At 42.5% G+C, this 72,089-nt stretch overlaps 1 protein-coding gene across 1 annotated transcript; it reads left to right on the plus strand.

Annotated features, from left to right (window-relative positions):
• Positions 1-697: 697 nt before the first annotated feature.
• On the plus strand, positions 698-31,078 carry LOC146608838 (protein NLRC3-like). Its single transcript, XM_085348882.1, has 11 exons — positions 698-811; positions 1,141-1,275; positions 3,079-3,210; positions 5,021-5,152; positions 6,159-6,400; positions 6,505-8,293; positions 13,150-13,323; positions 14,204-14,209; positions 19,844-20,017; positions 22,315-22,488; positions 30,883-31,078. Exons 1-11 carry the CDS (start codon positions 711-713, stop codon positions 31,076-31,078), a joined length of 3,255 nt encoding a protein of 1,084 aa, XP_085205008.1. The 5' UTR covers positions 698-710.
• Positions 31,079-72,089: the final 41,011 nt, after the last annotated feature.

The following is a 72,089-nucleotide window of genomic DNA, read 5'->3' on the forward strand; positions in this document are numbered from 1 at the left end:
AAACAGGCTGTAGGCAGAAACATCAGGTCTGATCTGAAAATCCCTTCAGAAACAAACTTTAAGAGTTTTATGTCCGTGAGACTGTAAAACTGTAACGTGTCCTGTGATCTATAAACACTCTGTGATGAATAATCTGAAGTCATTTTGAACCTGACAGTAGTTTCCTGTCACAGAGCAGAAGCTGCAGGCAGTTTTTGGCACCTTTATATTTAATTTATTCCAAAATAAATCAATAAAAGTAGAAAAGAACTCTCAGTGACATTAAAAATCTATTTTTAAAGACAGATGTGACCAAGTGCAACAAATATAAGATGAGATGTTTACAGATATTTGAAGTATTGATCATATGTAGAACACAGAGCAGGTCCAATAACAGAGTCATCCTGCTCACAAACAGCAGTTTGGTTTCATGAGCTCACTTCCTGCAGTGATCCTCAGCTTCTCTCCAAAGGAGCCGTAACATGTGGGCTCCTCACCATGATGATGATCCCAAACACACTGAGTTCCTTCATCCACCTGATCATGTACTTATTAAATAATGTGATGGTTTTGGTGTTTTTTAAAGACTTTGAGCCTCTAAAATAACTGGTTTGGACTTTAGGGCCAAAGCTCCAACATTAGAAAGCCGTCAGTGTGATGCTTCCAGTACAACAGCACCTCTGAGTGTGTGTGTTTACCTCTAAGACTAACTCCACCCTGACATCAAGAAGATGGAGGAAGAGGACGGAGCAGCATCCAGCTGTATGTCTGTGAGGAGTGACGGGGTTACACAAACACCTCCACCTTACAGTCATGGACCTGCAGCAACAATGTAAGAACACTACTAACTTTATTAGTCATTTCAACATAACCATGACAGAATCATTGATCTGTGATTGGTTCAAACTGTTTGATCTGAGTTTGATTTTTATTGACTTGTTTTCTTGCTAAGATCTGAACTCTGTAAGTTTAAGTGAAGTCAGTGCAGCAGAATCAGAGAGAAGAGCTGAGAACAAACTGAGTTCATTCAGAGACAGAAAAAACTGGCTGATGATTGGCTGACCTGTCAGCGTTATGAGGCAGACACAATATCACAGAGGGATCAGCTGATCATATGGGTGTCAGAGAGAACTGATCAGTTATTGATGTTTGTGTTTGCAGAGGTCAGAGGTCACAGTCTCCAGTATCCAGCTGTGTGTCTGTGAGGAGTGACTGGTCCAAAGGAATACTTCCTCCAGGCTTCAGTGATGAACCTGCAGCAACAATGTTCTTCAATCATGGAGCTCAGCTGACCATGTAAGAGAGCTGCTGACTCAGAGTTCAAAGGTTGTTTCTATAAATGTTCTGCCAGTGACATCATAACTTAACCTAACACTGGTCTGTGTATGAAGTATCATTTAGTGGCAGTTGTTAAAGTTGTATAATGATGATGCTAGTTTGGGGTGTATTTTCCTGCTGATGCAAATGCATCTACTTTGCCCTTTGTCTGGTGCTTTGGACAAAGACGTCCAATGAAACTCAGAACGACACAGTTTGCACCACCAGCAGGCAGAGGAAGTGGCTGACATCCAGAAATCCTACCAGTGGCTGAACAAAGCTGGACTGAAAGACAGCACAGAGGCACTAATCATGGCAGCACAGGAACAAGCTCCGAGCACAAGACCCATAGAGCCCGGGGTCTACATGGCTCTTTTTGGGGGGGTTGTGTTGTATTAATAGTGACTTTGTTTCTTTGGACCAAAATCTTTTGTTTTTCAGTTCAGTTGCAACATTGACTAACACTAATGCAGGGGTCGGCAACCTGCGGCTCTTTAGTCCTTACAGTGCGGCTCCTCGTGGTTTGGGAAAATAAATTAGAAGTATTTAGCTGAAGTGTATTTTATTTATGTTCTTTTTTTAACTTGTAGTTCTAAATTGGAAGATTATTGTGATATTGAAATATAAAAAGAAAATTATATTTTATTATTTTTTCATCGTTCAAATAAGCGTCACACTCGTGGAAGCCGGTGTACCCGCCGAAACGCCGTGCATTTATCGAGACTTTCAGCCCCAGGTAGGCCAGTTATGGATCTTCGGATCCACATTATGTCAGCAGCTGTTCTCCACCGTGAACTACGTTAAAAACAAACACCGCTCACGCCTCACAGACGACAGCTTACAGTCCTGTAAAGATGAAAGTGACTTCGTACAGCCCCGACCTGCAGACGCTGTGCGCAGAGGTTCAGGAGCAGAAGTCCCGTTGTAAACATATCACGGCAGACCCGACGATGTTTGCATGAACACGCTTTTCAGCTTCTCTTTATTGACCACTTTTCACACACGGTTGCTGTACGCACACAGCCGGCTGTAGCTTTGCAGCTCACAGCCCGACACACACCAACACAACAGCACAGACGTTAAGGCGGCGAGGCGTGATTGCCGCTCAGGTGCGTCCACCTCGCCGCTGCAGACCACGCCCCGCCACACACATTAACCAGGTAAAATACATATTTAGGCAGAATTTTGCAAATATCTATTTTTCATCTTTCAGCAGCATAGAGCTTTTTTTCCAATTATTTTTTAAAAGTCAGGTCAAGGCTCCAAAAGCACAAAGGAGATATAAGGGTGGCGGCTCACAGCAGCTTTTGTTTGCTACATCATTTTAGTTCAGCTGGGTGTCTTTCCTTTGGTTATATTTCTTTAAGAGTTCAAATGTGTTCATTACATAAATAACATGTAATTTTCTCTGTAGCACTTCATGGATTTCATAAGCAACACACCTTAGTTGTTCACACAAAGCATAAAGGTAAAAAACAGTATATACAGTGTTATCTTCATTCTAGATGTCAAAAAGTATTTGTGGCTCCCAGTGTTTTCTTTTGCGTGGAAACTGGCTCCAAATGGCTCTTTGGGTCCTGAAGGTTGCTGACCCCTGACCTAATGGTATATTTTTTTTAGCTGGATCGTTCTATAAAAACATGAATCAAATCTGAGAAAAGTTTCCACCTGACCTGTTGAATGTTATTGAAGCCAGAAGTTTGCCTTCATACTGTGTTTCTTGCATGCCTTTTGTGGTGTACTAATTGATGTGAAATGAATGCAATGTGGTTGTGTTTGCAGAGGTCAGAGGTCACAGTCTCCAGTATCCAGCTGTGTGTCTGTGAGGAGTGACTGGTCCAGAAACAGACCTCCATATTTCAGTCATGAACCTGCACCAACAGTGAACTTCAATCATGGAGCTCAGCTGATCATGTAAGAGAGCTGCTGACACAGAGTTCAAAGGTTGTTTCTATAAATGTTCTGCCAGTGACATCATAACTTAACCTAACACTGGTCTGTGTATGAAGTATCATTTAGTGGCAGTTGTTAAAGTTGTATAATGATGATGCTAGTTTGGGGTGTATTTTCCTGCTGATGCAAATGCATCTACTTTGCCCTTTGTCTGGTGCTTTGGACAAAGACGTCCAATGAAACTCAGAACAACACAGTTTGCACCACCAGCAGGCAGAGGAAGTGGCTGACATCCAGAAATCCTACCAGTGGCTGAACAAAGCTGGACTGAAAGACAGCACAGAGGCACTAATCATGGCAGCACAGGAACAAGCTCCGAGCACAAGACCCATAGAGCCCGGGGTCTACATGGCTCTTTTTGGGGGGGTTGTGTTGTATTAATAGTGACTTTGTTTCTTTGGACCAAAATCTTTTGTTTTTCAGTTCAGTTGCAACATTGACTAACACTAATGCAGGGGTCGGCAACCTGCGGCTCTTTAGTCCTTACAGTGCGGCTCCTCGTGGTTTGGGAAAATAAATTAGAAGTATTTAGCTGAAGTGTATTTTATTTATGTTCTTTTTTTAACTTGTAGTTCTAAATTGGAAGATTATTGTGATATTGAAATATAAAAAGAAAATTATATTTTATTATTTTTTCATCGTTCAAATAAGCGTCACACTCGTGGAAGCCGGTGTACCCGCCGAAACGCCGTGCATTTATCGAGACTTTCAGCCCCAGGTAGGCCAATTATGGATCTTCGGATCCACATTATGTCAGCAGCTGTTCTCCACCGTGAACTATGTTAAAAACAAACACCGCTCACGCCTCACAGACGACAGCTTACAGTCCTGTAAAGATGAAAGTGACTTCGTACAGCCCCGACCTGCAGACGCTGTGCGCAGAGGTTCAGGAGCAGAAGTCCCGTTGTAAACATATCACGGCAGACCCGACGATGTTTGCATGAACACGCTTTTCAGCTTCTCTTTATTGACCACTTTTCACACACGGTTGCTGTACGCACACAGCCGGCTGTAGCTTTGCAGCTCACAGCCCGACACACAACAGCACAGACGTTAAGGCGGCGAGGCGTGATTGCGGGTGCCGCTCAGGTGCGTCCGCCTCCCCTGCAGCGGCGCTGCAGACCACGCCCCGCCACACACATTAACCAGGTAAAATACATATTTAGGCAGAATTTTGCAAATATCTATTTTTCATCTTTCAGCAGCATAGAGCTTTTTTTCCAATTATTTTTTAAAAGTCAGGTCAAGGCTCCAAAAGCCCAAAGGAGATATAAGGGTGGCGGCTCACAGCAGTTTTTGTTTGCTACATCATTTTAGTTCAGCTGGGTGTCTTTCCTTTGGTTATATTTCTTTAAGAGTTCAAATGTGTTCATTACATAAATAACATGTAATTTTCTCTGTAGCACTTCATGGATTTCATAAGCAACACACCTTAGTTGTTCACACAAAGCATAAAGGTAAAAAACAGTATATACAGTGTTATCTTCATTCTAGATGTCAAAAAGTATTTGTGGCTCCCAGTGTTTTCTTTTGCGTGGAAACTGGCTCCAAATGGCTCTTTGGGTCCTGAAGGTTGCTGACCCCTGACCTAATGGTATATTTTTTTTAGCTGGATCGTTCTATAAAAACATGAATCAAATCTGAGAAAAGTTTCCACCTGACCTGTTGAATGTTATTGAAGCCAGAAGTTTGCCTTCATACTGTGTTTCTTGCATGCCTTTTGTGGTGTACTAATTGATGTGAAATGAATGCAATGTGGTTGTGTTTGCAGAGGTCAGAGGTCACAGTCTCCAGTATCCAGCTGTGTGTCTGTGAGGAGTGACTGGTCCAAAAACAAACCTCCAGTCTTCAGTCATGAACCTGCAGCAACAATGTTCTTCAATCATGGAGCTCAGCTGACCATGTAAGAGAGCTGCTGACTCATTTACGGGTGTTTGAAATTCTGTGACCACTTTGTAATTTTAGTTTATATTTTTAAAGTGTTTTTATTTGTAGTTGCCTGTATTTTTATTACACTGTGTGTAACGTGGTGGTTTGTGCTGTTTGGGATTGTTTTGGTGTATTTGTGTCAGAACATCAGATAAATGATTTCATCACATTTTAAAAGAAAGTATCAGGATAATAATCTGAACTGAGTCATCAGAAATAGAAAGATGGTCTCAACAGGCCACTGAGCTGATCTCCAAAGAAATGCAGAAGATTGAAGAGTCCGAGGCTGTTTATTTGTCACAGGCATCGTCATACACGTACAACACAGTGAAATGTGCTGAGCTGCTCCTGTGACTGGACAAAACATTAGAAACAATCATTAAATGAAATAATGAAACATTGTGCAGATGTAATGTTAAAGTGCTTTGTGCCACATTAGCACAGCATGTACTGACAGAGCAGTGCAAGCAGAACAAAGCAAATGAGCAAAGTGATGTAAACAGAGTAACTGAACAGAGTGAGCAGAGTAATATCAGCAGTAATGAAGCAGCAGGATCAGTGTAGCAGCGTGTGACGTCATAATGAATCAGGTATGATCTGAAATATGACAGTGAGACAAGAACATGATGTAAGGTCCTGTTTAAACCCTGATGGTGATGCTATGAGGGGAGCATGTTCTGATTTAGGACTTGGATGGTCTGAGGATAGAAACTCCTCTCTGTTTGTGTCCTGATGGTGCAGAAGCTTCTGCCTGATTGGCTCTGTGATGAAGGCTTTTACTGTGGAGTTTGTAGGCTGATCACTCTGTGTTTAATAAGACAGGCAGGAACAGCAAAGGAAACTTGGATTCTGAACTCAAACACAAGTTTCTCCACTTTGACTTTTCTCTGTGACCATCAGAGCTTCTGCACAGTGTCATCAAATCTGGATGTTTGTCACTGACAGTCAATGATTTTAGTGATAAAGAAATGTGTTCACAGAGGGAGGAAGAGGAAGAGGAGTGGTGTCTGTGAGGAGGAGCAGCTGTCCTGCTGTGCTTTGTGTCAGGACGTCCTGAAGGATCCAGTCTCTACCAGCTGTGGACACTGGTTCTGCAGACAGTGCATCTCCTCATACTGGGACCAGTCTGCTTCATCAGGAGACTGGTCCTGTCCCCAGTGTGGAGAAAGATCCAGAAGCAGAGCTGGACTGCAGACAGCCAGTCAGAGCAGCTGTGTACAAAGTAAGACTGAACATCTGTCTGCTGATGGACTCATTTCTGAAAACTGGACTTCTTGTTGTTGTTCAGACATTGAAGAGTTTTCTTTCTGTTTTTCTTTCTTTCAGCAGATGTTGGTCTGCAGGAGGTTTTAGATGAACATAAGATCAGTATGAGGAGGAGATGTGAACGTGTGACTGAAGGAAGTGATGAAACAGGAAGTAGAACCCTCCTCAACAGGATCTACACTGAGCTCTACATCACAGAGGGACAGAGTGAAGAGGTTCATAGCCAACATGAGGTGAGGCAGCTGGAGACAGCTTCCAAGATGGACGCCCTCCATGACACTCCAATCAGGTGCCAGGACATCTTTAAAGCCTTACCTGACCAACAGAGACCCATCAGAGTGGTTCTGACCAACGGCGTGGCTGGTGTTGGAAAAACCTTCTCAGTGCAGAAGTTCACTCTAGACTGGGCAGAGGGCTTGGAGAACCAACATGTCAGTGTGGTGGTTCTGCTTTCATTCAGGGAGCTGAACCTGATCAGAGAGGAGCAGTACAGTCTTCTGGAGCTGCTCCATGTTTTCCATCCAACATTACAGAAGGTCACAGCAGAGAAGCTGGCTGTCTCTCAGCTTTTGTTCATCTTTGACGGCCTGGATGAAAGCAGACTTTCATTGGATTTCACCAACAGGAAGCTGCTGTCTGATGTCACACAGAAGTCATCAGTCAGCCAGCTGCTGACAAACCTCATCCAGGGGAATCTGCTTCCCTCGGCTCTCGTCTGGATAACTTCCCGACCTGCAGCAGCCAATCAGATCCCTCCTACATGTGTTGACAGGCTAACAGAAGTACGAGGCTTCACTGACGCCCAGAAGGAGGAGTACTTCAGGAGGAGATTCAGTGATGAAGAGCTGTCCAGCAGAATCATCTCCCACATGAAGACATCCAGGAGCCTCCACATCATGTGTAGAATCCCAGTCTTCTGCTGGATCACTGCTACAGTTCTGGAGCACATGTTGACTACAGAGCAGAGAGGAGAGCTGCCCAAGACCCTGACTGACATGTACTCACACTTCCTGCTGGTTCAGACAAAGAGGAAGAAGAACAAGTACCACGAGGGACATGAGACGAGTCCACAGGAGCTGACGGAGGCTGACAGGGAAGTTCTTCTGAAGCTGGGGAGGCTGGCGTTTGAACATCTGGAGAAAGGAAACATCATGTTCTACCAAGAAGACCTGGAGCAGTGTGGTCTGGATGTGACAGAGGCCTCGGTGTACTCAGGAGTTTGTACAGAGATCTTCAAAAGAGAGTGTGTGATCTTCCAGAAACCAGTCTACTGCTTTGTTCATCTGAGCATCCAGGAGTTTCTGGCTGCAGTCTACATGTTCCACTGTTTCACCAACAGGAAGTCAGAGGTGCTGAAGAACTTCCTGGGAAAAAAATACAAAGAGTCATCTCTGGATGATTTCCTTAAACGAGCCATGGAGAAATCCCTCCAGAGTAAAAATGGCCACCTGGACCTGTTTGTCCGCTTCCTTCATGGCCTCTGTCTGGAGTCCAACCAGAGACTCTTAGGAGGTCTGCTGGGTCAGACAGAGAACAGTCCAGAAACCATCCAGAGAGTCATCAAGAACCTGAAGAATAACAAGAAGTTTAATTCCTGTCCTGACAGAAACATCAACATCTTCCACTGTCTGATGGAGATGAACGACCTCTCAGTACATCAGGAGATCCAAGAGTTCCTGAAGTCAGAGAACAAATCAAAGGAACTCTCTGAGATCCACTGCTCAGCTCTGGCCTTCATGCTGCAGATGTCAGAGGAGGTTCTGGATGAGTTTGACCTGCAGAAGTACAAAGCTTCAAAGGAGGGACGACTGAGACTGATTCCAGCTGTGAGGAACTGCAGAAAGGCTCGGTGAGTCCAGATGTGATCATTACATCATTGATCAGTGTCGGTTAATAGTTTAATGTTTAAATTAAAAACACAGTCCTTGGTTATAAAGTGCTTTACAAACACCAACATTACGGCTAACAGCTGGATTCTCCTGTTTCAGTGCAGCTAGCCAAACAACAAAGAGCCACTTGCTGCTAAAGACAGAGTGAAAGTGGACGGTATATCCTCCATTCTTCATGTAAAACACATGCAATGAATTGTAATGCACCATCTGTGTTTACCTTCATGCAGTTTTCTCTTTATGGTGGACTTGGATATTTAAATGTTTACCTCCTGGAGAGTCTTGTTCACTTGATTAGTTTTTGTGAAGGGGATTCTCCTCACCCCGTCTCCAAGGGAGACACCAGCTACCCTTCAGAGAAAATGTATTTGCCCCACTGGTAACCATGATCTGGTTCTTCCAGTCACTGCCCACAGCTCGTGACCATAGGTGAGGGCAGGGACGTAGATCGACCGGTAAATTGAGAGCTTCGCTGTCAGGCTCAGCTCTCTCTCTCTTCACCACGACAGACCGGTACAGTGTCCACCTCACTGTTACCGCAGCAACGGTCTGTCTGTTGATTCCTGCTCCCCTCCCCCTTCTTTACACGACCCTGAGATACTCAGACTCCTCCACCTGGGGCAGGAACGTCTCTGACCCAGAGTGGGCACTCCACCCTTTCCCAGCTGAGGACCATGGCCTCAGATGCTGATCCTCATTCACACGGCTTCACACTCTGCTGAGAACAGCTCCACTGTGAGCTGGAGGCCATCACCTGATGAAGCCAACAGAACCACATCCTCTGTGAAAACAGAGACCAGACTCTGGCTGTATCCCAATTCAGGGTCTGCAGCCTTAAAGGACGCATTTTAAGGCCGATTACATCACAGCGACGCGACGAAGGTCGCTGCTCGAAATGCGGCCCTCAAATGCGTCCTTAATTTCGCTGAATTTTAAGGACATGGCGGTGTAGACTTCATATAGTATACTACTATACTATACACTATTATTAGTGTAGTATACTACTATACTATACACTATTATTAGTGTAGTATACTACTATACTATACACTATTATTAGTATAGTCTACTATTATACTATACACTATTATTAGTATAGTCTACTATTATACTATACACTATTATTAGTATAGTCTACTATTATACTATACACTATTATTAGTGTAGTCTACTATTATACTGTACATATCTGTTTTTAACAGGGAATCTTGATCCTGTTACATTTGACTTCTGTTGAGCTTCTTGAATTGTCACCTTCAGTTCCTTTCATTTACTCTTCCAGTGTCTTTGGTTTAAATGTATTTACCCTGATAACTGCATATGAAACAGTTCACCTCTTGTCACTCACTATTATCTGTTTGCCATAAAAGTGTTGGTGATGTGTTGGGAGAATCATTATTTTCAGTCTCTTCTTATAAACATAGTGAGGCAAAGATGTGGGTCGTGGTCCCTGATAATCAGATGTGTCTGTGTTCTGTTACATGTGACGTTAGAGAGGTTTTAGTGGAGATAAAAACAGGACCAACATCACTCGTGACTGCTTTCCTGTCTTCACAGTGTGTTTACTGGTGGAGCTCGTCCTCCTGTTGCATCTGTCACAGCTGTTACGCTCCTCTGTGACTCCTCCTCTGTCTGCTGTGACGCTGCAGGAGTTTTTGGTCATGGCGTGTGAATAACTGCCGAGGTCGGCTAGGACGACGCCACCACTCGTTGTCAGACCCTGTCACGCTGTCTGGTGTCATCTTTAGCCGAGGTTATTAAGAACTTCAAAATGAAACCAGTCTCTGTTTTCAGTCTCCGCCCTCTTTTGCAGCTTTGAGCCAGGTTGTAACACCTGTTAAAGTCACCACCTGTTGTGACCGGGGAGTGAGATGAGTGTGAGAAAGATGAAAACAACGTCTCATTCTGACTAGTTACTGGGAACTGATGTGTGATGATGCAATAACAAAGATGACTGTTTCTATGATTTTCTGTTTTCTTAATTGTTTTTATTGATGATAAGGACAGGCAGAGGAGATTGGATGGATTTACTTTGTTTTATTATTTTGCACTGAAATGGAGTCCAGTGTACAGTCCTTGGCGTTGCACATTTTAATATGTTTTAGCTGAGACTGTAGTGGGCACTCTTTAAATGTCGGGTCAGTTTGTCACGTTAGAGCCTATTTGTGCCTGTTAGTGCTGACGATGACTTCAGACCGAGCTGACTGAGGGGTCTAAGCTCATGATGCCACCAGCAACACCCGGGTCATGCTGCAGAGTTTTCAAACCCCGCTGACACTCGACATAATTTACTCAGGTTATATCAGGTGATCTAAGAAAGGCCGCTTAGAAAGAAAAGCGAGTGCACTGCTTTAAGTTTCTTGAAGATGTTTAATCCGAACATTCAGCTTCTTCACTTCTAAAACCAAAAAGTGGAGAGTCCCAGATTTTAATCCTAGTGGGAGTGTCCCTTAAGAGGGTCGCTGACCAACTATTGATCATGTGGCTCATCACATGAGCCAAGCTGTGAAAAAGGGTGTGGGTGATTATCAGCAGAGGTTTCGAGAGATGAAACGTCTTCAAGAAACTTAAAGAAGTCACTTTTCTTTCCAGGCTCCTTAGATTACCATGACTGTATGATGAGAACCTACACAGACATATCAGGTGAAGTTTTCAGTGTTTTGGTTCAGTTTAATGTAAAAATGGAGATGAAACACATATAAAGGCTGGTTTACACCACTGAGCCCTGCTCTAAAACACTGACACAGATCTGTCTGTGAAGCTGGCTTTAACAAATAAGAGCTTAAAGTTTTAAAAACGTGTTTAGCGCCAAACTGTCCACTTTACTGTCTGTAGCAGGAAGTGGCTGTTTGGCACTGAAACGGGAGAATCCAGCTGTTAGCCGTGATGTTGTGTTTGTAAAGCTCTTCATAAACGAGGACTGTGGAGGAGGAGAGCCTGTGTGAGTCAGGTGGTTCACCGGCCGAGTGTATCAGCGGCAGAAACAGCTGATCAGCGCCGTTTTATGCAGTAAAATAATCTTTCTGTTCCCAAACACATCCACACAGTTTGCAACATAACAGCCCACTACATGCACATCTCACCGCAAACATGCATAAACCTGAACATAAAATATGTCCTGTACCTGTGTGATCTCTTTAAGTAACTCACAGAATATCAACACTAACACCACAAGTTTGTTGGTATTTTAACATTTTAACCATTGATTTTGAATTAAAACCAACAGTTAATATATTTTTACACCTGAGGAAAGAGCAGCAGAAATATTAGGACAGATAAATCGTTCTGTCTTCAGTCTCCATGAACAGCATCAACATCCTCTGGTGAAATTTCTCTTTCCTCCTTAAAATATATTAAATGTCAGTTTAATTCCAGATTAATGGTTAAAACATGTATGTCACATATGAACATGAGGAAATAAAGAAAAGTGACTGATTCAGTTCCATATATGCTCCAGGGAGGCGTTAAGGTTCATTAAAATTGTTCAGTTATTAAAGTTTAATCTGAGCCGAGCTGACTTCCTCAGGAACAAATAAACACCGAGATAAACTTCACCTTACAGATATAATCTAAATGAATCATATCCAATCTCAGAGAGTTGACAGTCAGCTGTGTGCTGGGAGACATGTTTGTCTGCAGTGTACGAGCTCTGACCGCTCCCCAAAAATGTCGGAGTGAATACATTAATATTAAAAGTGTAGCTGGTGACACAGAAACAGAGGATTTAAGAAGTTTAAGTGTAGGTCGGGTCCACACATGTCCAAACACCTGTGCGTAGTCCTGCTTGTTACTCAGAAACGCACACTAATAAAATGGCCATAAGGCCAAAGCAATGGTTTTGACTGGTGTTGACCCCGCCCCCACCCTGAGTGTGGATGCTGAGAGAAGGGCCAGCTGTGAATATGAGGCTGTGGGAGCAGATGGAGAGAGAGTATGTCGGGGTATCCCAGTACAAACTTTACTGGGGTCAGAAATTAGACAGACTCCAGTTCCTTTGTTTGATTTATCTAGTTTGATGTTAGGAAAGAGATTCATGAGATGGAAAAACCTCCCAGTCTACTGAGATTCAGAAATGATTTCTACACATGGAAACTCCCTGAGTGGGAACAAAGAGTGTCCTGTCAGGAAGAGCATTTGGAATATGGATGTTGAGGATGTGACAGTGCCTGAAATCCTGCTGCTGTTCTGAACCATAGTTTCTGATCTGAAGGTCAAACAGAGTCATGATGGTTGTTTCTATTTGTTCCTTTTTAGTTTAGTTCCCCTGAAATCAGATGTGATATCAGCAGCTCTGAGTTCATTCATCATTATTGTCCAGTGATGACATTTCTGCTCCGTTTGGTGACAGTCAGCAGATTTTTCCTGAGTGTGGACGTGAACAGTCGTACCTGACAGCAGCAGGTAGCAAACAGAGATCATCTTTCCAGCTGGAACTCTTCACTGAGCTGAGCTCATTCAAAATGTTCTGGATTCAAGACAGGAAACAGTCCACATGTGTGTCTTCACTCTGACTCTGGATCAGATCTCAGTGACAGACTGTGGACATTATGGAAGCCTAAATGTGACACCATCTTCCTCCTTCATCTGCAGATTAAAGCCAAACAAAGATTCTCATTAAAAGTCTGCAGGTCTGAGAGAGACTCAATCGTTGTGTCATGTCAAACACAGTAAGAGGAGCTGAAGCACAGATGTGAAGAGCAGATGTTCATCAGATTATGACCTCACTCTGTTTTGTCTTCATATACATTCAGTCTGTGTTTATAATGCAGACTTTCTGCTTTTATAATAACATATTTTATATTTTCTGTAATCTCAGACTGGCTGACTGTGGACTCTCAGAGACTCACTGTGAAGTTGTGGCCTCGGCCCTGAAGTCCATCCCCTCCCATCTGACAGAGCTGGACATTAGTAACAACAAGCTGCAGGATTCAGCAGTGAAGCTTCTGTGTGCTGGACTGGAGAGTCCAAACTGTCGACTGGAGACTCTGAGGTGAGTTCACTGACTGCAGCTGTTGTTGTGTTTCTATATTTCAGGCTGCAGAGACTTTGAGCTTGTGTGGAAACAGACAGAGAGAAAAGAAAGACATGAATGTCAAAGCTAATAAAGGTGAAGTTAGGAGCTGTGATGATGTTCATGTATCAGAAGCTGATCGGGCTGCTACAGAGACGACCCACACAGCTGCTGTGGTGAGGTTTGTGTTAAAGCAGAGGAACACAGGCCCAAACATGACAGCAAAGCAGGATTCAGGCTCTGTGAGAGGATTTCAAACAGAAGCTGGAGAAGAGAAAGGACTACAGAAAGAAGGCAGCTGAGACCAGTCCAAGTGTTTCCATGGAGCCCAGTCTAACATTCATTTATACACTAACGTACAGAAGTGAACAGGAAAATGAATCCATAGTTTCAAATGTAGAAATAGTTCTCAGTTCATTTACAGAGTTTAATACAGTTCATGAGGAAATGTTCAAAACAGCAGCTGAGAAGAAATCTGCTTCACAAAGTTGGATCCAATTCCAATAGTTTGTGATGCACTTGAACGCAGCGTGAGCAGTTCACTGCCTAACCCCACAGAGACTGTCAGTCTTGACTTTTCTTTATTTCTATTGGCTGTCAGTGAGATTTCAGAGCAATCAGAGACTGTGGGTCTGTGTATGAAGTATAATTCATGTGCAGTTGTTGAAGTTGTAGAATGAGAAATAGCAGTTTGGGGTATTTCCTGCTTTCATTGTCCTGCTTGAAAATGTTTATTGACGTGTGAATTCATTCTTCAACGCTCGATTCTGCCTGAACAACGTGAAAACTTTGCTTTTCTTTGTGTAACACAATTCAACGCACTGAAGCATCGACTTCTTTCATTATTACACAACAGCAGACTGGTGTCTAATAAACAGTGAATGATGCAGAAACAGATGTTTGAAGCTGTTCTTGGAGTACACTGAGAGAGAGAGAGCTGTGCAGGCAGGAACAGCCAAAGTCAGAGAGAATTCATGAGCATATTGATCAAACGTGAAGCAGAGTTTGGATCTTCTTTTGCTGCTGCTTCACTCAGTTTTGGTTGGAGACAGATGAAACCTGCAGCTTCAGGATCTGTGAGCTGTCCACTTTCAGCCCCGACGGTGTGTCCGTGTACGTGCCGTGGAGTGAACGATCCACGCTCTGTGTTTCCATCTTTGTGTGTTTAGCTGCTCTCATTTACTGTTTTAGCTGTTTGCTGCTTGTTGAAATAGTTTGTGAGCTTTAACCTGAGATTCTGGCAAAATACATTTATATTAAACATCGATTCAGGATTGAATGAATCAACATCGTTTTATTCAAATTAAAACCATTTAAATGGGAACATGAATTTTTTACAGCCGCCTCTAATGCTGGGTAATGTCAGCTGGTCCATGTGCAGCTGGCTGTGAGGCTCAGGGAGCGTCTACAAAGTGCAACACTGAAAGAACATCATCCATAAATATTGAGTAATAACTGGACTCTCATACAGCGAGACTCAAATGCCTTTAAACATCAGCTTATCCTGCTGATCCAAGTCCAACACTGAGTTTGTAAAAACATGTTTGTCAATCATTTTGTTTGGTTTCTGAGGAAAATGATTCAATAACTTGCTGCTAATACACAACATTTCATCATATTTCCTCATAACCCTCTTTTGTCTGACCATTTGATCCCATTTGAATTTGCAATAAAGGATCCACAGAGTTTGGTGACAATAATGACAGTAGATGTTTGTGTGAAAGTGCTGGAAGCAAATGAGTGTGTGATGTTCTTTCAGTGTTGCACTTTGTAGACGCTCCCTGAGCACTGGTCTCACAGCCAGCTGCACATAGAGACCAGTGTTGTTAGTCCAGGTCAGAAGATGACTTGTTGGAATGAAAATGAGCTTGTAGTTTGTCTGCTTTAATAATGTGACTGGAAAAAGGTGTTGGACTTCAAATATGTCCATTTCTGTCACACTTCACCTTTAAAAGTGAAGCCATGTGGTTCCTGGAAGGAAAAACACGACTTTTTCAAGTCTTTGTCCTGTTTTTATGAGAAATGTACGACTTTAATGTTCATCTTTTTTTTTTTTAACTCAATTTTTATTATAATTTACAACATTACAACTTGTACTTGTCAATGTTCACAAGTAGGACAGTTACAGGAACCGCAATGCAGAAATGTAGATTAAAATAAGAACTGCAATTAGGAAGCACAAAACAAAACCCAAGAAAACAAACAAACAAACAGACAACAACAACAAAAACAAAACAAAACAAAAACTTTATGTAATATTAAATAACATGTGACAAACTTAGCCGTAAATGGACAAAACGAAACAGACCTATGCTAAATTATTGAAACAGTAAAGCATGTATGGGTCGCCAACGCTCAGTAAACAATTCTCTCTGAATCCGCAGAGCAGATGTTATTTCCTCCATCTGGTAAATTTCTCTTGCTTTATCAATCCACATATTATATGAAGGTGGGTCAAGATTCAGCCATTTAATAGTGATACACTTTAGTGCTGCTGTAAGATTCTTAAGAGATACTTTTTATTTTTTCCCACAAAACCCTTTGGTAAGACTCCTAAAATGGCTAACTGTTGGTCTTTTGTTAATGGTTGTTGGAAAACTGTACTGAGAACTTTAAATATGTCATTCCAAAGTGAGCAGATTTTTGGGCATGACCAGAATATATGTGAGTGGGTTCCTAAAGAAGTACCACAATTTCGCCAGCAGGTGTCAGGATTTGTAGGCTTCATTTTGGCAATTATCTCTGGGGTTCTAAAATATCTCATGACCACCTTCCATTTAAATTCTCTCCACAGCCCAGAATTAGTCACCAGATGGGCTTCACCGAACACCTCTTCCCAGGTGTCCTCTGAGATTTGAGTGCCAGTCTCAGCTTCCCACCTTGCCTTAATATCCAAAGTTGCATTTGTATTGAAACTCATAAATGTGTTATAAAAATGACTGATTAATTTTGGGGAGGAATTACTTTGAAATATTTTTAGAAATATTTCCTCAATGGCTGAGGGCTCCAAAACTTGCCTCCATTCTTTATGTTTTGTCAAAAAGCTTCTTAGCTGCAGAAATCTAAAAAAGTCAGAAGAAGGAAGCCGAAACTGACCTCAACTGTTCAAATGAGCTCAGGTGCCCATTCCTCACAACATGACAAAGTTTATGAAACCTACTATGTGACCATGCTCTGAAGCCAGAGTCTTCCACAATAGGAGAAAAACCCTGCAGGGAGGAGAGGCTTGATAACATTGAAATTTCTTTTGGAAGACCAAATGATTGTTTGATTCTACGCCAAATCTTTAGTGTGACCCTCGTCCGTTCCCCCATATGCCCAGAAATAATATTTCAGGTTTGGAACAGCCAATCCCCCCTGCAGCTTTGACAGTTTTAATCTTTGGAACTTGATCCTTGGGCGTTTGCCTTGCCATATAAATTTGGAAAAAAGTTTATCTAAATTATCAAATGTAGAGTTGGGAATGTTTACAGGCAGCATTTGAAAAAGGTCTAGAAGTCTTGGCAATACATTCATACGTACACTCTCGATCCGACCCAAGAAAGACAGAGACAGGACTGTCCATCGCTCTAAATCTTTTTTTATTTTTGCAACTATAACTTCATAATTTACTTTAAACAAGTCTGATAATGAGTGAGGAATTTGAATTCCTAAATACTTGATACCTTCGTCTGGCCATTTAAAGCCACATCGCTCCTTGAATGTTAGTGAAATGTTTCCTCCTATATCCATTGCCAATGTTTTGTCAATATTAACTTTGTAACCAGAGAGGGAACCGTAATAATTTCTCTTAAATGAGGTAAACTGACTGCAGGATTTGAAATGTATAAAAGTACATCGTCTGCATAGATGGACAATTTATGCTGTTCTCCATTAATTGAAAGGCCCTGAATTTCATGTTCTTCTCTAATCAACTGCGCCAGAGGCTCAATACTTATATCGAACAGCAGGGGCGACAGTGGGCATCCTTGTCTACGCCCACGTTCCAGTGGAAATCTGGCTGATATTGTTCCATTTACCCGTACAGCCGCCATTGGGTTGGAATAAAGAATCTGTATCCACTTAATTAAGTTTGGCCCAAATTTGAATCTTTCAAGTGTTTGGCCCAAGTACTGCCAGGAAACCCTGTCAAATGCTTTTTGCGCATCAAGAGACAGAATCATTGTTTCTTCTTGTTTGGTCTTGTACAAGGACATTAAGTTCAACAATCTACGAAAATTGTCCCCATAGTGCCTTCCTGCAATGAACCCCGTTTGATCTGGATTTATAACCTGTGTAATAATTTTACTAACTCTTTTGGCTAAAATCGTGGTGAGAATGTGTGAATCAGTATTAAGTAATGAGATTGGCCTGTATGATTGACAGTTTGTGGGGTCCTTGCCCTCTTTATGGATTACGACAATTGTAGCATCGTTCCAGGACGACGCCATAGTCCCAGTCTCCAGAGCGCAGTGGTAAGCTTTCAGTGATAAGGGTGCGACTTTGTCCTTAAGTTTTTTTATAGAATTCGTTAATAAAACCATCAGGGCCAGGACTGTTTTTAGTTTTAAGGTTTGAAATCACCTGTAAAATTTCTTGTTGTCGAATTGGTTCATCTAACTCCTTTGCTACAGACTCTGACAGTGTTTTTAAATTGATCTTTTCTAAGAAATCAGACAGTGTATTGTTATCTTTACATGTATCTGAATTTTTATATAATGGCTTGAAAAATTGGCAAAACAACTGGTTTAGTAATCAGGGTTTGATCTGACTTCAACTTTTGGACCATATTACAAGTTTGCTGTTTCCTGAGTCTTATTGCCAGCAATCTACTAGCCCTACTACCCTGTTCATAGTACTTTTGTTTAATGAATCTTAAATTGCCCTCAATTTTCTCGTTTATTAAACTATTAAGCTCACTACGTAACATTTTAAGATCGGAAAGCAAATTGGCTGTCTGTGCTTTTTTGTGTTGTTGATCTAGGTGTTTTATTTTGGCCTCCAATTCACACTGCCTAGCCTCTTTTCTTTTCTTCCTGGCACTTGCAAATGATATTATGCGACCTCTAATGTATGTCTTGGTGCAATCCCAGAGGGTTAAAGGCGATATTTTCGGAGTTGTGTTCAACTCCAAGTAAGTATTTAGTTCAGTATGTATGAACTAGGGCTGGGCGATATATCGAGTTTTTTAAAAATATCGATATATTTTCATACGAGATATAAGATGTGACAATATCGTTTATATCGATATAATCTATGTTACGTTATAATTATACTTGTGGAGCCGCAGGTTTGCCTCTCTTTCGTCCACTTTTGTCTCTACGCAACGTTACTCGGCCTCGCCTCTCCTGCACTGAACACAACTCCCCCTCCCCCATAGCTTCACCTGCAGGCAATGACAAGATGAAAGCGGAAAATCTCCGTTAGCGAGTTACCGTGCGTGGGGCTGGATGGCGTCAACGTGTTAGCGAGCTAACCACGCTAACGACATGCAGCCCAGAGGTGCTGCACGGCCTAAAATCCTTTCCTTTTCTCAAAAATCGACAGTGCGCCTTATGTATGAATTCTGGTTGTGCTTACTGACCGCGAACCGATTTTATGTGGTACACAGCGCTCAGCAATCTGTCAAAAAATGTTTTAATATGACTTTGCTAAGCTACGGAGCTGCACCGCTTGATGTCGGAGAATTACGGCTACAGAGGAGGAGCCTCGCGGAGTGATACGTACAGTGTGTGTATAAGGACCACAAATGGCACCTGTTCAGAGACGTGGAGCAGCTGTGAAATCTGTCTCTTTGTTATTATGCTCAGCGTCTTTTAGTTTACATTTTGACTGCACAATTGTGAGCTTTTTGTTATGCACAAAAACAACATTATTTTCTTTTATTTATGGACCATGATTATTTAATATATGCTGATAATTTATTTTTGAGTAATATCTACGCTGTATGTAAATAAAAGTGCCCGTGTGACTAAGAACTCTCTTTTTGTTCTTAACTTATGGCTTTAAAAAGAAAAATCGAGATATATATCTTATATCGCCATCCAGCTAAAAAATATCGAGATATGAATTTTGGGTCATATCGCCCAGCCCTAGTATGAACTCACAAAACTGGCTGTCATTTAGGAGTGAGGCATTTAATCGCCAGACTTTAATGTTCTTGATGCTCCTGTACCATATCTCTGTCATCCTCCTCGCTCCCTCTTTGCACTCACAGTCTTTGTGCATCATTAACACTCACATGAGGAAAACCAAAGTTTTACTGGGCAGAAGATGATCATCAGTGACGCTGTCTTTAAAATACTCTTGTTAGAAATGTTCGACTTTAATGTGAAACATTCAGAGTTTTTTCTCTTGTTGTGTTTGTTTGAAGCTGCTTCCTGTTGGCTTCAGCTGTTTGGAGTTTCCATTTTCTAAACTTCTACATTCTGAACCTTCTTCAGCTCTGAACAGATGATGAAACACTGAATGATTTCAAGCACTTTGTCTAATAAACTTACATCTTTCATTCTTTATACAGTGTCTGTGGTTTGTCAGATATTGGCCTTGATTATCTGGCAGCAGCACTGAAGTCCAACCCCTCGTATCCCACAGAGGTGGACCTGAGTGGAACCTACAGCAACCTGCAGGATTCAGGAGTGAAGCATCTGTGTGGTTTCCTGGAGAATCCACGATGTCGATTTGAAACTCTGAGGTCAGTCAGCATGTTTTAGTTGTGCTGAGATGAATATGATGTGAAAGTTGTGCTGACACTAAACTGCAGACATCAGGCTGATATTATACTGATCCACACTGAGGATCTTCATGGTAAAGTCTGTTTTCTTCTTCTCTGGTTTAGTCCATTGACTGCAGCAGAACAATGTTCACATTTCAAACAGTGATACTCAACGTATGGCCCGCGGCCCACACGCGGCCTGCCCACCTTTCCTGATTCAGAGAGAGGGGACCCTGATTAACTGTGTAGCTTCTTCCTCACAGTTCTAAGTATCAGACACAACAATGAATAATCCACAGCTGACTGTCTTTAGCAGGTCAAAGGTCACGGCACACAGCACTCTGTGAAACAGTTTGGAGCAGGAATTCTTGCACATTTACAAACTGACACTGCTGCACGGCATGCTGGGTAATGCTAGCTGCTCAGGTATGGGCGTGCTAATGGCTGTGAGGCTCTGTGGCTGCAGAACACCGAAGAAGAGAAAAGAGAGGTGGAGGATGAAGAAAAGAGGCGGAGATGAAGCAGAAGTTTTGCTCCAGAGAGGAGCTGTGTCTGTGTGGGCGGGGCTCAGGCTGCTCCGCCCACACAGTGACAGTGAAGCAGGTGAAGAGTAATAAATGAAGACAGCAGACAGTATTTGATAAGCTGATGTACAAACATGTAGGTCGTGTCCAAATTCATGGGCTGCATCCTCCTGAGGCCGCATTTGTAGACCGATTACGTCACAGCGACACGTCGAAGGCTGTCCAAATTCGTAGACTCCTCCGAATGCAGCCAACAAATGCGTCCTCCTTTTCCCCGAATTTGAAGGATGGGTCGGGTGTGTCCTTCGTGGCCTACCATATCCCAGAATTCATAGCGCGGCCCAGCCAAACTCCAGTTTCCAACAATGGCGGCCGCTACTAAGTTTTAAAGTTACTCATACTAATCTTTCTGGGTCACAAAATAAACTTTTAACATATTTTCAGGCGAGAAAGTAGCTGTGTAAACATCAAATATCTGCTCGGTTTATCAAGATACCGCATATTTGCAAAAGTGCTTCGACGTTTTCGGAGACGTCTGCTACCCACCAGCTCGATAGCTCGCCGGGAGCTCGAGGGTCACTGAAGCCGCCGAGAACGGCACAACTCCCGGCACATCATTTTCAGATCACCGCGGACTTTCGCTACTCAGGTTAAACGTGATATATAAGTCACTTAGACAACCTCAAAATGTTATTGTTTGGCTTTTTTCAGTGTTTTGTTTGTTCGTGAGTAAATCGGTTTGGCTGAGATTAAAGTTATTAGATTAGATAAAATAAAACTTTATTAATCCCCCAGGTGGGTTCCTCCTTGGTCTTTACAGAGCTGACTAAACGTCAAACAGAAAACTGATTAAACAGAAGTATGAGACGGTCGAGAATTTACGCCAGTGTCCTGTTATATTTTAGATAGCAAGGAGCAGACGGCTGAGTTTATTAAACTCCACCGAGACAGCGGTGACGCTAATCAGAAGGCTAGACCGTCCAATTTCCCCAGCCGTTTATTTCCAGCCTACCCGACCTTCTGAGGACCCAGCCCACGTAGACCGCAAAGGCCGGGTCCTCGGGAGGATGCAGCCCATGAATTTGGACACGACCGTAGAATGATGGTGGCAGCTACAGAAACAGGTCCATACAGACTGAAGCGTGTCTCAGTCTGAATGTACACTGCTGTTATAAGAGCTGTGGAAACTCAGGTCAAAAGGACGAAACCACACTGCTGACAGTTCCAGGACATTCACAGAGTTACAGCATCATTTGTGACCATAAAGACAGAAAGCTCATCCAAATCCTGGGATTAAAAGTCTGTCCTGGTGGTGTCCAGTCAAACACGTCTCTGTGAAAGCTTCAATCCAACAGGCTCCAAAGTCCTTCTGCTCATTTCCTCGCCGGGTTCTTGATGCTCCTGTACCATCTCTCTGTCATCCTCCTCGCTCCCTCTTTGCAATCACAGTCTTTGTGCATCATTAACACTCACATGAGGAAACCCAAAGTTTTACTGGGCAGAAGATGATCATCAGTGACTCTGTCTTTAAAACACTCTTGTTAGAAATGTTCGACTTTAATGTGAAACATTCAGAGTTTTTTCTCTTGTTGTGATTGTTTGAAGCTGCTTCCTGTTGGCTTCAGCTGTTTGGAGTTTCCATTTTTTAAACTTCTACATTCTGAACCTTCTTCAGCTCTGAACAGATGATGAAACACTGAATGATTTCAAGCACTTTGTCTAATAAACTTACATCTTTCATTCTCTATACAGATTGGAGCGCTGTGATTTGTCAGAGATCAGCTGTGATTATCTGGAAGCAGTGCTGAAGCTCAACCCTTCGTATCCCAGAGAGGTGGACCTGAGAGACCACAAGCTGCAGGATTCAGGAGTGAAGCAGCTGTGTGTTCTTCTGGAGAATCCACAACATCAAATTGAAACTCTGAGGTCAGTCTCCACGTTTTAGTTGTGCTGACACTGTCGATCTGTGGAACTAAAACCTTTATACAGGAAGTCTGGTTCAGCTCTTTGTAGACCTTCTAATCTCTGATGCTCTGAGTCTTACTCAGTAGATGATGCAGAGTTGTGAAGCCGATGTGGGTGAGGACACTCGCCCAGCTCTAACTACTTTGACGTCCAGGCGGCTTCCCTGCTTGTCCTGATACAAACAAACCTGAGTAACCTTGCAGGTCAGATCTCATCAGTCACACCTGTTATGGCAGCTCTCCTCTAGATTGTAGTTCTTGTTAACCTGGGATGGTTTTAGAAGCCTGGACCACAGACTGCAAGGGAAGATATTACTGGGAAAGGCCAAAGCAACCTATTAGACCCATTAAACACTAACATAGATGAATACTCAGATTTAAACCTTTATTGTTTCACAAAGGGTTAAAAAGGGAACGTCCACAGTTTAGACTGCAGCAGATTTTATTAAAGCAGTTTGACAGGAGCAAAGCAAAAACACAAAGAATAAGTGTTTCACATATTAATACATATAACATAATAATAAAAGAAAAGCAAAATAATGATACAAAAGAATGAAAAAGTTGTCCAGAGCAGCAGGATGTCTGAGGTCTGCAGAAACACAAAAACACAGCAGCTAAAAATAGTTGTTGAAAGAAAACGAGGTGGGAGCTGCTGATTCCTGAGCTTTGATACTGGATTAGCTTCAGTAGTTATTCCCATCACTGCTGTAGGAGCTACATTTAGTCACAGCTGATTGTCTCCTTTGACCAATCAGAAGACTACTGTTGTAAAAACAAGCAGACAAAGAACCAATGAGAGTGAAGAACAGGATAAAGAGCTCGTGTGATGGAGGCAAAGCAATAATCAGCAGACTGTAGCAGTTTCTATCTGGATGAAAGTAGAAGGAGCTCAGCGGAGCTCAGTCCCATATCTTTGGTTAGAAACAACATCAGTGATTTCCTGCTGCTCGAGATGATTCCAGCAGCTCTCATTACAGCAGCTGATGAGAGAAACAGCTGATGGCTCACAGCTCGTACACTGTTGGATCTCCAGATGTTCACGTGGCTGAAGTCTGTGAAGAAACTGTGGTCCACGTTGGTCCCTGGATCACTGCAGCATCCTCAGCTGGTACATGGACGTCTCTGCTCCTCAGTCTTGGAGCCCCTGCAGGTCCGTCCACACCACCAGGGTCTTCTCACTCACCTTTCCTTTGTCCTCGTCCTTCATCGGCCGTGCTGTGTCTTTGTTCCTGCGGTGTTGTTCCCACGATGCAGCGCTGATGTTCCCTCCTTGAATGCACAACAAGTACGGTGCTGGTCTTTCTCGGGTGGAGCAGAGACAGATTGAAGTCTTTCAGGCTTTAGTGCCGACTTCCCTGACAGAGGCTGGACTCCATGGTCTGCACAGGAGGCTTCTACACTGTGTGGAGGTGACTCCTGGACTTGAAGACAGGCTGCAGGTACATGTGTGATGAAGAGGACCTACAGCAGTGTGATGGAGCTGCAGGACTGAAGGAAGTCCTGCTGTCCTGTCCCACCCTCATCTTTGCTTCCTCTGTCTTCTCTGGACTTGTCCTCCTGTTTCAGAAACAGCACTGCTTCATGCCGAGGGTGGACGGGAGCGTTGGCTCTGATTCTTTTACCGTCCACCACAAGGAGACACTGATGCTGACCTCCTGATTCATCTCCATGTGTTCTGCTTCACACTGTGTGCTGGGGGAGCAGCACAGCAAAGAAGGACTCATCCAGGCTGGAGAAACTGATCAGGAGGGCTAGCTCTGTGGTCGGCATGAAGCTGGACACTCTGGTGACAGTGGCAGAGAAAAGGACATTAAAGAAACTGATGGACATTATGGACAATGCCAGGCATCCTCTGCACACGGCCATTAACAACCAGAAGAGTCTGTTCAGTGACAGGTTGCTTCTCCCAAAGACAAGAACTAACAGACTTAAAAACTCCTTTGTCCCACACGCCATCAGACTGTTTAACTCCTCTCTGGAGGGGAGAGGGAGGGGAAACAGGAGGACAAAGGAGGGAACAACTAAGCTGTAGTGCCTCTTCACCTCACTGTGCGATACCTTTGTGCAATACTTTTGTAAATAGTCAACGGTGCAATAGACTCAATACTTGAAATGTGCAATTCACTTGTATTTTTATTTTTATTCCTATTTATTCTATTTATCCCCTTCGTATATTTTATTTATATTGTCTCTGTATTTATATATATGTGTGTGTGTGTATAACTCTATAACTTCTGTCGGTGCTGTGCTTTTTTGGAAATCGAATTTCCCAGAGGAACCCACCCGAGGGATTAATAAAGTTCTATCTTATCTTAAATCTCCTCCTCTGAGATTCTGCAGCTTCTTGCAGTGTGACTCAGCTGACTTCTGACAGACCACAGACTGGCACAGCATCCACATGTGTCTCCTTTCAAACAGGCTCTTGATGTTTCCTCCCACATCATTCTGGCCTCTCAGTCTCCTTTGTTCTCCAGCTCTGTAGCTCCAGCTGGTGAAGCTTCAGTTTTCCATGTTGGTAACAGTAAACTACAGCCTCTGCTGTCAGCTGGGTAACTAAACAGAGCTGCAGCACGTCTCTGCGGTGGTGCTACATCCAGCCTGCAGACGGCCGTCTACATGTTGTAGTGGTTTACAGGCACCAGGGGGCGCTGTCCCAGCCATGCAGGCAGTGGGCTGCTCTGCTTGTGCTGTTGTTGGTGAAGCTGAAGTGAAAGCGAGAGTTAAAACCCTGAACAGTGTCCACTGAGCTTCTCATGCTCTTCTCATGCTCAAAGAAGTTTAACAGGAAGGACGACTCGTCCATCAGGCGTCCAGCTGTCCGTGACCGTGTCCACAGCAGAGTGTGACCGAGGCTTCATGCTAACACGCACACATGAAGCTAATACCACCACGAGCAGCTGCTCAGTGGATTTGGAGGACAAATGTCTGCAGCTTCTCACAGGCAGTATGCAGAATGTGGATCTCCACAAAGACTGTGGAGAGCTCGTCCCACACTCTAAATCCAAACTTGTCTGCACAAAACTTCTCACACGTTCCCGTCACAAGTGTCTTCTAAGTGAAGCTACCAGGTTCAGGTGCAGCTTGTTTATCTGGAGCTGCAGGAGATGATCCATCCTCACAAAGCAACACAGCAGATATGCAAACACACAACACAACCAAAGGATTCTCTCTGCATGTCTGTGGCTGATGCTGCTGGAACGAAGCTGTTTGAAACCTTGTTGTTCTGCACTTTGGGACCAGAAGAGGAAACTGAAGCTCTGTGCAGAGGGTCCAATGGAAGCAGCCAAGCGCTGTAAGTGTCTGCTGTACAGGGATGCTGGTTCAGCTGTGGCTCAGTTTCACAGTGTGACTCAATAAAAGCAGCAGGAAATCAAAGCTTGATGCTTTCATCAGTGTGGAAATAAGAAAGTTTCCTGTGACAGACGCTGGAGCTCTTTCACTCTCAGCTTCACAGTTTCAGCTTCAAACTTCTTCCAACATGTTTCTAACACGGCCACATTCCACCTTAATGGAGCTGATATCTTGTGCATCAGCACATTTTCTAAAGGCAGCGATCACATCTTTAGTTTTGGATGTTTAACTGCAGATTGTTTATGTGTTTATAGCACATTAATTACAGCAGCAGCGTTGACCACAGTGCTGTACAAGAATCCAAAATAACGATTAAAATAACTCCTAATATTAATATCACACATCAAATATCAAATAACTCTCATGCTGTATTAAAAGCCAGTGAATACAAATGTGTTTTAAGAGCAGATTTACAGAGACTGACAGCAGGAGCTGGGGCTGTTCGATAGAACGATGTATATATGATGACCATATGAAAACGTCTATCGTTTCATATCACGCTCTTTGTTTCCTGCTTATGTGTTTGTGTTTTCCAGATAAAGCTTTCAAAATAAATCTGAAGATCCTGTTGAGAGTTTTCAAAATAAACACAATACATTACTGCGGTCGCTCGTTTATCGAGTTACGTTCTAAAAATAAGTCTCAGAATGAAGTAGCAGCTCTATGTTTTACAAGTATTATAGAAGTTTTAAGGCAGTTAAACCCTCACTGCACACTTTCTACACTTTTCTCAGACAGGCATGAACATTTTCACACTTTTCTCTCTTGTTTAAACAAAGTTCAAACCTTCATAGAAAAATAAGTTCATTATTAAAGAGTGAAAGCAAAGTGTTTCTGAAATGTGTCAAATCAGCCTTTGCTGGCATTAAATGAGCTTCTGTGTGAGGAGCACTCGTCCATGGCCTGGGCTCCTCGCTGTCAGGTAAAGTTTCATAAAGCTTTTGAGTTTTTCTGCAGATAATGTTGGTGTCCAGCACGATGTTCTTTTTCCTGCGGTCACTGAGCCACAAAGCCAAAGCTGACTCCATCCTTACGATGTTCTTGTTGTGGACAGTTACAACCTTTTTGCCTCCTTGTTGAAACTATGATGGTCAGCATCTTCCTCTGCCTTTGGCTGCTACCACAGGTGCAAAACGTCTCGTCATCATTGTTGTTTGTTGGGACAAAACGTACAAACATACAGTGCAGCAGTGCAGAGTCACACTGCTGTAAATTTGAACACATTCTGTACTGTACAGGAGACACGGCACGAGATTGGCTGACAATGGTCTACAGCCAATCAGGACGCAGAACACAACGCGCTGTACAAAACAAAAGCATGCAAAATTGCACAAAAAAGATCAGCGAAACAGCGAGGCCGCCAAAGGTGAACTGTGTTACAGCGAGGGACCAGCGTATATGTGGTTGTTGGGACGATAAATGTCTTTGAGCTTGTGTCAGAAGACGAGCTGCAGCTTTCTGGACCAGCTGCAGTCTTGCCATGCAGGTCCCACTAACTCCAACATATAAGGAGTTACAATAATCCAGCTGGGACGTCATGAAAACGTGGATCGCCCGTTCAAGGTTTTTAAAAGATAGAAATGATCTCACCTTAGATAAAAGCCTCAGTTTGAAGAAAGACCGCTGTACAACTGAGCTCAGCTGTTTTTCAAATTGCCGTCAAATATAAGCCCCAAATGTAATAATGCGATTTAATAAAAGAGCTGAACCAGTCTAATAGAGCGCCCTTGATGCCGCCATGCTCCAATGGTGAGGTCAAGATGCTGTGGTCAAGGCAGCGGTCAGATCCAAAAGCACAGCGGAGTCTCCTGATCAGTGGCTGATAAAAGATCATTAAGAACTTTCCAAAGTGCAGTTTCAGTGCTGTGAAGAGCTTTAAAACCAGACTGAAACCTTTACAACAGATTGCAGCTGAACAAATATAATCTTTTACAAAATCTTCGACAGGAAGGGAAGCTTTGAAATAGGCCTGAAGTTTGAGCAGACAGAGGATCCAGATCAGGTTTTTAGTACAGGCTGTACAACAGCATGTTTAAAACAGGCTGTACAACACCTGAACTAAGACTGCTGTTAAAAATCGCTAAGATGTCGGAACCAACAACCTTTAACATCTTTTTAAACACGTGTTGGAACAACATCATTTGGACAAGATGATGTCTTTATAGCATCACATCGTTCCTCCACCTGATCAAACCACATGGGCTCAAACTGATCAAAAACAGCTGAGCAGGTGAATATTTTAGCCTCGGTGCGATCTCGGGCGAGAGTATCGATGATGGCCAAAGGGCAGCGTCCAGCTCTACGGCCGCTGAAGAGCAGACTCAACAGACGCGCGTGATGTGGATCCTACTGCTCTAAAACTGGAGCTTCTTCAATCCATTAAAGAGGACATTAGTACGCTGTTAAAAGAAGAAGTCAGAAATGCATTGAAAGAAGATTTTGACAATATAAGGGCTGACGTGCAAGGACTGAGAAATGAGATCGCTAACAGCATGGCGGCGACGTGCGGCGAAGTTGATGGAGTAAAGGTTACAGTGAAAGAAGCTGAGGATGGGCTGTCAATGTGGAGCGATGAGGTGACCACCCTGCAGTCTACAGTAGAGAGTATGAAGGAGGAGCTGTCTGACCTGAAGGATAAATGTGATGAAGGCAGGAAGCGGAGAGCTAACATCCACATCATAGGGATCCCAGAGGGCCTGGACTCGAGCTCCTCCACGGCCGTATCCGTGCTACTACGTGAAGTGCTGGGTATGGATAAAGACGTTATTGTCGACCGCTCACACAGGAGCCCTATCCTGAGAAAGCCAGCTGGTGACCCGCACGCCGTCATAGCCGAGCGTCACTACTACCAGGATTGTGTGGCTACGCCGTGCCAGGGCCCAAGCCCCGCTTGAGTTTAACGGACAACCTATTGCAATATTACGACTGGGCGATATGACCCAAAGTTCATATCTCGATATTCTTTAGCTGGATGGCGATATACGATATATATCTCGATATTTTTAAAGCCAGAAAGTACGAACAAAAAGAGAGTTCTTAGTCAAAGCTGTGTCCCAAATCTCACACAGGCACATTTATTAACATACAGCGTAGATGTACATGAAACAATTACTCAGGAATAAATGATCAGCATTTATTAAATAATAATGCTCCATAAATAAAAGAAAACAATGTTGTTTTTGTGCATAACAAACAGCTCACAATCGTGCAGTCAAAATGTAAACAGACGCTGAGCATAATAACAAGCAGCTGCTCTGTTCCCAGGTTCTACTGCGTGACTGACAGCCTGGAGTTTGAAACCCTCTTTGTAACCGTGTCTCTTACAGGTGCCATTTATGGTCCTTATACACACTCAATACAGTAATATTACGTTGAAGCAGAGTACGTATCACTCCGCGAGGCTCCTCGTAGCTGTAATGCTCCAACAATCCATCAAGCGGTGCGGCCTCGTAGCTGAGCAAAGTCGTACCAAAACATCTTTTGAAAGGTTTCTGAGCGCCGTGTAGCACATAAAATCGGTTCGAGGTCAGTAAGCACAACCAGAATTCATCCGTAAGCCGCACTGTCGATTTATGAGAAAATTACAGGATTTTAAGTGCAGAAAACATAGTTTATGGTTTTCCTTTGATCTTAGCAAATATCTACGCCTCTAATTGGGACGATCACAGATTTTTCACTAATGTCTTTGCGCGGCTCCCCAATATGTCATCACACAATATCATCTTTGAGGGAGACCTAAACTGCTCATTATCTGCTATGGACCACAGTTCACACAAAAGTACACTTAGTCCAAAGTCAGCATGCGTCATTCAGAGCTTTCTTGATAATTATGGGCTGGCTGATGTATGGAGATTTCATAATCCTGCTTCACATCAATACTCTTTTTTTTCTAATGTCCATAAAACATATATTTGTATAGAAAAACGTCTCCCTTTGGTTACAGAATGTGATTATAAGACTCTGGTGATTTCTCCTCTTGCTTTTTCAATGTGTATTCCTGATGCCTGCTCCAACTATCAGCCATGGAGATTCAACTCAGTGTTGTTAGCAGATGAAGAGTTTGTCAGTTACAAAAGGTCTCAAAGAGATTTTTTTTCTATCAATCAGACCCCAGAGATGTCATCATCAGTCATTTGGGAATCTCTAAAAGCATCTGAGAGGCCAAATAATTTCATTTTGTGCCAAACAAAGTGCAACACTGAAAGAACATCATCCATAAATATTGAGTAAGAACTGGACTCTCATACAGCGAGACTCAAATGCCTTTAAACATCAGCTTATCCTGCTGATCCAAGTCCAACACTGAGTTTGTAAAAACATGTTTGTCAATCATTTTGTTTGGTTTCTGAGGAAAATGATTCAATAACTTGCTGCTAATACACAACATTTCATCATATTTCCTCATAACCCTCTTTTGTCTGACCATTTGATCCCATTTGAATTTGCAATAAAGGATCCACAGAGTTTGGTGACAATAATGACAGTAGATGTTTGTGTGAAAGTGCTGGAAGCAAATGAGTGTGTGATGTTCTTTCAGTGTTGCACTTTGTAGACGCTCCCTGAGCACTGGTCTCACAGCCAGCTGCACATAGAGACCAGTTTTGTTAGTCCAGGTCAGAAGATGACTTGTTGGAATGAAAATGAGCTTGTAGTTTGTCTGCTTTAATAATGTGACTGGAAAAAGGTGTTGGACTTCAAATATGTCCATTTCTGTCACACTTCACCTTTAAAAGTGAAGCCATGTGGTTCCTGGAAGGAAAAACACGACTTTTTCAAGTCTTTGTCCTGTTTTTATGAGAAATGTTCGACTTTAATGTGAAACATTCAGAGTTTTTTCTCTTGTTGTGTTTGTTTGAAGCTGCTTCCTGTTGGCTTCAGCTGTTTGGAGTTTCCATTTTCTAAACTTCTACATTCTGAACCTTCTTCAGCTCTGAACAGATGATGAAACACTGAATGATTTCAAGCACTTTGTCTAATAAACTTACATCTTTCATTCTTTATACAGATTGAGGAGCTGTGGTTTGTCAGAGATCAGCTGTGATTATCTGGCAGCAGCACTGAAGTCCAACCCCTCCCATCTGAGAGAGCTGGACCTGAGCGACAACTACAACCTGCAGGATCCAGGAGTGAAGCATCTGTGTGGTTTCCTGGAGAGTCCAGGATGTAAACTTGAAACTCTGAGGTCAGTCAGCATGTTTTAATTGTGCTGAGATGAATATGATGTGAAAGTTGTGCTGACACTAAACTGCAGACATCAGGCTGATATTATACTGATCCACACTGAGGATCTTCATGGTAAAGTCTGTTTTCTTCTTCTCTGGTTTAGTCCATTGACTGCAGCAGAACAATGTTCACATTTCAAACAGTGATACTCAACGTATGGCCCGCGGCCCACACGCGGCCTGCCCACCTTTACTGATTCAGAGAGCTGTGTTTGTGTGGGCGGGGCTCAGACAGCTCCGCCCACTCAGTTTGTTCCCTCCTGATTCATCTGCATGTGTTCTGCTTCACACTGCTCACCTCCACCAAAGACTTCACAAACATCTTCTTTCTTTGAGTCCAGTTTGTCCCACAAACACTTCCAAATCTCCTCCTCTGAGATTCTGCAGCTTCTTGCAGTGTGACTCAGCTGACTTCTGACAGACCACAGACTGGCACAGCATCCACATGTGTCTCCTTTCAAACAGGCTCTTGATGTTTCCTCCCACATCATTCTGGCCTCTCAGTCTCCTTTGTTCTCCAGCTCTGTAGCTCCATCTGATGAAGCTTCAGTTTTCCATGTTGGTAACAGTAAACTACAGCCTCTGCTGTCAGCTGGGTAACTAAACAGAGCTGCAGCACGTCTCTGCGGTGGTGCTACATCCAGCCTGCAGACGGCCGTCTACATGTTGTAGTGGTTTACACTCACACGACGTGCGGCGAAGTTGATGGAGTAAAGGTTACAGTGAAAGAAGCTGAGGATGGGGTGTCAATGTGGAGCGATGAGGTGACCACCCTGCAGTCTACAGTAGAGAGTATGAAGGAGGAGCTGTCTGACCTGAAGGATAAATGTGATGAAGGCAGGAAGCGGAGAGCTAACATCCACATCATAGGGATCCCAAAGGGCCTGGACTCGAGCTCCTCCACGGCCGTATCCGTGCTACTACGTGAAGTGCTGGGTATGGATAAAGACGTTATTGTCGACCGCTCACACAGGATCCCTATCCTGAGAAAGCCAGCTGGTAACCCGCACGCCGTCATAGCCGAGCGTCACTACTACCAGGATTGTGTGGCTACGCCGTGCCAGGGCCCAAGCCCCGCTTGAGTTTAACGGACAACCTATTGCAATATTACGACTGGGCGATATGACCCTAAATTCATATCTCGATATTCTTTAGCTGGGTGGCGATATACGATATATATCTCGATATTTTTAAAGCCAGAAAGTACGAACAAAAAGAGAGTTCTTAGTCAAAGCTGTGTCCCAATCTCACACAGGCACATTTATTAACATACAGCGTAGATGTACATGAAACAATTACTCAGAAATAAATGATCAGCATTTATTAAATAATAATGCTCCATAAATAAAAGAAAACAATGTTGTTTTTGTGCATAACAAACAGCTCACAATCGTGCAGTCAAAATGTAAACAGACGCTGAGCATAATAACAAGCAGCTGCTCTGTTCCCAGGTTCTACTGCGTGACTGACAGCCTGGAGTTTGAAATCCTCTTTGTAACCGAGTCAGGAGTGGACAAACATCTTGAGAAAGTTGAGGGTAAACAGGAATGTTTCCTCTGGATGAGTCCGACTCTACCAGAGGAAAAGGGGAAAGATGCAGAGAAGACAGCGCGAATGTAACAGGTGCCATTTATGGTCCTTATACACACTCAATACAGTAATATTACGTTGAAGCAGAGTACGTATCACTCCGCGAGGCTCCTCGTAGCTGTAATGCTCCAACAATCCATCAAGCGGTGCGACCTCGTAGCTGAGCAAAGTCGTACCAAAACATCTTTTGAAAGGTTTCTGAGCGCCGTGTACCACATAAAATCGGTTCGAGGTCAGTAAGCACAACCAGAATTCATCCATGAGGCGCACTGTCGATTTATGAGAAAATTACAGGATTTTAAGTGCAGAAAATATAGTTTATGGTTTTCATTTGATCTTAGCAAATATCTACGCCTCTAATTGGGACGATCACAGATTTTTCACTAATGTCTTTGCGCGGCTCCCCAATATGTCATCACACAATATCATCTTTGAGGGAGACCTAAACTGCTCATTATCTGCTATGGACCACAGTTCACACAAAAGTACACTTAGTCCAAAGTCAGCATGCGTCATTCAGAGCTTTCTTGATCATTATGGGCTGGCTGATGTATGGAGATTTCATAATCCTGCTTCACGTCAATACTCTTTTTTTTCTAATGTCCATAAAACATATATTTGTATAGAAAAACGTCTCCCTTTAGTTACAGAATGTGATTATAAGACTCTGGTGATTTCTCCTCTTGTTTTTTCAATGTGTATTCCTGATGCCTGCTCCAACTATCAGCCATGGAGATTCAACTCAGTGTTGTTAGCAGATGAAGAGTTTGTCAGTTACAAAAGGTCTCAAAGACATTTTTTTTTTCTATCAATCAGACCCCAGAGATGTCATCATCAGTCATTTGGGAATCTCTAAAAGCATCTGAGAGGCCAAATAATTTCATTTTGTGCCAAACAGAATAGAATAGAATAGAATTAGAATAGAATTCAACTTTATTGTCATTGCACATGCACAGGTACAGGGCAACGAAATGCAGTTTGCATCCATCCAGAAGTGCTTTAGTGATATAGATATATTACAATATATATTAGCAATAATATAGATATGTGAGTATATTACAGAAATGGGTCTATTATGGTATGTTATAATGTACACGGTATGAAGTATGTTGTGAATATTCTATAACTATAAGTATGTACAGGCTGTAGTGAGTACAAGCTATGTACAGAATATGAACAGGATATAAATATGAAAAACTATACAGAATATGAAATAAATAACTTTACAGAATCTGGGATATACAGCTATACAGAAATGGGAACTATGCAAGTTGTAAACAGTTGTAGGATTAAAGATTATCGAATGTACAGAATGATTATTTACACAGAGCTATACAGTAGTGCAGTTAAGATAAGTGAGGGTGTAGATAGTTTCTACAGAGGCTATATAAAGTGCTGGTGGTTGTGAGTGGTGATTCAGTCCATGTTATTATTGTGTGTTTGAGGGTACAGTTGTCCATTGTGGGTGTGTGTATGTTCAGTCCATGAGTTTAACGTGGGTCAGATGTCAGGAGGCAGAGTTCAGGAGTCTGACAGCTGTGGGGAAGAAGCTGTTCCGGTACCTGGTGGTCTTAGTTCGGAGGCTCCTGTAGCGCCTCCCGGAGGGCAGGAGGGTGAAGAGTCCATGTGATGGGTGACTGGGGTCTTTGATGATTTTCCCAGCCCTTTTCAGACACCGCTTCCTGTAGATGTCCTTTATGGCAGGAAGTGGTGCTCCGGCGATGCGCTGGGCAGTTTTCACGACCCTCTGCAACGCCTTCCGGTCCGAGGCAGAGCAGTTCCCGTACCAGACTGTTATACAGTTGGTCAGGATGCTCTCGATGGTGCAACGATAGAAGTTCACCAGGATGTCTGAGGACAGGTGGTTCTTCCTCAGAGTCCTCAAGAAGAAGAGGCGCTGGTGAGCCTTCTTGACCAGCTTGGAGCAGTTGGTCGTCCAGATGAGATCCTCGGAGATGTGGACTCCCAGGAACTTGAAGCTGCTCACACGCTCCACAGCTGTCCCCTTAATGTGGATGGGTGGATGTGGGTCAGCATTCCTCCTGTAGTCCACGATGAGCTCCTTGGTCTTCTCAGTGTTAAGCAGCAGGTTGTTTCTGTCGCACCACTCAGCCAGACGATCCACCTCCTCCCTGTAGGCGGCCTCATCGTTGTCACTGATGAGGCCAATCACCGTGGTGTCATCTGCAAACTTAATGATGGTGTTGGAACCATCAGCAGGTCTGCAGTCGTGGGTGAAGAGGGAGTAGAGGAAAGGGCTCATCACACAGCCTTGTGGTATACCGGTGTTCATTGTGATGGTAGATGAGCAGTGGTTATCCAGCCGGACATGTTGGGGGCGGTTGGAATAAAATAGGGACCGAGCGCCTCTCTCAGTTAGCTGATGAAATGACTAAACTACATGCTGTGTACAGCCACTCTCCTGAGCCTGTATTATATACACAGCGGTTACAATGACAAACTGAATACAATCTCATATCTACAAAACAAGCTTAGTCAAAGTTGCAGCTACGCTTATGAACATGGAGAAAAAACAGGCGAGTTATCAGCTCACCAGCTACGACTAAGAACAGCTAACCAACTATCCTTGAGATCTACAATGACCAGGGAATAAGGTCTACAGACAACCAAACTATCCTTGAGATCCACAATGATTTCAATAAGGTGTTTGATATTCCCTCCTTGGGAGAAGATGCGATCGCTAGTCTGGAGGAACCTGTCTCTAATGTTGAAATTGAAACGGCCGTACGGAGCATGCAGTCTGGAAAATCTGCTGCCCCGACGGGTATCCATCTGATTTTTTCATAAAGTTTTCTGACAGACTGAATTCACTGTTAAAATCAACTTTTGAAGAATCCTTCCTCTCACAGTCGTTGCCTCCAACAATGCATCAAGCAGTGATGTGTTTAATTGTAAAACAGGAAAAAGACCATTTAGATTGTCGTTCATGTCGTTTAATATCTTTGTTCAACACAGACACCAAGATCCTGGCTCAAGTGTTGGCCCGTCGCTTACACAAGTATTTGTCCTCCATTATTTCACCAGACGGGCTTTATTAGGCACTCTTTTTTGAACATTAGAGCTCTATTAAATATCATTTATACCCATGTTAAAGGTGATACATTGGAAACCGTAATTTGGCTTGACGCAGAAAAGGCGTTGGATCGGGTGAGATGGGATTTTTTTTTATACGCTTAAAAAATGTGTCTTTAATTTTGTATCTTGGATAAAAGTATTGTATTGCTCCCCTCTAACAGCCGTCCGGACTAACAATAATCTGCACTCCAGGACAGGGATGCCCTCTGTCTCCTTTTTGCCATTGAACCGCTAGCTGTTGCTCTGAGACAATGTGTTGGTGTTGAGGGAAAACATGGAGGGGGTATCGAACATGAAGTCTCTCTTTATGCCGACGACATGATTTTATTTATTTCCAACCCATCAAACAGCCTCCACAAACTTTTGGATAGACTTACAATAATAATAATAATACATTTTATTTATAGGCGCCTTTAAGAGCCTCAAGGTCACCTTAATGCATACTTAAGGAATTTGGGACAATTTCTGGATATAATGTGAATTTTGGGAAGAGCGAGGCAAAGTCTATCTGTACGACAACTGGGGAGTTTTGTGTATTTTAGCCCCTTTTAAACCCAGCTATAAGAAGTTTAAGTACTCGGGCATCTGGGTGACAAGAAAACCACAAAGACTTGTATAAAACTATCTTCCTTTATTGTCGAAGCTTAAAGAGGATTTTGGAAAATGTGAGTTTTGCCTCTTTATATTTATGGTGGGAATGCAGAACAAGGAGCAAAGATGAATGTGATGCTGAATCAGCAGAAGACTTGGACTCATTTGATTCCAGCTTTGATATCATTGATTTCAATATGTCCATTTCTGTCACACTTCACCTTTAAAAGTGAAGCCATGTGGTTCCTGGAAGGAAAAACACGACTTTTTCAAGTCTTTGTCCTGTTTTTATGAGAAATGTACGACTTTAATGTGAAACATTCAGAGTTTTTTCTCTTGTTGTGTTTGTTTGAAGCTGCTTCCTGTTGGCTTCAGCTGTTTGGAGTTTCCATTTTCTAAACTTCTACATTCTGAACCTTCTTCAGCTCTGAACAGATGATGAAACACTGAATGATTTCAAGCACTTTGTCTAATAAACTTACATTTTTCATTCTTTATACAGATTGATGGACTGTGGTTTGTCAGAGATCAGCTGTGATTATCTGGCAGCAGCACTGAAGTCCAACCCCTCGTATCCCACAGAGGTGGACCTGAGTGGAACCTACAGCAACCTGCAGGATCCAGGAGTGAAGCATCTGTGTGATTTGCTGGAGAATCCACGATGTCGATTTGAAACTCTGAGGTCAGTCAGCATGTTTTAGTTGTGCTGAGATGAATATGATGTGAAAGTTGTGCTGACACTAAACTGCAGACATCAGGCTGATATTATACTGATCCACACTGAGGATCTTCATGGTAAAGTCTGTTTTCTTCTTCTCTGGTTTAGTCCATTGACTGCAGCAGAACAATGTTCACATTTCAAACAGTGATACTCAACGTATGGCCCGCGGCCCACACGCGGCCTGCCCACCTTTCCTGATTCAGAGAGAGGGGACCCTGATTAACTGTGTAGCTTCTTCCTCACAGTTCTAAGTATCAGACACAACAATGAATAATCCACAGCTGACTGTCTTTAGCAGGTCAAAGGTCACGGCACACAGCAGACAGTCAGAAATATTCTAACTCTGATCATTTATCAGTTGTGACACTGTGAGACTTGATCAGAGGTGTGATCATCACAGCAGAGGCCTTTGTGTCAAAGTCACTGAGGATCAAACAGAAACACATGAAGCAGATTTTCCTCTTCTGGCTTTTTATAGCAGATAACCTTCAAAATATTCTGCAGTCGATCAAAAACTGAAGCAAACCATGAATCAACATGTGAACATGAGCTGATGCTGCTGAAGTGAAGCAAAGTTACAGAGGTTTGATTACAGACACAGCTGAGAGTTTGTAATCTGTCATCATTTTAAAAAGTTTCCATGGAACAGCAGAAATGAGGCTTTACTGTCAGAGGCCGACAGCACTGAACACAACAGCAGACTGGTGGCTAATAAACAGTGAATGATGCAGAAACAGATGTTTGAAGCTGTTCTTGGAGTACACTGAGAGAGAGAGAGCTGTGCAGGCAGGAACAGCCAAAGTCAGAGAGAATTCATGAGCATATTGATCAAACGTGAAGCAGAGTTTGGATCTTCTTTTGCTGCTGCTTCACTCAGTTTTGGTTGGAGACAGATGAAACCTGCAGCTTCAGGATCTGTGAGCTGTCCACTTTCAGCCCCGACGGCGTGTCCGTGTACGTGCCGTCGAGTGAACGATCCACGCTCTGTGTTTCCATCTTTGTGTGTTTAGCTGCTCTCATTTACTGTTTTATCTGTTTGCTGCTTGTTGAAATAGTTTGTGAGCTTTAACCTGAGATTCTGGCAAAATACATTTATATGAAACATCGATTCAGGATTGAATGAATCAACATCGTTTTATTCAAATTAAAACCATTTAAATGGGAACATGAATTTTTTACAGCCGCCTCTAATGCTGGGTAATGTCAGCTGGTCCATGTGCAGCTGGCTGTGAGGCTCAGGGAGCGTCTACAAAGTGCAACACTGAAAGAACATCATCCATAAATATTGAGTAAGAACTGGACTCTCATACAGCGAGACTCAAATGCCTTTAAACATCAGCTTATCCTGCTGATCCAAGTCCAACACTGAGTTTGTAAAAACATGTTTGTCAATCATTTTGTTTGGTTTCTGAGGAAAAAGATTCAATAACTTGCTGCTAATACACAACATTTCATCATATTTCCTCATAACCCTCTTTTGTCTGACCATTTGATCCCATTTGAATTTGCAATAAAGGATCCACAGAGTTTGGTGACAATAATGACAGTAGATGTTTGTGTGAAAGTGCTGGAAGCAAATGAGTGTGTGATGTTCTTTCAGTGTTGCACTTTGTAGACGCTCCCTGAGCACTGGTCTCACAGCCAGCTGCACATAGAGACCAGTGTTGTTAGTCCAGGTCAGAAGATGACTTGTTGGAATGAAAATGAGCTTGTAGTTTGTCTGCTTTAATAATGTGACTGGAAAAAGGTGTTGGACTTCAAATATGTCCATTTCTGTCACACTTCACCTTTAAAAGTGAAGCCATGTGGTTCCTGGAAGGAAAAACACGACTTTTTCAAGTCTTTGTCCTGTTTTTATGAGAAATGTACGACTTTAATGTGAAACATTCAGAGTTTTTTCTCTTGTTGTGTTTGTTTGAAGCTGCTTCCTGTTGGCTTCAGCTGTTTGGAGTTTCCATTTTCTAAACTTCTACATTCTGAACCTTCTTCAGCTCTGAACAGATGATGAAACACTGAATGATTTCAAGCACTTTGTCTAATAAACTTACATCTTTCATTCTTTATACAGATTGAGGGGCTGTGGTTTGTCAAAGATCAGCTGTGATTATCTGGCAGCAGCACTGAAGTCCAACCCCTCCCATCTGAGAGAGCTGGACCTGAGCTACAAGAACAACCTGCAGGATCCAGGAGTGAAGCATCTGTGTGGTTTCCTGGAGAGTCCAGGATGTAAACTTGAAACTCTGAGGTCAGTCAGCATGTTTTAGTTGTGCTGAGATGAATATGATGTGAAAGTTGTGCTGACACTAAACTGCAGACATCAGGCTGATATTATACTGATCCACACTGAGGATCTTCATGGTAAAGTCTGTTTTCTTCTTCTCTGGTTTAGTCCATTGACTGCAGCAGAACAATGTTCACATTTCAAACCTTCAAAGAAGAAGAAAAATCCTCCACTGGAAAATTCACTGTGAAACTCTCAAACTCTTCATTGCACCTTAAAGTCTGTGTGACACTGAAATCCAAAGAAAAATGTGCGTTTGCTTTACAGACAGCAGTCCAACACAAACATACACACATCATCCAAAACACAGTCCAACATCCAAATCTCCTCCACTGCCAGCATGAATGATGGGAAAGAGAAGCAGGAACACTCTGACATTCAGGGTTAGAATGAGTTTCATCAAGCAGACTGTGAAGATCAAAGCTGCATTAGAAAGCTTACATGAATGAATGAGTGGACAGAAGTGGACAGAGATCATCTGAAGCACTTCAAAGGCTTTAAATCAGCACATTTCTCTTTGTTCTTTATCAACTCTGTTAGTTTCTCTCAGTTTTCTGTGGAATGAAGCTAACAGCAGGCTAATAAGATGCTGACCAATAGGTTTCTATTAAAGGTTGTAATTTGTATATGAAAAAGTGCTTTGGCTCAGCAGGGATCAGCTTACAGGTAGAATACAGCTGCTGGATGGGATTAGCATGTCATAGCTATCTACCAAACTGCTAACTGGGGGATTTCAGGCCATCTATGGATCATTTTTGCTAACTGTTTATTCAGCTTAGGCTCACAGGGCTGCAGCCTGTGCCCTAGCTGTCATAGGGCAAGAGGCGTGGTCCACCTGCACAGGTGAGCAGTCCATCACAGGGCCAACAGAGAGCGACAGAGAAGCACTCCCTCACATCCACACCTACAGCCAATGTAGAAGCACCAATGAACCTAAGCAGCATTTCATTGGACTGTGGGAGAACATCCAACCTCCACAGAAAGGCCCAGCTGACCAACAAGCTTCAACCTACAACCTTCTTGCTCTAAGGCACTAGTGCTAACCACTTTTGCCCATTTCAGCCCAAATCCTGCATCTTCCTGTTTCTGACTCCAGGCCAGCTCCACTAACACTTTCTCATCAGACACTGCCACCTAGTGGAGGAAGTCTTAGTTCCATTTGAAGCTTCAGATTACAGTTAGTTCCTTTACAAAGAGGTGGAGGTGGTGGGGCCACAGCACCATCATCACTGAGTGCCATAGGACACTTAACCTTTGTTTCCATATGCTGGGAACTTCCTGTTGTTCCAAGGAGGACTGGAAAATGTGTGAAAATCTCCCAGTCAGTTCCTCACAGCACACTTCAATCATTTCCCTCCCACAGCATCAGGACCAGGGCTTTTTCTCTCTTTGGTCCCACTAAGAGATTTCCACACAAACACCTCATCAGTGGGACTCTCAGAGCTACCAGCCCTTTGCTACAATCACAAAGCTCTTCATTGAAATCAATGATATCAAAGCTGGAATCAAATGAGTCCAAGTCTTCTGCTGATTCAGCATCACATTCATCTTTGCTCCTTGTCCTGCATCCCCACCATGGACTTCATTCCTTTCCAAGCCAGCCTTGAGTGTCCTTTATTCAGCTCATCCTCTGCTTTACTTTTACACCTGATTTTAGCTGCTTTATCTCTCTTTCAACAGGTTTCTGTGCCTCAATCTTTTTCTTCTCTCCCTCATAACAAGACAGCTTCTTCTGCCTGAGAACATGTTGGAGTGATTTACTAATCCAGGGCTGCTTATTGGGGAAAATACTTCCTGTTTCCAAAGTAATCCCCATTTTTCCCAGAAAGAAATGTCAGTAGAAATCGATGATCTAAGTGAGAACATGAGCCTTTCAAAAGTCCCAGTGGGTGCAGTCAAAGCAGTCCCTCAGTCCCAGTATAGAGTCTTTGGTCCAGACTGGAACAACTGTGTGCCCAGTTTGAGCTCTCTTCAGTGTTGTGACCTGACAGACCCAGAGGGGCCATCACATCACATTTAGAAGCTCCCCTGATGGAGCCACAACACATGTCCAATACTTAGTCTGTCTTGTTGGACCAACTGGAAGAAATGATTCAAGGACTTAGTCACAGAACAGAGATTCAAATCTCCAAAATCCAACTGGCTGCATCAGGACATATAGTCTGAAACTCTGCACAGTTTCCTGTTTGAAGCTGCTTCCTGTTGGCTTCAGCTGTTTGGAGTTTCCATTTTCTAAACTTCTACATTCTGAACCTTCTTCAGCTCTGAACAGATGATGAAACACTGAATGATTTCAAGCACTTTGTCTAATAAACTTACATCTTTCATTCTTTATACAGATTGTGGGGCTGTGGTTTGTCAAAGATCAGCTGTGATTATCTGGCAGCAGCACTGAAGTCCAACCTCTCCCATCTGAGAGTGCTGGAGCTGTATGGAAACAACCTGAAGGATCCAGATGTGAAGCAGCTGTCTGATCTTCAGCAGAGTCCAGACTACAGACTGGAGACTCTGAGGTCAGTAGAGTGATGGAGTGAGTGGGTGGTGCTGTCAGCAGTATTGTACTAAACACAGTCAGTATGAAACAAAGATCCAGTGTTTCCTGTAAAGCTGCAGCTTCTCAGTGAAGCTGTGAGAGGAGAACGGTGACAGGCTTCAGGATTGGACACAAACACTTCCTGTTTCTCACCTTTATGGTCACCATAGTAACGGCTGACACGCTCTGATCAAACACTGTCAACAGCCAATCAGCTCTCTGAACAAAGCAGCACGCAGACCAATGACTGCATTGATTTCCAAGTTTAAAGCAGTGAAGAACACAGTCTGTAGGTGAGGAAGAATTTAGTGAGAGCAGATGTTTGGATGGAATTCCTCCAGTTAACAGCTGGAACCGTCCATCTGGATTGTTGGGCTTGTTGTTGGGGTTCCTACAGAGCTCAGAGTGGACACACCAAGGTTCTTCTAATGAATGAAAGTCCAAACTCAAACTAGGAGGGAAAAACATTTTCAGCAACTTCAATAAAAATCCAAAGATTAGAAAAAGTGAAGCAACAATGAGTCCTAGTACAGTCCCAGCACTGACGTCCCTGCTGCTCTTTATACTGGATGTGCTGCATCACTGACTGACAGCTGATGAAGAGTCTCTGGAAACACTCGTTTATCTCCTCTGCTCTTCCTCCTTCTCTCTGCAGGTGGTGATGATGGTAAACAGGACGGTGTGTGTGCTGAGAGAGGAGCAGCTGTGTCCTGATGATCCAGAGAGGTTGAAGCAGCAGCAGCTTGTGTGTAGAGACGCTCTGACTGGGCCATGTTACTGGGAGGTGGAGAGGAGAGCTTCATCCAGCAGTGACTGACAGAGGAATGAAGTGCAGATGACTGTCAGTGCTGCAGAGTGAACTGCTCTGAGAACAGCTCCACTGTCAGACACAATGTAGAGTCCAGCATCAGCCCTGTGTGTCCCTCTGGATCTGACAGAGGATCATCAGTGTATCTGGACTGCTCTGCTGCTGCTCTGTCCTTCTACAGTCTCTGCACAGTCTCTGTCTCACTCTGGAAAGATTTTACAACTTGTTGTAATTACAGAACGTTAATATAATATTCAAACATGTGATCTTCTCTTTATTTCTGAATCTTTACCAAATAAAGAAAAACCAAACTAACAAACAGAAGCTGTCGTGTCCTTTTTCACCACATCTGTGAATCTTTTCTGTGTTTTTCCTCTTTTCCTCCTTCCTGCAGCTCCATCTTCATCATTCTGTGTCCAGTATATGTGAACACGTCCAAAGCATCTGAGCCTCATGTTACCCGTTTGTGTGAGTTACGCCTGTCGTTGTGTTGTGGTGTATAAATAAGGGGCAGGAGACAGCGCTGGATCTCTGAGTTCTTTACTCTCAATTTCTGCAACATCTGCAATATCTAGAAATGCAAACCTGTGAGCTGTGTGTGTTGTGCGTCTGCTCGGCCACCTCTCCTCCGGCCGTGCTGGAAGCAGCTGTGCGTTTGACAGTTTTATCGACTCGACAATAATCGAACAAATTAAATGTTCAAAAATATCAACTTAAGCACTTCGAAGTCAACAAAAAGCTTAAAACAATGAAATAATATTTCACTGAAAAAACAACAGCTCATAAGAACGATACACAAAATAATACAGAAACAAACAAATAAAAGTTATTAACCAGGATCCATGTTTTTGTCACAAACACTGAATCAGCTGATTCACTCTTTATGTTTCTGAGTTTGTTTTGTGATTATAGTTCTGGTTTCTGTTTCTGTGTCTTCACTGTGTCCCACGTCTCCTTACTTTGGACTCTGTGTTATATTTCCTGTTTTACTTTGACAGTCCTGTGTTACTGTTTCCTGTCTCGTGTGTGTAATTGGTGCCAGCTGTGTTTCCCTCCTGTCTCCCATTCCCTGATTACTAAACTGCGTCCACGCCGCCGGCGCTCCTCTCCACAGCTGGATTCCAGGATTTCAGAGCATCCAGCTGTGGTGAGTGATGGAGACACTTTCTCTGCTCCCTCAGTAATCAGGACAGTTTATTGAACATCAGAGGACATAAAGGACTGTTTTTCACCTGCCCGTTCTGAACCTGGACATTAAAGACTGCTGGCTTCAAGGACATTAATCCCAGTGTCAGCCAGCCAATAACAGCCTGTGTTTTTCAGCTCTTTAGGAGTCAGAAATGAGAAAGACACAGACTGCTAACCGCTCCCTGCAGGAAATAAGCTCCGCCTCTTCCTGTCCTATATATGAGTGATTCTGACATGAGACACAATGAGTTTCCTGTTTATTGTGACTTAAAGCGATCAGCAAAGACACTAAACTGTGTGTTTCCAGCTGAAGCTGCTTTTTGTGTTGCTCCCACAATCCTGTCTAAAACAGTCAGTGAGGAAAACTCAGTTTATGCTTCCAAGCTCATTGTGAGAGGGCACATTGTGTTCCTGCAAGTGCTGATTTTGTCTGCATCCCTGAGTTTAGTGAGCTGCCTCCAAGGACTTGTGAAGCCCAGTGTGTTAAGGCTGCATCTCCCAGATGTTTCCACCTTTCCAGCACAGACGATAAATGTTCCCACAAAGGCTCAAAGACGGTTTGATTTTCTGAGTGTTGGCCTCAAGAGATTGCTCAGTGAGCACCTGAGTGTTTCTGGGACATCGGACACTAACTGGAACTTCAAGTCTGGTTCTGAAGCTGCACATGCAAAGACTGTTTCTGGTTGTAGAGACCTGGCTGTTCCAGGGATTGTAACCTCCCCAGAGGCTGAGCTGCTGACCTCAGCTGACTCTGGAGCCTTGAAGGTAACTAAGTTTGCACCGCTCGGGTGAGCCATCTCAGCTGCAACAGCCTCCACAGAGAGCTCACGCAAGCTTACCCAGCCTGCTGAGGATTTTATGCTGCTGCAGCCCAAAAGGCATCCTGAGCTGGCTGACTGCCACCCACAGCTTCAGCTGCCTCAGCCAGGGGTCTCCACACCTGCTGGCCCTGCATCTGCTCTGACTGGGGGCTCCGGAGAGCCGCGCCAGCCATCCATCTCTGCTGGGGCTCCTGTTTGAGAATGTAGGAGTGTAAACTTCAAATATCTGCTCGGTTTGTCAAGATATCACATATTTGCAAAAGTGCTCTGACGTTTTTGGAGACGTCTGTTACCCACCATCTTGATAGCTAACCGGGAGGTCGAGGGTCATTAGAGCCGGCGAGAACAGCGGACTCCCGGCACATCGTTTTTGGACCCCCACGGCCTTTGGCTGTTCAGGTTTAAACATGATATATAAGTCACTTAGATCACGTAAAAATGTTATCGTTTGGCTTTTTTCAGGGTTTTTTGTTTGGTTTGGCTGAAGTTACAGTTTTCACACAGCTGAATAAACGCCAAACAGAAAACTGATTAAACAGAAGTGTGAGACGGTCGAGAGTTTACTCCAGTGTCCTGTTAGATTTTAGACAGCAAGGAGCAGACGGCTGAGTTTATTAAACTCCACCGAGACAGCGGTGACGCGGATCTGAAGGCCAGACCGTCACAGCCGCTCACTTCCCGCCTACCCGACCTTTGGAGGACCCGGCCCACGTAGACCTTGAAGGCCGGGTCCTCAGGAGGATGCAGCCTGTGAGTTTGGACACGCCATGACACATGGTGTTCTACAGCTGATGTGTTTAAATGAGCTCTACAGGTGAACAGACTTATTAACGTTACCAGCATAATAAACTGTCCTGTCACTGAAGGTGTCTGCCCAACAAGGACGTGGTGCTGAATGCATCCAGACCCCTGCTGACTGTCTTTGCAGCTTCGGTCAAAGGTACAGTGTCCACTGTGACCCTGAGAGCAGGACACAGCCAGAGGTGAGTCAGCAGTTACAAACTAAATGCTGCTGACATGAATCAAACTGCTGGATAACCCACTGCTCATGAAAATGGCACCTTTCTGTTGCTTTTTGAGATTACTGAGAATATTTGAATTGTGACTCAGATGGCAGATCCAGGCTCTGAGCCTCCAGCTGAAACTTCCAGTCCTCCCCCAGCCAGAAGCTCTGATGCTGGGCTGAGAGACTTTGATCCTTCCCTGGATCCAGAAATCCAGGAGGGAGAAGGAGAACAGGACCTCCTTCCTGATCTGGAGAGGCCCGAGGGAAAGAAAGATGGAGCAGACAGAGCTTTGAACAAATCCAAACCTCCTGAGCTTCACCTCCACAAAGGTGCAGACACTGATGCACAGATTCACATGTGACACCTGCAGCGTCCAGCTTGTGCCGCTGACATTATCTCCACTCTGATACAAGCCTCATTCACTCGCTCACACACGTTCATACAATCACCTTTTCCTCACAGTCACACACATGAATGTAATGAGGGGAACTCGGGGTTCACTGTCATTCCTCAGGATCCTTTGATATGCAGACTGGAGGCTCTGTGGATGAAACACCGACTGTCTGAAGCACTCTGAAGTCTTCATGATGGACTTCAAATCAAATCAAATCAAATCACTTTTATTGTCACATCACATGTGCAGGCACACTGGCACAGCACATGCGAGTGAAATTCTTGTGTGCGAGCCCCACAAGCAACAGAGATATGCAAAACACAACAACACAAACGAGCAAAATACAACAATGGCTAATCTGAAACTAATAAATATATGTACAATATATAGTAGTGTATGCATTCCTGGATGTGTATACTAAATATTATCCTACGTGTGTGTGTGTGTGTGTGTGTGTATACACATTTTTACAAATTAAATAGTAAAAAATAAATAAATAAATAAATAAAATAAAATATATAAAAATATACAGAGTTGAATATGTGCAAAACAAGTGGCATTTATATACAGTGTGGAGTGCATAGTGTTGAAGTTCCAGTAGTGAAGCTGAGGTGTCTATAAAGTGTTCAGCAGTCTGATGGCCTGATGGAAAAAGCTGTCTCTCAGTCTGCTGGTTGGGGACCGGATGCTGCAGAACCTCCTTCCTGATGGAAGCAGTCTGAACAGTTTATGGCTGGGGGGACTGGAGTCCTTGACTTCATCCTGATTAACACTACAATACTTGTTAGAGGCCTTTTTATATGTAATAATATTCTTTTCCATTAAAGCTCTGAACATTCTCACTCTTTCTTGACCAGGTGTGACAGGTGAAGGACACCGGCGAATAGGAGGACAGAAGCTGAGAGCCATTAGTCACATGACTTCAGCTGCTGCTGCCTCACCAACCACTGGCCCCTCGGTGAGTCTAGAGTTACAGCAGTGACCACAGGAAGTGCACACGTGTGATCTAAAGCTACATGTGGGCCTGTGACGATCAGTCTTCTCACTGTGGTAGACGGGTTTGTGAGTCCCTGTGATGCTGGGAGTGTCCAGGACAGTCGCTCCTGATCGGGTCTCTCATGGAAAGCTGGTCCCAGGAATTCCTGGAAAATTCCTCCACAAAAGAGAACTGGGAACATAAGTGCAGAGTGACAGAGGTGCTCAGCAACCCTGCTGTTATATGGGAATAGAACCAGAATAGTCGGCAACCACTTGAGTTAAGTTAGCCGAAGAGATGCGACTCAGACTGACTTCATCATGTTGGCAACGTGTCTGCATTGATAAACTCCAGTTATTGACAAATCAGAGAATAATTCCAGTCGTTCAGAGACAGATTGTGATTGTTTGGAGGATGTAATCGTTTCCCTTCAGGGAGCGTGTTGGACGCTCAGTGTCCGGGTGATTAGCTGATGCAACTACTTAGAATCAGTTTGTGAATATGAAGAAAATCAGTGCAGTCACTGGACAAACTCTGATTCTTCCTAGTTTCACTCTTGTTTCAGTCCAGTGTGACTGAGGTGGTAAAAAATGATCTGACTTTTAGCCACACAGCTGTCTGCTAGAGAAAAAGCCTTTGTGCACAACTTTCTTAAAGGCAAACGGCACCATGTTCACTGCAGCTGCAGCAAACGCAGCAAAGAGTGAAAGTTGGACTGAGAATGTTGTGACTGTTTCATGAGAAAGAGCAGGAAAACAAGCATCACACACCCAGACACAGTGCTGGGATTAGAATTAGACTTTAGAGCCAAATGTAGGACAAAAGCTTTAATATGAAAGAGGAAAACCCAACAACAGCCAGAGCATGAAGCTCAAATCTATACCAATCACCAAGAAAGCTGACAGGCCTGTGACACGTCAGAGACGCCGTTCAAATCATAAAGAAGTTGGTTTATTGACAAAATGTAAAAAACCAAAAGAATCAAGTCAACCTTCAGTTTCGAGCGAGTAGACCAATCAGGCACAGCAGCAGCTCTAGAATAAGCAACAGTTTGATGTATTACAAACAACCTTTCATATACACACATACATATGGCTCATATGCTGTTTAAAAAGGGCTCAAAGACCCAACAGATTACACAAAGTACAAAAACACTTTCATTCAGACAACAGTCAGCTGTGCACGAGACAGAGAGCCGACTACAGTTAGTAACATGGACTCACTTTGTTTCAGACACGACACAAAGTAACACAAAGCCACAAAGAGCAGAAACATCAAAAAGGAGGCAGAGCAGCAGCAACTCTCCATGAGCTGTGAGGCTAACAGCCACCCACACTTCCTGTGATGCATAATGAAAACAACATTAACCTGAAGGATGATAACAACAGAAAGAAGTCTAAGCTAATGTTACACAGCGCTCACACAGCGCTGACTGTACAGGCCTCACACAGCTACGACCTGCATCCACAACACCTGATTCTACTGAACACAAACAAGTTAATGATATATGAGCAATCCAGGGAAGGCTTCCAGGAAGGTGAGGATCCAAAGACAGCTCTACAACAGCATCAGTCAGCAACAATGTTACTAATCACTGACTCTTTCATCCTTTTATACTCAATCAAAAAGTGCTGTGTTCACATTAGTTTCTGCTGAAATCCAGAGACTGAAAATGCGTCTTTTTAAAGTTTGAATAAACTGACTGAACTTCTCACGAGTCCAACCGTGAGGAACACTTCCCCCCATGACACATCACAGGACAACGTCTCAGTGGAGGGGGGACAGTAGCTCAGTTTAGGCAGTCACACTCAGAATCGATGCCTCCAGTCAGGGTCAAACGTGGTCCTCAGAAACCTGCAGATGTTTGGGCCAAGCTCTCACTGGTCTCTGCGTCTGTAGACTGAGCTGATGTTTCTCCAGGTGTCTGGTAAAAGGACGATGCTGCTGTCCAATGAGGCGAGGAGAGAAGTAGCCAAACAGGCGAGAGCCGTGAAGGAGGAACGGCGGGCAGCTCTGGATGCCCGACATAAATACCTGATGAGCAGGCTGGCCGACGCCGGCAGCCTGGAGGAGGCGGCGGTGGAAGACGCCATCGTCTCTGATGACAGAGTAAGTTCAGAGACGTGATCCTTCCTCAGAGTTGAACCTTTGAGTCATTAATGTCTGATTCTTCCAGTTCAGTCTGATCCATGAATTCTTTGCTGCAAACGGATCCAAGAAGCTGATTTTCTTCTATCAGGATGTCAAACAGGTAACTTTGATCACATTTCAATGACTGACACATGAAGGTCTAACCGCTCTTCATAATCTGCTGTCCTGTTTGTTGCAGCGTACTTTGTATTCATATCTTTTAATATCTGCCTTTCTCCCAGAGTCTGTCCTCCCGTCAGTCTTCCTTTGTGGACGCATCAAACTCAGCTGTGGCTCAGAGGAAACTCTTCCTCACTACGGGGAACTCTGAGGTTGGCTTCAGCTTTTTATGTTTAGTTCATGTGAGAATCACAGAAAAATGCTGATATGAGTGGAAGCTTCTGCTGGGAAATTGGCAAAGAGCAGATTATTGAACAGCGAGGCAGACAGTTCATTTCAGTGATGCCAGTTTATTAGAAACGAGGACTGTGGGGCTGCTGGAAGTCAGGACGGCCGCTCTCTGGATAAACCTGACAGCTGAGGTGGAGAGCAGGATTTATCCACAGGCGGCTTCTTCCAAGCAAATGTCCTGAACACACCTGAGCTGAGGGTTACACAGTGTGTCCTGTGTGATCTCTGCTTTATGGTGGTTGAATCTCACAAATGTGACCATCAGACCTGACGACTTATTTGTGATGTTTTCATTAAAAATATCCTGGGTGAGGTGTTTGGGGCATGTCCCATGAGGAGGAGTCTCCAGGGCAGACCCAGGACACACTAGAGAGGTTATATCTCTCAGCAGGCCTGGGAATGCCTCAGTATTGTCCTGGATATGCTGGAGGAAGTGGTTGTTTAGGGAGGTCTGGGATTCTCTGCTTAGACTGCTGCACCTGTGACCCGGGACCAGATAAACAGGAAATGGATGTTTGAAATTCAAAGAAATCCTCTTTTAATAATGAGGAAAAAAGACAGCAGGAGATCCATCGCAACTAACAAAACACTTCAAACACATCAATGCATCAACTTTAATCAACTTCATTTGGTTCAAATGAAGGAATCTAACAAAGCACTCACTAAAATGAAACACCAGTTAGTTTCCCGAGCTCAACAGGTCGAACACCTGAGTTTGGTTTGCGGTGCAGTTTTTATTTCTTCTAGATAACTTGGGTTATTTGCACAGGAAGGTTTTTAAATGTATTTCTTAAGTACGATCTTATATGGGGGTTGATTTTATAGCATAACAGAATAATGTAATAACTCTAATAGAGTATAAAACATTTGCAGAATGAAGTACAAGGTGAAGAAAAGTCAGAACGTCCCTGTTTGAAAATACAGTCTCAGAAGGTCAGAGATGGACAAATTCAGCTACAGAAACATGTGGCCATTTTTTTAAAGCCATAGAGCATATTACAGACGACACAAAGAGCAAACACTGTAAACTTCTAACCACAGACCTCACACAGCTCACACACGTCAGAGTGAAGCTGTCATTTCCTGAAGCTTCCACACAAGAGAACTGGCAACAAGGTGGAGTCCTCATGGATCACTAGCAGAGAAATGTGGGTGGGTGCCAGACCACATGGACTCGACTCACTTTATTTCATACAAAGGAGCAGACTAATGCTGTCATCCTTAAAGACTAACTAGAAACAAGCAGTGCGCTCGCATCGACTCGACTTGTTTTGCAAGTTTGAAGTGAGATGGTACTTTGGAGTCAGCCTCCCGAGATGATGGCTGGTTTTTGAAAAAAATCTCATATTTATACAATGAGCAGCAGACTTTCCTGACTTGCAGAGGTCAACGTCCTCCTCAGTCATGCGCCATGAGTGGCACAGATACTATTCATCAAATAACTAACATGGCCTTGATTGTTACTCCAGAGACTTATCTGCGATGTAGCTTTATAGCATTTTCATTAGCAATCGTATGATTTGTGTTACAATGACCTTTGTGGACGGGCCCGGACCCCCAGGCCTCGTCCGTGACGCCGACGGTGAGCGCAACGTTTTTGTTTTCTTGCGCTTAAAATAACCTGATCAGCGTTCTGCGGACGGTTTGTTTACATTTCTCACATCTATGATTGTTCACACGGGTTGGACACGAGCAGAGAGGGCTTTCAAGATGAAAAAGCCAACGTGAAACTTTAACGGACGACAAAGTTTTTCAATCAAATCTCCGTCACACCCTTCCTTGACCTCATCACGTTATCCACCTTAGTCAAGGAACAGTGGTTCGGGAAAATATGCATTTGTTTTTTGGACTACTTTAAAACGTATCTCAACTAGTGATGTGCGGATCGATACTGAAATATCGATTCCTCCGATACCCGTCATTGTGTCCGGCCCCTTGGCGTGCACACTCACAACAATGGCTGAGCGTAAACAGAGTCATGTGCAGACGTATTTTACCTCCACGAACAGCTGAGACGTGGTTTGCCATACATGTGGCAAGAATGTGAGGTGTTGTGGTAACACCGCTGACCTGGTCAAACACCTCAGAGTGAATCATATCACAGAATATGACGAGCGTATGTTGAGGGGAACTGAAGAGGAGGAGAGGGAGAGGTGCTGCCAGGGCGAGACAGACGTCTCTCACGGAGTCCTTTAATGCTGCAGGCAGGCAACAAATAGCCACAACTTCAGGTTTTTCATTTCTATATGATAATTCTGCATCATTAAGTGATAAGAACAAGTAATCTGATGTCCTGTGATCATTACGACGCTATAATTTGAGATAAAATAAAAGATAGAGTAAAAAAAATAAGTTTTTGTACAGAGTATCGTATCAGATCAGTATCGTCGATACCACCCTGAATTTTACTTGGTATCGGATCGGAAAGGAAATCAGTGGAAATCAAATCCTGCTTCTACAGGTGTCCAGTTCATTCACTCTGACCCCTCCAGATAAGCGTTGCCAGTTCTCACTGTGCTGTAGATCACATTTTCTTGTGTTTGGGGTTATAACGGTTACTTTTGAGGTCTGTGTTATAAAGCAAGTTAATCCTGAATTTAACTAGAGAAGACAAATTCCCACTGCGTGGTGTAGTGCACAGCCAGGCATTCTTTACATTAGTTCGTTTGACAAAACCAAAAAGCCGAAAGTATTTACTTGGAGTTTGGTTTGATGAAATAAGTGCCAGAATCAGTGAATACAAATGATTCCAATGACATGAAAACTGGTGGAAGGACAAATCCCTCAAGAAAAGCACGACTAGCACATTAAGTGTTTTTGTAATCATCATCATCTCTAACACCATGCGCACAACAGTGATTTTGTTACAGAACACTAAGATAGTAAAATCTGGGAAATGATGATATTTCTTTCCAAAACTTCCTGTCTGGAAGACATTAAAGCTGCTGTGCCACCTGCAGCTTCTTTCAATCTATGTTATGTGAATATATCTTTTTTTTGGGGGGGGGGGGGGGGGGGGGGGGTTGAACATCCATTCAAACTCACTCTCTGCCTAGCAAGTCTCATTCCCTCATTTCCTTGGGGTCCAGCTTCACATACGTGGCACTGAGCCTTTTCCTTTGTCACCTCTTTCTGCTACATGCCTAGCCTCCCAGTTTCTTGGTCTATTTTCTTCATTTCGCTAACTACACTTCTTTTTCTTTGTAAATCTCTTCCTTCAAATACTTTCAAAATCACTTTTCTTTTTTCCCTTTCTTCTGTGCAGAGAAGACGTCAAACCCCTTCTTGGCAGTTTATCTCAATAAAGCTGTACTATCCCAGCCATCTGGTAAGTCTTCCCTACTACCCAGAGCCTGTTTATACTCCTGCATGTCTCTGCCTTCACTCACTTCCTCTTCTTGATGTCCAAACTCATCCTTCAAACTACCATTTGATGCTGCATAGCTGCATTCTCCCTGACACCTCCTTGTCTCCTGTCTTTTTGATTTCACCTTCTGCATAATATTTAGTTGCCCTGTGTGCAGCTTCCTCCACTTTCATATATTTCTACAAGTTCCTCCCTGTTCTTGAAGTATGTGTGCACCACGGCCATTTCCACTTGGAAAATCTGCCCCACATCTGTCTTTCTAGATTTCTCTCCTAAACACCACACCTACCCAACACCTCATAACCTCTGTTCCCTTCACCTAAATGTCCATTGAAGTCTGTGTCAATCACCACTGTAGTATGTGGTCTCTTGCACACAAAATGTGTCTACCCTCCACCTCCATAATATGAGTCCGCCAGCCCTCCCATTGCCAGTCAGAGTCCATAACAAGTCAAAAACATAAACAGCTCGAACGTATTATTTATTTAAAAGAGAGAGAGAGAGAGAGAGAGAGAGAGAGAGAGAGAGAGAGAGAGCTCAGTTGTCCTTGCTCTAGCATCAAGAGTCAGTGACTGGCTGTTCACTGCAGGCTCAGCAGTCCAATGGCCGATCAGCAACAACACAAATAAAAAATAAGACACGTTCTTGATTATGACAACAAACCACATCCAAGAAAATATGACAGCAACACTTTAAGTTTTGTGTGCATTCATAATGTGCAACTCTGCAGAAAGTCTCATGTCAAGGATGTGTGGACAGGGGGGCTATTAAAAAGTTCCAGTATACAGAATAGAAAACCATCAAATGAATGAAATAAAATCTGTTGTCACAGTGGTTTTTGAAGGAACAATTACTTCACAGATGGACAGCCTCATTATATTTTAGTTAAATCTGATGATACACACTTCACGTCACCCTAGTTACATGTTTTTATTTGCCATGTGTATGTTATCCAAGGGAGGGAAAAAATGAAAAAGAAAACTTTTGATGTGTCCAGACATTTCTTCACATCAGCTGCCAGCAACCAGTTTCAGCATGTACAACTGTTGCAGTAAGTGTGCTCATGCAGACCAACTATGCTGGTCCACTGTTCTTAATGGTGCTGCATGTTGAGAAAGAAGTGAAACAAATGTTTTGTTTAACAAGTCCACTAGTGTTAGAATAACTTGGCATTTCCAATCTGTTTCTGCTGTAGTTCAATGAAAGGTTTCAGTTACTTAAGTTTGAGAAAAAACCAAAAAACCAAATTGCGTTTACAATTGTAGTTTCATCTTGTTATAAGATATTTGAAATAAAAACAAACAAAAAACATGAACAAACAAACCACAAACAAACAAACCACAAACAAACAAACCACAAACAAACAAACCACAAACAAACAAACCACAAACAAACAAACCACAAACAAACAAACCACAAACAAACAAACCACAAACAAACAAACCACTACATTTTCAGAAATATTTCTGCAGTCTGATTTACAAGTATAAACTTTCTGACCAAAACGCCACAATTTCATCCCTCAAACAAGTTGTCAACTGTGTCAACGACCAATGAGGACATCACTGCTACACTTGATGATACTCACACCTTGAAAAAGTGCAAAGGTTTCCCAACAGGACTTCGACGGTTGGTCTTCTTGATCAAGCTATAATCTGTTCTCATCAAAACCACCATAAAACCAGTTTGACAGGATGATGCTGATAAATCCCTCTAGACCTTTTTGTGACAGTATTAAAAGCTTGCTGGAAATTCTCTGTACTCATATTTGTGCTCAGTATCTGTAGGAGCCATTTTTGTGTGGGTACCTCATGTATGCCACTAGGGGTCACCTTTTGTGTTACATATGGTGTGTCTATTTAAGGTAGATAGGTCATTAGCAGCAGGTGTGTTGTTGTTGGGAAGGAGCAAACAGATTGTGACCGCTGCGCTGTTATGTTAAATTGTGTTGGAATAAAGAATCTAAAGGACAAGATAAGTATGGTTTCAGTTATTGAACTAAGTTTAATACGTTTATTCATACCAGTGACATTGCATTAACCTGCCAACAAACAGCTCAGTGGCTTTAAATGTCGGCTTAGCCTCGACAGCATCTATAACACCATTAAAATGCAGTAATGGCCACACAAAAAATAAAACGTGACCATATTCAGTTTAAGCCATTTTATGTGGTTTCGTTTATACACTTGAATCACAGTAGATGATAGCTTTCTGTTTTTAAATGTCTGCATTTATTGCAAACACTATAGTTACTGTTCTGCCTTTTATAAGGTAAACTGGATATTATGGTTGCAAACGGCCCTAGAGCTCCCTCTAGTGGCTGCTTTGTAATATGGGTTTGACTACTTTGGGAAAGGAACAATGAGAAGGTGAAAAAATCAAAGATGGCGGAAAGTTATCGTTCTAAGCTGATATGGACCTTAAAATGTTGTTGCCTTGGACAAGATATGTCTGTAAGTATGAGTGACGATAAAATAATTATTATCTTTTGTTTTGTGTAAAAATGGTACGATAATTTGTACATTTGAAAGTTTTATCTTGTTATCAAATCACTTTGATTGTCACATCACATGTGCAGGTACACTGGTACAGTACATGTGAGTGAAATTCTTGTTTGCGAGCTTCACAAGCAACAGAGGTGTGCAAAAATACAATAACGTAAAACAAGCAAAATATAAGAACGGCTAAATCTGAGACTAATAAATATATGTACAATATATAATAGTACATGCATTACTGGATGTGTATACTAAATATGTTTTTCTACGTGTGCGCGTGTGTGTGTGTGTACATATTTTACAAATTAAATAGAGTAAACAATAAAATAAAATATACAGAGGTTGGTAGTTGGACATGTGCAAAACAAGTGGCATTTATATACAGTGTGTAGTAGGGCTGCTCAATTAATCGAATTTTATTCACGATTACGATCTGGGCTTTCAACGATCATTAAAAATGACTGAGCCGATTATTAGCCCCTCCCTCATTTATCCGCGACACCTTAAAGGCCGGTCCGTGAAAATATTGTCGGGCATAAACCGGTCCGTGGCGCAAAAAAGGTTGGAGACCGCTGATTAAGAGGACCCGAGGGAAGCTCGGAAAGCTAAGCAGAAGTTATTTGGAGAGTGACTGCCGTTGGTTGAAAAGAGAGTTTAAAAAAAAAAAACTTCAGTGGTGTTGCACACCATTTTATGTTATTTCTTTAAAGCCGGTCAGAGCAGCACGCTCCGTTTTGCGTAACTATTTTTAAATCCCTGTAGAACCTGAACCGTGTAAGCTAGCGCAATAATTTGTTTTGCATATGAAACCGGAGGAGTTGTACTTACATCTTATGCCATCAGCTTGTCCTAGGTCACGGTTTCGTTCCACATATAGCTTTGCAAAAATTGCATAAAAAGCACTTGCAGGAACAAAAACATAATATTCCAGAAACACGCTTTGCCGTTCCTATCAGCTGTTCGTAACACTTCCCACAGTGAAATGATGCACATGCTGTTTTCTTTGCAAATTTGCATCATAGGATTGTTTTTTGTTTTTCCTGCAGTATATAAAAATTGCTGTATCTCCAAAATAAAACTATGAAGACACTCAAAATAAATTTCCTGTGGTGGGAAACTATTTTTTGCAACTTTATTGTATTTAAAGTTTTGAGGGATAAACCTCTTAAATTTCTCCAAGTAGAAATATATGTAAACAAAACAAAAGCGATTTTCAATTTTTTTTGTAGTTTATTGCACTTTTTTGCAATTTATGTAATTACTATGGACTTAATGCAGACATATTATTAAAATATGGGCTATAACAGTTGTATTGATGTATAGCAACTTGAAATGCTCCCACAAATGGCACTACAGCATATAAAAAAAAAATAATATAAGCTCTGGTGGACTTGGTTCTATAGTAGGTCTTAAAGGGTTAAATAAATATCGTCAAATAATCGTGATTATCATTTTTGCCATAATCGAGCAGCCCTAGTGTGTAGTGCATAATGTTGAAGTTCCAGTAGTGAAGCTGAGGTGTCTATGACGTGTTCAGCAGTCTGATGGCCTGGTGGAAGAAGCTGTCTCTCAGTCTGCAGGTTCGGGACCGGATGCTGCAGAACCTCCTTCCTGATGGAAGTAGTCTGAACAGTTGATGGCTGGGGTGACTGGAGTCCTTGATGATCCTCCCCGCTTTCCTCGGGCAGCGCTTCCTGTAGATGTCTTGGAGGGAGGGAAGCTCACCTCCAATTATCCGTTCAGAGCACCGCACTACTCTCTGGAGAGCTTTGCAGTTGTAGGCGGTGCTGTTGCCGTACCAGGTGGTGATGCATCCAGTGAGGATGCTCTCAATGGCACAGTGATAGAAGGTCCTGAGGATGCGGGGGCTCATGCCAAATCTTTTCAGTCTCCTGAGAAAGAAGAGGCGCTGCTGCGCCTTCTTCACTGTTTTGTTTATGTGTACTGACCACGTAAGATCCTCAGCCAGATGTACACAAAGGAACCGGAAGCTGCTCACTCTCCACAGCAGCGCCGTTGATGGTGATGGGGGTGTGTACTTCTCTGCTCCTCCGGAAGTCCACTATCAACTCCTTTGTCTTTGCGACGTTGAGGGTGAGATGGTTGTCTTGACACCAGTGGGTCAGGGCGCTGACCACCTCCCTGTAAGCCGTCTCATCACTGTTGGTGGTAAGACCCACCACTGTAGTGTCATCCGCAAACTTCACAATGATGTTGGAGTTGTTAGTGGCTGTGCAGTCATAGGTGTAGAGTGAGTACAGGAGAGGGCTCAGTACACACCCCTGTGGTGCACCAGTGTTCAGTGTGATGGGGGATGAGGTGATGCTGCCCAGTCTGACTACTTGGCGTCTATCAGACAGGAAGTTAAGGATCCAGCTGCAGAGGGAGCTGCTCAGTCCTAGATCCTGCAGTTTCCTGTCCAGCTTCGAGGGAACGATGGTATTGAATACTGAGCTGTAATCTACTGTTAGCTTGCAGTAAGAGTGTAACAAGCTAGTTTACAATGTTAGTTAGCTAATACAGTATTTTGTACTTTCAGTTTTACGATGGTCAAAGAGAAGGCAATGGTCAGAGGCCATTCTTCAATAAATCAGCGCAGAAAGGAAAATAAGTCTGGTTATTGGAGCATCGTTATCTCGCTGTCTAGCTGGTGAAACTAAGGAACTCAGGGCGAGGACAGCAAAGTTACCAAAGGGGAAAAACTATCAAATTAAAACTGCATCATCTCAAAAATCACAAGTTTCTCTAAAATGTGTTTATTCTAGGGCTGCAGTTATTCATCATTTTAGTCATAAAGTATTTTATTGATTGTTCGAAAATTGAATTGGATTAGAAATAGTTTTCTTATTAACGAGCAATAATTATTATTATTCCAAAGAGAAAACACACGGGTCTTTTGGTTACCATTTTAGAAATTGCCATCCTTTAATGATTCATCTGTTAAAAAAAATATTTTGACTGCTTTTATCTAAAAAATATTTTGAGATGCTGAAATGCTGAAATAATAATAATAAAAAAAACAGACACTGATGTCAACATAAAGGTAAACACGCAATTTAGTTTCTTTAGTTTCTGGTTCTCTCCTGTATGGACTAGAGAACGCACGATACCACTTTTTTGTGTCCAGTATCGATATGAATCCGATACAGCGTATTTTTATAATCAATAAAACAGTTTTTTTAATATCTTTCTTTATTTTGTATAAGTTCATACTCAAGTTTTAAAAAATAAAACATTAAAGTTATTTAGTTATACCTGTATGCAAAAAACACACTGCACCCAAAATATTTCATAGTTCAGCAACACTGATCAATCTAATAAACTTAAACCTGCACCATCCTCCCTATTCTGGTATTTTAAAGAGTACTTAGCAGAAATATTAAACAACCTAACTAATAGGGTTGCAAACTCCCAGCAAAAAAAAAAACTAAAGGGAACCATCGCCCACCCTCTGCCTCGTGATGCTTAATCCACATAATCGACTTTAATTTAATGCATGTATTTAAAAAAATGCACAGAAATCAATTATTTTTCAACAACAATTAAATAGATTCAACATCTTTCTTCAACAGAACTGCAGACTGCACAGATGGTATCTTCCCAAAGGAAAAAGTACTATAACTTACCAGGGTATATATTAGACTTAATAGTTACTATATACAATATTAGATTTCTATACATTTTACGTTAGATAAAAACTTTGGTTATAAGATTCAGATAATTATTTATTAAACGCGAGACATTTTAAACGAGAATAAGAAAGAAAAGTATTTCTTTGTGCCCCCCTTTTCCCTGTTAATGCCCCAGCTGGCCCCCTGGCAAAACCGTGCTAGACCCGCCCCTGCACAGTTACCAGCTGTCAGCTACTTATAGCATTAGGCATTAAAGTAATATTAAATAAATTCTAACAACAGCTTATCAAGCTTAAACGTGCTGCTGTGGTTTATCTGCTGGTTTCCTCTTTCTGGCGCAAAGTGGGAAACAAACAAGAGAGACGGAACTTGCGATCAGCTGATCATTGATCAGTTTCATGATTGAAGTAGCAGCAGGAGAGGGAGGGGGAGAGGAGGCGCGGCAGTCGCTCCATATATCGGTTGTTAAGCTTAACGTGGGAATGTGTTACAAACATTGAGAGAGAAACTTACAAACTTGCTTTACTTCTCTAGGACAGCTTTCACTGAGAAGAAAGGCCGATTTGGAAACATGTAGCGAGGCGCTAAATGCTCCACCAGACAACCGAGAGGTCTCTTGTTGTCACATGCAAGAAAGCATGCTCTGAAGAATATCCAGGTAGATAACTGTGGCGATATGTTGGTTATATTACTTTAAAGTGCAACTGGCTAATTCTTATTTTAGCCAACTCAAAAAGTAAAAATGATGCAACGACCTTGAAATAACACATTTATCTCACTGAAACATGTCATTTAAATAAAAACATTTACTGAAATTAAAATAAAGATACTGAATATAATATGGCTCAGATTTAATGGAATATAATTATCCTTTTGTGTTGCTGTTGTTAGATTATAATATTATTTTATGCCATGTTATACCCCTAATTAAAGATGGTGAATTATTATGTAGTTTTAGTTTGCATTATTCTCCTGAATTAGAAGAAGCTGATAACTATTGCATTAGTTAAACTGATTTGCATTACATTAAACTGCTGACTTGTTGTGAATGAATGATATTGTTTTATGATGCATTATACTGCTGAGTTATAAGAAATCTAATTTGTCTGAGTAGAAGAGAACAGAGTGTGCTGGAGTTTTCTGCCCCATCTCAGCAGGAGCAGATAAACAGGGAGCCAAGGTCGTAGCTTAGGCGCTGTGTGAGAGAAAGCATGTGAATGTTTAGGCTTTGTATGATAAGGTGGAGGCACCAGAGGCTATAAAAGTTTGAGCAATGCTCCACCATTTTGAGATTTTGAGGCTGTCTGCATCAGTGTCCATCTCCCACGCGTGTGATCATTAAAATCATCGTTTGACTCAACCCGGCCGGACCAGTGTTGTTATTGTGGTTTTTCTCTTGTTTCCATCCCCAATATTTTGAACCTTAACAGCTTGGGGGCTCGTCCTGTGGTATTGGGGTGGAATTTAAAAGTTTGGACGGTCCGAGGTTGTCGAACGGACAGGCACGAGCCAGTGGTCTGATGTGAGTGGACAAAAGCCGGCTTATCTAAAGGTAAGGCACTACCTGTTGAATTATTTCCAAAGTGTGCCAAATTGGATATGACTAAATTAAAGTCTACTCACTGAAATTACTGGTAGAGTGTCTGTTTTGATTTTGATGAGAATCACCGTGTGTTATGCAGTTAAAGTTGCTTAAGAATGTTTAATGAAGTTGAAGAAATATGAAACTGTTCTGGAGGTAACAGATATAATGTTGGGTTTGAGTCCCTGGATATTGAGCTGAAGGCTCAGGTAGTTTGGTAGGGAAATTAGGACAGAAACTGTTCTGGAGGAAACAGAGACTGGTTAATAGTTTTACAAATTAGGTCAGAAACTGTTCTGGAGGTAACAGATACTGTTTAATTGGTCGTAAAAAAGTTATCTTTCTTCGGTGAGACCCGTTATGGTAAAATTTCTCAAAATCGGTTAGGTGAAAATTGTTATAGGACGGCACTGGAAGATGCTAAGAAGCACATAGCCCGGGGGTTACGCCCCCTCCTGGTCGTGGACGCGCGGCTTTGACCTGTCGTCGAACAGGGTTAGTTCAGTTTGGCTTATCTGTGGGGTACAGGGCATCCTGAAATAAGCTAGGAGTTACCGAGTCTCCTCATCGTTTAAAACGGTGTCATGTGCTTGTTTGGACAAAGTTAAATTGAGTTAGGGATTTTAGAAATCAGGCCATAGGCTGTTCTGGAGGAAACAGATACTGGTTAATTGATTACAAAAAAGTGAAGCTTTCTTCGGTTGGACCCGTTAACTTAAATTTGTCGAAATTTGTTAGGTGCTGAATCTGTCAGGCCTGTCAGTGGTTGTAAATATAAGACGTCTTTGTAATATAAAATAGAGTTTTGTCTGAGCTTTGTGTGACCCTGTGTGTGACGACAGCGCACTGCAGCGCTGCGAGCTATTTTTAGACTGTGTGTGAACATGCAAATGAGCTGTGGAGCGCACAGAGGACTTTTGTTGCTGTTTAGCGTGTTTTTGAGTTTTATAATTTTGATTTGCAAACAATGATACATGCCTGTAATTAAAACGCTGATTTTGCTGATTATGATACTACAGATAAGGTTTTGAATGACTAGGGTGTGAATGATGTTGGGTTTTAAAGCTGAAACTCAGAGAGGAGTGTGTTGGGAGACTGGCATGTAGTCTGCAGTGCAAAGGTGGGCGTCTTGCCTGCTAGTCTATTTAACAGTGATGAAAATGATATTAAATAAATTTCTCAGTGTGTTGATACAGGTGGCTACGGGCCTGGACCAACTGCCCCCACAAGCACAGCGGCCGAAGCAAATTATAGTAATGGAAACCACACTCAGCAAGAATCAGCAGCTGTGGAAAAGACAGCAGCTAGCAGAGAATTAAAGGAGAAATTAAGAGAAGCTTTAACACATAAAATTGCGGCCAACAGACTTGTGGAGGTTGGGAAGGCTTCCGGAGCATCACAACAAAAAGGTGAAATAAAAACACACACAAGCAGAGTAATGTGAGAGAGAGGCACATGTTAGAGAAATGCCTTGTTTGAGGAAAAAACGTTAAATTAGCCCACCTACAAACGCACATACACACAATGAAGAAACAGCTTACACTCATGAACACGTGAAGATTTTCCAGCAAGTTTAAAGCAGTGAAACTTAACATACACCCGCCGTTAAATAATAAAGTTTATCCACTACTAACAAATAAACTCTCTGGGTTGCAGGACAACAACTTAACTTCAAAAAAAAAAAAAAAGGCACTGGTCTGACCAACCAGTGATAACACGACAAATTTAGTGGTTAGAAAAGTCAAATTGTGACATGTTTTCTTCTGATTGATTAATACAAGTGATTACTGAATGAAAGAAAATTCCATTTTTGTGCTTTTAAACATGATCTTAAGAATTTTAACATGTACCTGTGATGTCCTGTCAGCTTGGTGGGTCATGAGTGGATTATATGGTGAGAAAAAACAAAAAAAGGGGGAGAGAAGGCTGACACAGGGCCTGGTCCCGTTGTTTCTCCCCTCTCTGAATAACGCAGCCAAAATAACATCATTTTCCTGTTCATCTGTTTTTGTTTTGGTTTTGTTTTGTTTTTTCTCTTTATGCTTGATTACAGGCTGCTTTGTCGGCCCTGAAAGCCAAAGCTGACCCTGGACTCCTGCTCTCCCCCCTACCATCTTTGCTCTCTCCTCTACCATCTTTGATGTGACCCTGACCAAATGCTAAAGCAGCTGGACCCACAACAACAACTTGAAAATGTCAACAGTGCTGCAGGAAAACGATCTCATGCAGCGGAGACGGAGAGAGTTAAATCCAAGGCCCGTTTCACTACACGGGGAGATTTCCGTCAGCGTCTCTTCTTTCTGAGAAGACTGAGAAAGGCCCGGCTCCCACCACCGATTCTGACCACCTTCTATAGAGGAACTATCGAGAGCATCCTGAGCAGCTGTATCACTGTCTGGTTCGGGAACAGCACCATGCCGGACAGACAAGCTCTACAGAGGGTTGTGCAATCAGCTGAGCGCACCATCCGCTCTGAGCACCCTGACCTGCACTCAATCTACAGCAGGCGGTGCTGGACCAAGACCAGGAAGATCGTGAAGGACCTCAGCCATCCCAACAACAGACTGTTCTCTCTGTTGCTGTGTACGTGACAAATAAACATCTGGATTTGGAAAACGAGGCACTCGCAAAGCCACCAGCATTGTGCCTGATCGGACACACCCCTCTCACACACTCTTCACACTCTTGCCATATGGAAAAAGACAGCGTCAGCTGACAGAGCTGTGACGAGACGCCCATTAAGCCCAGATGAAAAGTGAGGCCGAGCAAAACCATGCTGACCTTTACCACTCTGCATTAAAACTGTGCAGGACAGTGACGGACCAACAATGACCATCGGGCAGCAAAAAGGGCGTGCCAGAGACAGGAGGAGTAACTGAGGTCAGGAGGCACCTCAGAATGGACAAAACACCAGGAGAAAATAAGCTGAAGGCACAGGTGTCGGGGCTCGGCCAGGAGCTGACCTCTGAGAAGAGCCGAACAGCAGAGCCGCAAAAGGCCGTGGAGCAAGGCAAGGGAAACATCAATGGACTTCAATCTGATGTGTACGGAAAAGACTGAGGTTTATGTCCTCAGTGAGAGCTCAAGACATCAGAGCAGAAACTGAGCATGGCTCAAGAGGAGCTGGCTGATAATGGAACCCATCAGACTTGCAGTCCCAGACGCTGGACGTGAAGTCAGGCCGGAGCTTGCCGGGGCCAGATGAGCATCCCAGAAACGTCCTTGAGGCCTTTGTTAAGCTAACAGAACAAACACTGAGGTCTTCCACTGGTGAAGTTGCTGCTGCAGACTCTCATTTACACCCTCTGGATGTCAGCCGTTTCTGCCTGCAACAAATGGACAGCAGCTGCAATTGTACAGGCATAGAAACGGACTCCTCATACATGTGATATCTGCGACTGAGGGGCGAGTGTCGTGGAGGTATTGACACGGTGAGGAGGAAGAGGATACGGTGTCTGGACTGGCAGATCCCAGCAGCTCAGACCCCCAGACTTCAGGAGTGATGGAGCACTGGGAGCTTCTGCAGGCTCAGGACCTCAGCAAGGAGATGAGAACAAAGCAGAACGAGCAGCAGTGACAGCAGCTAAACTTTGACCTGAACAAAATCTTGACTTGGCTGGGAGAAACAGAGGAAGAGCTGGAGCAGCAGCGTAGACTGGAGCTTGACACTGACATCCAGACGATTGAGCTGCGTATCAAAACCCTGAAGGAGCTACAGAAGCAAAAGGGTCAAGCTAAGGAGGAGTGGAATAAGGAGAAGATGCAGGACACTGGAGAAAAGCACTGCCTCAATTGGGGCCAGAACCAGTATGGACAGAACTTTAATCAGCATCACCAATGGACGCAAACAGACTGAAAAGGAGGAGGGCAGGACCCCAGGGCATGCTTCAGGCCGCGGTTTACTCAGAACACCAGAACAGGAAAGTGATGAACACAAACACACACACACACACACACATCTACATGCACTGACTCAGAATGAAGAGAAACATATACGAACATATGCACTCGTTGATTGAGTGAGAAATGACACACACACGTGAAAAAAAAAATCAAAATGCTGATTCAATTCACTGAGAAGTGATCCACACACACACATTTACAAGCTTGTGCAATAAAGAGTGATACACACACGCTGATGCAATGAAGAATGCTTTACTAACAAATGCTGCACACAAACATCCGAATATGGAGTCGGTTACAACAATAAGAAGCCATTGATTGTTTATTGGTTAAATGCATTTCATGCCACACAGAGGGCATCTGTGTAGATTTAGGGGACAAGGTCTAAAGTAGTTTGGTTGTGAAAACAATGTCTGTGCGTGATGTCTGTTTATGGCTTAAGGCCTCCACTGAATTGTGTACTGTGCTTCACACAGCCTGATAAGGAGCAGTGGTACAGAGTGAAAATGATGAATGAACGGTGTGAGTTTTATTTCGGAGAGAATATGAAAAGGTTGTGTTGATTTAACTTAGTTGTTTGAGTTTCTGCCAAAGCAAAACATTTGTGTGCAACCAGTGTCCACTATTGAATTAAGTCAATCCAACATGTATTTGTTGGTGCAAAAAAAAAAAAAAGGAGTTATGGTAACTGTATGCCTACACAATATTGTGTGTGAAGTTCTGGTTGATTTTTGGGTTTTGTTTGACACTAGGTTGATTCTATCAGTGAGGTTTGGATTGGGTTTGATCTTTGGACATGTTTGTAATGGGCCCCAGTATTTGTTATTATATGAGTGTTTTATTGGTTACGTTTGTTTTTGCTTTTGTTACACTGCACTGAGATAAGAACATCAGAGAGGTGTGATCCACCGGTGGTGATATTTTGGTATCTTGTGAGTTCCTGATTTAACAAATCAGCTCTTTAATCCAGGCCTGAGAGATTGAACTTTAAAGCGCTATAAAATATTCTTACTGAAAACAGTCGCAAAGTATTTTTCTCCATGATTATAATGGGCTTGGGAGAAATTCACTTATATGGGACATTGATCACATGAGAAGTCCTGAGCCTAAAAGGATTGCAGCGAGTCGATCCAGTCCAAAAAAGAAAAAAAAACAAACAAGGAGCTGTTTCCTTTAAAATGATGACGTCATCTTGCTGGTGATGGAGGCTCGAATAGGTTGCGCGTGAGACTCCATTATCAGCAACTTCTGGTACGAATGTGTGTGGATGTATGCATGTGACTGGACTGTGACGGACTGACGACTAAAAGTTTTAACTGACTTGGTGCTGAGACAAAAACGGTACCGACTTTAGGATTATTAAATGTCCACAGACAATTCACCCAGCCTGTAAAAGAAGGGTGGATGTTTTCTTTTGCTTTGTTTTGTCTGCAAGAACAGAAGGATGACAGAGACTAAAGAGCTGTAGCTTCACAGGAGTGTGAACTGCAGGCTTAACCCTTTGGTTGCTAATTTTGAGTTACTGATGTTTGCATTAAGGAAATTGTGTTTTAGTAGCTGTGTTTCGATTAATGTATCATATTATATGGTGGGGAATGTTAAATGCTAAAGTGAAGAAAAGGTTTGATCCCACTCATGACTGAGCATGTTATTATTAACCATAGTGGGTCACTGTAAAGAGTCAATTAATTTTAGAGAAATAAAGAAAAAACAAACAAAAAAACCTCCACCGAGGTCTATGAATAACAGGGGAATGATAGACAGCCACACTCAAAATGGAGATATGTAATGATAAACACTGGTCCCCATCTTTTGGGCGCTTTCTTGAAGTAGTCAACAATTTAAAAGTAAGATAAAATAACAGGGGCATGTGCTGAGGGGTGGTGCTGCACAAGAACAAGAGTAAAATAAAGAGAATATTGTTTTCAGTTTTGAGAAGTGCAAATTAAAATGTACCATTACACTCAGAGGATCAATATGAAGCTTGATATTTGTTAATTTTGAATGAAGTACATGATTGGTGACTGTTCTGTCCTGAGCTTTTGTTTTTACAGCACCCGCTTGATCACACCAATGGTTTCTCGCCACCGAGGAGGGGTACTTGCAAAAAATAGAGAATGGGGAGGAATATCATCAAAACTGGAAAAAGGTAATCCCCAACGGGGGTGATAACGCCATAACTTTCACTTAGGGTCAAATTCTCGAAATTTGACCCTCAAAAATTCTTCAAACATTTAGACACAAAGTGGAGATTTAGATAAATATAATGTCGTAAACCACATAAGCATGAAGTATTTGATTCAATAAGATGGTGAAATAACAAGCAGCAAAAGGTTGATCATGTTAATGATGTTTATTCCAGGGTGCAGAGAAGATTATTATTATTAAAGACAACAAATGAAATAACGAAAACTAGAAGTGGAAAAATTTTTTTTGCGTTAACGGTAATAAAATCAAAACAAAAAGAAATACTAACTAAAACTGTACTGAATGTTCACAAAACTAACTAAAATTAACTAGATTTATAGCAAAATGTGTTTGGTTGCATTGATGTGTGCGTGCCCTGCTATAGTGAAATTAAGGTAGTACGTTAGTCGAGTCGTCTGTGTTGCTGCTCCGTCCACGCGCAGAATCAGGTCAGGAAAAGTCGGGAGACAGCGCCAGAATAGAATTGAGGATGATTTTAATATGACTGTTTTGTAGACATAACAAGAGTCTTGTAGTGGAGAGGGACGTAATGTCCTCCTGAGACCCAGAGAATAAGAAAAAACAGGGAGAAAATATTTTCGTTTTTTCTTTTTTCTTTTTTTTCTTTTTTCTTTTAAATGAATCAAGTGTTATTAAAATAACAATCTCATAAGATGAAGATCAGGGACCAACCCAGAAGTCACTGACACTTCACTAGCTGTAAACTATTGGTTCAGGAATAAGTGATTGCACTGGACTTTCTATTTCACAAAAGTCAATTTATTTAGGATATCTGAGGAAGTACTGATTTTATTTTGGAGACACAAAGGAACATTTGGCACTTCCCTCATCTCACATCTGTTTCATTGTTGCACCCAATCATTCTACAACCGAAATGCCTTGGACTGCTAACCATTTCAGGCAAGTGGAGTGAACTATATTTTGCTAGACTCTCATCGGATGGGGGCTTCCTTTTATTGATCTTTGGAGAGAAGTCTTCATTACTGGTATTATTCAGGTCTTGTTCACATGTTTGTCCCAGGTTTCTCAGCCAAGAGGAGCTTAAACCCCAGATACTGTGAGTTCTTTTCACACATTGAGATCACTGATAACTTTTAGCAACGACGTGATCTCGTAGAAACAATTAGGTGTTATGGATTTAACTATAATTGCGACACTTATTTTTTTTACTTTACTGGAAAAGATTTCTGCATTTTACCCATATTTTATTTTTAACTCAAAATCAAAATTCCAGATTCTACTACATGTTGGTTTTGCACCAGATAGGACGACAGATTTCAGGTGGCCCTGTGTCTTTCTCTATTACATCTGCCACTGCATCTCGATAATCTTTGTGTGGCTTTTAGTGGGTCCTGACCCTCTCATATTTTGAAAAATCTATGTTTGAATCTCCCTTAATAATTGTGTTAAGAATTCTCTCCGCCTTGGTCAAAAGTTGTGTATTAGGAAAAAGTGAAATAAATATAAATATAAAGTCCCAATGTGTAGAGCACACATTAATAAATTAGTCATGTTCTCTGTGAAACCAAATGAGCCTAATTCTTAAAGACCCCTGAAATTATTTACTAGATGTTTATTTTTTGAATAAAATAAAAATCTGAGTTTAACAAAACATTTTAAATGTAAATATCAAGCTTACCTTTCTTTCTTCCATAAAATGTGCTTGTGGGCACGTCAGCCATTTTGAAAAGGTGGGAAAAACAGTTGGCAAGGCCACACCCCCACACATGTGATATAATTTTAAAGGTACTGTTGCCCTCTCTAAGAAACATCAGGACTTAGAGGAGTGGCAAGTAGAATATGCGAGCTACAAGCAAAAACTAAATGTGTACTACAGTGTGTAAAAATGAAATACTGGGCCATCAGGGGGTCTTGAGGGACATTTATAAAACAAAAAATCCCACAAACCTTAAAGTGCACTTGAAAAGCTCACACAAGAAGGTTAACCTAGCTTACCTTGAAGAGCTCCCCCACTCAACCCGCATCCCCCGAAAACAGCTAACCCCAGATAAGGCAGCGTGATGTATCCCGAGATAACAGGACTGGGACATCTAAATAAAGGTGTGAAACAATCGCATGGAAAAGGTTATCAATTGACTTCAACCAAAATTAGGACCACTCGGTGCGGCAAGAGTTAATAGTTATTAGTCTCAACACCCAAGGATAACCAGAAGAGCATGATTGATATGATGGAACTGAGATTTTGTTACACTTAACTTTTGCAAAACACAAATAAAACTAAATTGAAACTAAGGATTTTCAGAAAATAAAAACTAGACTAAACTAGCAAAGAATTGGTAAAAACTAATTACAACTGGCAAAAAATTGAAAATCTGGAGTCGAAACTAAATAAAAAATAAAACCTAATGAAAATGGCGAAACGTTTAAAACCCTGGTGCAGAGATTGGCAAATCTGACCAGGAAACGTTATAAAATGGATTGTCAGAACAGTCAGCGTTAAAGCCACATTTGACAGTCCATACTAGGATGGCATTGGACATCTTCGGGGCGGAAGAGAGTTGGTGTGACCAAGGTGTGGTTTGGCTTGTTTTATGTATATTTGAGATCATATGGCTCTGGATGGACCAGTTACCAGGGCATGGAAGGAGGACAGACTCATTAAAGGAGGAGAAGGCATTTCCTGGGATTGGAGATCCTCTGGGTGAGTGGTTGATTAAAAGCATGCATAAAATAGAAGTTATCTGTTGTTATTGATTGGTAATAGATTGATAATTGGCCACATTTACAGCTGTATTGACTTGTTGTGGACGTAGTCGACTTCAGGTTTAAACACTCTAATTAACAGGTTGAAAATAGTGACATTAAAGAAAGAGTATGCAGCGCCACCCTGTCAGACGCCAGTGATGGTGGAGCTCACTGATGAATCAGGTGAGCTGGATTCATGGCTGATTCAAAACTAAGATCCCCCTGCTGTGGTCAGTAAGGGGAGAAAAGGGGGTGTTTTACTGTTATTTTAATATCAGCATTATTATTGTATGAGAATCATGCAACAAGTATTGCATCGATGATCATATATTGAAGCTTTTGACCTTATACTAACATCTGTGTTCCTGTGATGGTTATAACCTCTGATGAATCTTCTATTTACAGGTGTTAGGATAATGATATAATTTTTCATTGCAGGTGTAACCATGATCATTTTTATACATATTGCAACTTGTTGCTCATTGTGGAGTTGTGCTCAAGTTAATAAGGGTTAAAAGCTACAGTCAGCGCGAATGTCTGACTGATCTATTGAGGGGAAAGGCTTCGAGCATAGAAGGCCGCACGCGCTTACAAAACACTGATATCATGTTATTTTTTGTGATCTTTTCTTCAATTATGTCTTTAAGTTTAGTTTAAATAGTGGCAGTTAATTAAACGACATTTATTAAAATATTAAATACCTGAGTCAGAACATTACACGCAGATCACCTTAACGATCTGGGAAACCTTGTAGCTGCCTAACTTTTTCTTTTAATGTTCTAGCTCCGTTGATTTGACACATGGGAATGTGTCAAAAAAAAAGAAAGGGGGGGGGGAAGTTGAGCTTTAACATCAAACAAGGATTATTTGAACATTTTATAACTTCATTTGTGTCTTTAATAATTTAGGAATGGTAAAGCTTAAGCTAATAGCGGTCCGAGAAGACGGACCTTTTAGAGAATCAGTGAAAAAGCATAAACTATCACTTTCATGTTTAATCATTACTCATTGAAATGAACTGAATAGCGTTTAGAAGATTTGTTAATTTTTTGTCTTTTGTTAAAAAGAGTGGTTTCAATAATTTTCAGACACACCTTGCAAATGTGCTTATAATGAGTTGGCACTCGGCCTTTTGAAGGTCAGAAGCTTCGTTCGGCGTGACTGTCCGGACTGATAAAGTGTAGGAAACGCCTTGAGTGCAGAGGGCTAAATGCAAACACGCTTACACACACATAAGATATGATTAGAATAAGTCCCTGGAACATTCTGAATGTTTTAGACCAATTTTGAATCACTAGAAGGTCAGTAGATAACAACATTAGATTATTAGGGTTAGGAAGAGAGGTGTTTTGGTTTTCTGTCTCTTACAGAGAAAGGAACAGACACCAGACGAGGCCACAGAGATGCGAGGATCCTCCGTAGCAGAGACAGACACAGTGACTGCCAAGACATCAACTGGGTCCAAGGGTCATGGCGTTTGGGCTCCAGCTAGTCACCACAAAAGGATGGATCCCATAAACACAGCAATAACCATGAAGGGGTTGGCGGAAATCCGGGAACACCAGACCAACGAAGTTCGAGAGGCTTTTGGGCAAAAAGGGGACACCTTCCTGTTCCTTTTCTGGAGAATACACAGATCGTTGTTTGAAATCGGGGCAGAATAATCCCCTGATCTGTGTCACGACTGAAGGGTTGTCTAACCCCTGAGGTTGAAGAATGAAGAGCAGAGGATCACCCAACTGGACGACACTGGTAGCTGCAGCAATAGAATAAAGGCTGAAAGCTGTGGGAGACAAGGAGAGAGTGTCATCTGTACCTGCTATTGTTGGAATCATAGTTTTTCTTGCATCTGAATTGCGCAAACACAGAGGTCATCCCACATATGGTTCGCCCCTCAGGGGGACAAAGGACCTCAGGAGTGAGAAGAGATGAACCCGGCCACACTGAATTGAAGGGTGTTTGTGAGGTCATTATTCTAATGACCTCATCAGGGGGAATTGTTAGATTATAATATTATTTTATGCCATGTTAGACCCCTAATTAAAGATTGTGAATTATTATGTAGTTTTAGTTTGCATTATTCTCCTGAATTAGAAGAAGCTGATAACTATTGCATTAGTTAAACTGATTTGCATTACATTAAACTGCTGACTTGTTGTGAATGAATGATATTGTTTTATGATGCATTATACTGCTGAGTTATAAGAAATCTAATTTGTCTGAGTAGAAGAGAACAGAGTGTGCTGGAGTTTTCTGCCCCATCTCAGCAGGAGCAGATAAACAGGGAGCCAAGGTCGTAGCTTAGGCGCTGTGTGAGAGAAAGCATGTGAATGTTTAGGCTTTGTATGATAAGGTGGAGGCACCAGAGGCTATAAAAGTTTGAGCAATGCTCCACCATTTTGAGATTTTGAGGCTGTCTGCATCAGTGTCCATCTCCCACGCGTGTGATCATTAAAATCATCGTTTGACTCAACCCGGCCGGACCAGTGTTGTTATTGTGGTTTTTCTCTTGTCTCCATCCCCAATATTTTGAACCGTAACACTGTT

This window comes from Diplotaxodon limnothrissa, linkage group LG23 (genome assembly GCF_057381915.1).
Source record: "Diplotaxodon limnothrissa isolate DT_005_m linkage group LG23, D_limnothrissa_male_GT1.1, whole genome shotgun sequence".
Lineage (NCBI taxonomy): Eukaryota > Metazoa > Chordata > Actinopteri > Cichliformes > Cichlidae > Diplotaxodon > Diplotaxodon limnothrissa.

Bases quoted from the DNA above. Each gene is read 5' to 3' on its own strand.
- LOC146608838 (XM_085348882.1), top strand. From the start codon at position 711: ATGGAGGAAGAGGACGGAGCAGCATCCAGCTGTATGTCTGTGAGGAGT. The intron at 3,211-5,020 runs GTAAGAGAGCTG...TTGTGTTTGCAG, and splicing joins CATGGAGCTCAGCTGATCAT to AGGTCAGAGGTCACAGTCTC. The intron at 22,489-30,882 runs GTCAGTCTCCAC...TTCTTTATACAG, and splicing joins CATCAAATTGAAACTCTGAG to ATTGAGGAGCTGTGGTTTGT.